We start from the raw sequence: 62,532 nt of genomic DNA, 5'->3' as shown, positions 1-62,532 counted from the left end.
ACCTACCTGGGAAAACCTCAATCCGGGACTGATCCAACAATGGCGGGCACTGTGGATGGTCTACTCAGCAGCCATCACCACCATCACATGCGCCTTATTAACAGAACCTTGATTGTTTTCAGATTTGAGTCAGCAACGTGCCTGAACCCAGGGGACCGAGTTGAGACTGGTCTAAATCCCATGATTCTCAGCTGGGGGTGATTTCTCCCTCCCCTCAGGGACATTTAGCAATGTCTCAACTGGTTGTCATGACTGGGGCGAGGGGAATGCTACCAGAATCTAACTGGTAGAGTCCAGGATGCCACTAAACATCCTACAATGCACAAGACAGCCCCTAGATACACAACAAAGAATCATCCATCCCCAAATATCAGTAGTGCTGAGGATGGGAAACCCTTGTCTACACCAACCTAAATTAACTCAACTAAACAGTGCTCTCATTCCTATATGCTAGCGAATGGTTCAGGATGGGCATTTGGACCAGGTCTAGCCAATGAGATAGAAGACACACAGACTGGAGAATACTTTTTCTCTTTGATAAAAACAAGCACAAATTTAAGGAGAACCTGCACACGACTTCCTATTTTTGGCTGTTATCATATAACAATATGATGCTTGGAGAGAAGATGTCATGGAAATATTAAGGATGGAAGAGTGGAAAGATGAAAATAATCTGGGCTTTTATGACATTGTTGAGTTATTGAATCAACCCTTGGACTTTTTCCTATTGAGACACACAAATTCCCTCTGTGAGGCCACTTTGGGTCAGGTAATCTGTGACTTGCAGCTAAAGCATCCTTCCTTGTGAGCCAACCATGTCTCTTCTCCACTCGTCCACCGAAGCAACGAGATCCCAGCATCACTCAGCCTGGAGCCATTACAAATGTGCGCTCTCTGACCCAAACGAGACTCTTCATGCTACTCACAACTTACTCTTCCTTGCCCTAGTCAACTTGCCCATGTGGGGAGTTCCCATTTTTCACTCCCTTCCTCAATCCTCATCATCTCCCTTTACATGAGGGAGAAGGCTGTGTCTCCAAGTTTACAGAGACAATAAACACCAGCTGATGGAAACCCCCTCAACTTTCTGACATCCCTTACAGGTACACCCACACCCCTACCTGTTGTTGCTTCCTTCCCTCACCGATGCCCATCGTCCCCTCCTCCGTGCTTCCACAGCAGCAGAGGGGTCCCCCCTCCTGTTTAAAGCTAACCCCTCCCTCTGTGCTTTGGATCTCACCCCTTCCTGCCTCTTTGGCAGAACTTTCTCCATTGATTATCTTCTCTCTCTCCTGAGTCTTTCATCTCTCACATCCTGTCTCCTGGATCTTCCCCAGTGGCATTTAAATATGGTAAAGATGGGTCAGCAAACTTTTTCTGTAAAAGGTCAGATAATAAATATTTTAGACATTTTAGACTTTTCAGGCCATATATAGTGATGGATACAGATAGATGAGAGAAAGATAAATAGAGGTACACACACACAATATATGTGATGCATGTGTAAAGGGATATGTGTGTGTCTTATAAAAGTAAAAACCATTCCTGGCTCAGTGGGCGTACAAAACAGGCTGCAGGCAGGATTTGACCCTCAGGCTGTAGTTTGCTGGCCCCAGCGTTAAAGAAGAGAAACGGCACATTGTAGAAAAATGGCCACTGTACCTGTCTCCATTCTCTTCTACTCCCTTCCCTAATATGTCTGCCTCTTTAAACCAAAAATCTGCTAGGACCCATGGCAGCTGGGTGGGAGTGAGGATGGTATCTCGGGAAATCCCCAAAAGGAAATCTGAAGTTGAAACGTCTCCCCTGTGCACCAGGTGGAGGGTCCCAAGATAAGCTGAAGATGCTCTGGGGCAAAGATCAGACACGATACATCCTGGGAAGATTCTGGCCCACAGGAGGCCATGGACCTCTTGGGATAAAGTGAGCATCATCCCTGTGTGTGCGTCTGATCCCTCTGGCCCCTAAAAACTCCACGAGGAGTCCCGCTCCTGAATCTAGAAGGACATGAGGAGATTGGGGAGCAAGGAGGCAGCTCTGCATGCCTGCCTGGTGCACCCATGGACCCCTGGGGTGAAGGATTCGTCTCCTCCCATCACTTGGGAAACTGCCCTTGCTGAGAGTTCTCAACCCCCAGATCTGAGCCCCAAAGAAAAGCGACAACCTGTGAGAGGCCCAGCAGCTGAAAAGAAGATACTGATGCCGACATGATCGACACCAAGCGAAACAGGGCTTCTCCTGGAGCAGACAGACAACAACTGTAAACAAGAATAAAGAAAAATAAGAATGTAAGGAGATTCAAGGACAGCACCATAAAGATCTACGGAACTAAATAAAAAGGGAATAAATAAAAAAGGGGAATTCTGCTGGATGAATTAAAGAGGATGATCGGTGTCAAGAGGGCTTAGAAGAAGACCACATGGAGGAAATATCTCAAAGCACAAAGCAAAATGCCCCAAGAACAAAAATCATGAGGGAAACAAAATCAGTCTTGAGGCCCCTTGAAGGAGATCTAGGATGGGAACAATGGGGTTGGGAGAGCCAGGAGGAAGCACAGTCCAGTCTGGCGCACCTCAAATTCTCCCGGCTGCGGCATCCGCTCTGTCGCTCTCTTTCTCTTCGCAGCCGAGATTTCGAGTCAAGCTGCTCACACCCTGCCACCCCGCTTCCTCCCACTCTCACCGCTTGCCTCGCTGCAGTCTGACTGGCCCCCCAACACACGGAGGACGGCCCATGCTGAGCGGGTCCTCAGTGGGGAGCCCACTGGCTGCTCCTCAGTCTTTTCTAACTTGCCTCTCGGGTCACATTTGACTCTGTTGATCCCCTCTTCTTCTTTTTTATGATCACGTGTTTTTGGTTTTTTCCAGTTTTACTGAGGTAAAACTAACAAATAAAAGTCGTATATATTTAAGGTGTGCAACGTGATGATTTGAACTACCCATCCATTATCCCCTTTTCTCCTTGAAGTATTCTCTCCTCTTGGCTTCCCTGACACCACGCTATCCTCCTACAAGGGTGGTCAGTTCATCCCAATTTGCTCAGGACTTTCCCAGCTTTGGCACTGACAGTCCTGCCTCCCAGGGACCTCTCGGTCACAAGCAAACCAGAACCATATTGCAAGCTCATCGTCTCTTGGCCCAGAGTGTCTTCATTTGGGTTCCCCCAAAAGCAAACTCTGAGATAAGAATTCCAGTGCAGGGGCCGGCCTGGTGGTGCAGTGGTTAAGCTCACATGTTCTGCTTCTTGCGGCCCGGGGTTCGCCGGTTCAGATCCTGGGTGCGGACATGGCACCGCTTGGCAAAAGCCATGCAGTGGTAGGCGTCCCACGTATAAAGTAGAGGAAGATGGGTATGGATGTTAGCTCAGGGCCAGTCTTCCTCAGCGAAAAGAGGAGGATTGGCAGCAGTTAGCTTGGAGCTAATCTTCCTCAAAAAAAAGAAAAAGAATTCCAATGCAAATAGTCTATTTTGGAGGTGACCCCAGGAAACACCAGTTTCCCAGGCAGCCAGTACAATATGTGTTCAAAGATGTGCTACAAGGCAGGCAGTGCTGTGGGCAACGGGATCTTAATTCCAGCAGGGACCTCCAGGCGATCACATGGACGAGTATCTCAGAGTCCCCTCACCTGAGGGGCAAGAGAGCTGGGCTTCGTTAAGGGCTGTTCCAGGAAGCATCTTCCCCCTGGCTCTTCTCACCTGCCGTGTGCCAGACCAGCTGGTTTCTGGTAGCAGCTGCTGGCCATTAGAAGTCACTGAAAATGTGAGGATGTAAGCAGGGCATGACCACTCTGCTACACATGACATTCCATTCTTGAACCAAGAGAAGTTCTAAGAACTTCAGTGACAGTTCAGGAACCACCCAAATTTAAATGTGTTGTGTTTACAAGCACTTTTTTCTTCCCCACCTCTAACAATGATAGCTCCCCCTTTGCTGTTGCTTCAGCTGAAAACCCTGAGGTCGTTCTTCACTCTTCTCTTCCTCTCACAATCCACATGCAATCCATCAGCAAATCCCATTAGCTGTGTTTTCAAAATAGATGCAGACTTATTCCTACCTTCAGAGTTAGCTCGCTGGGGCCCATCACCTCTCGCCTGCATTATTGTGACAGCCACACAGATTATCATTAACAGACCCAGAATTCAACTCCTGGCCTTTTATCTCAGCCCAGGGTGTCTGTCCCGCCAGACCACACTGTTCCTTTCCCATAATTGTTGGCCGAAACAAGAGCTACAAGGTCAGGGTCCTGAGGGTAATTCAAGTTTGCAGTCTCTCAGAAGGTGGCGGGTGCTACAGAAAGAGGTCGATCGCCGGAGGTACAGACGGAGCCCAGATATGAGCTCTGCCGCTGATCCACTCAACAACCACGAAAGAGCCACGAAAATGCTCCGAGCCTCTATTTTGCCAGCTGTGACATGGGGCTGGGAATGATTCCAACCTCACAGAGCCGTGGTGAAGATTAAATGAGAGCTACTGTGTCTATCTAGCACACAATCTGTGCTTGATAAACTGTGGCTGTTGTTACTTTCATCCCCCCAAGAATGCTCAAACTTTGCTCCCCTGAACTCAAAGCGGTAAAGGGGCCTCTGTCATGTTTATCTCTCTACCTGAAATCAGACGATGGCGAGAGATGTGGAAGGAAGATAGGTTTGGGCCGGCTCCACCCGGGACCCCTCCATCACAACTCTGAGGCATGACCGCAGCCCCCTGCTTCCTCATTTCTCAGCACACACACTGTAGGAAACTGAAGTTTCCTCTACTGAGATACAGGAACTTCCCCTGACCCTAGAAAAACAGTCGCTTGAAGCGACGGTCCCCTGGGTGGAGGGCTTAGAACAGGATGTCCACCGGCTCTGCAGTGTGTGGGCTGCGTGGGGGCTGGTGAGTTGGGGGCAGGTGTGGAGGTGGGAGGAGACAATAGAGGGAAGAGGAAGCCAAGTGAACACCAACCTCCGCACTGCTCCCCTGCTCAGAGCCGCCTGCTGTAATCGCTCTATCTCAGTTAAAACAGGAGCAGTCCTGCTATTAGACATGGGCACTTGATCAATAAATTGATTGATTTGCAGAATGTCCACCCACCCTTGCATATAATTCAGGTGCTGTCCAAAGGGATTGCCGCGTTGAGTTGTACTCAGCTAGGGGTAGTTCCTGCCTTTGAGGGGGTGTTCTTGACTGTCATAACGACTGGCAGGGGGCACTTCTGGCATTTAGCGGGTGTTACAGGCTGAATTGTGTCCCTCAAAATTCATACGTTGGAGTTCTAACTCCCAGCACCTCAGAATGAGACTGCACTTGCAGATAGGGTCTTTACAGAGGCAATTAAGTGAAAATGAAGTCATTATGGTGGGACCTAAGCCAATATGACCAATGTCCTTACAAGAAGAGGAGGTTACCACAGTTACAAACGGATGACCATGTGAAGACACAGAGAGAAGATGGCCATCCACAAGCCAAGGAGAGAGGTCTCACTGGAAATCAGCCACGCCAAGACCTTGATCTCTAGCCTCCAGAACTGAAACAATCAATCTTTGTTGTTTAAGCCAGTCTGAGTTTATTACGGCAGCCCCAGCAAACCAACCCAGTGGACAAGGACCACAGGGTGAACTGGCATCTTGAGACGTTCTAACATTGCAAGAGCCCATAGCCAAGAAGATCCACTCACAAGTAAAGTGAATTACTTCATCTAAGGTCTTTACAACCACAGACGGCTCAAAGGCACATGCAGGTAGATATCTCCATTGTTGTCCTGAGGATCTGACCAAGTGTTGGCCTGGCCTGGCCACCCTGGGTCAGCTAGTCTGCCTTTCTGGAAGTCCAACGGGCCAAGTCTTGGCAGATGTCTGATTCTGCCACCTAGTTTGGGTAAACCTCACCTGGGACATCGAGAAAGTTGCTTGTCAAGAATCATTTTGCCCCAGCTACTTCCCAGAGGCTGGTCCACATCCGGTAGGTAGTAAGGGAGCCCACCCTCAGCTCGTCATGGTTCAGAGGAGCATGGTATTTTCAGCTCCAACTCAGTGTCAGACCTGGAGGCCCCAGGGCCATCATCCCTTCCTGAGAACCATAATCCAGGACTTACTGAGTTTCCTCCAGACCCCAGAAATGGGAGACCCTCCAGCTCACCATCTGCTATGGACTGCATGTGTGTGCCCCAAAGTGCATATGTCAAGTCTGTCTACGCAAATAACCGAGAAGCATTCTCCATGAGGGAGAGCATGCTCCCGCCATCTGTGGCAGGATCAGCTGCCATCTCAGAACAGAGAACGTGCAACAAGCACCACAGGGACACGCTCTTTCCAAAGTCACCAGGAGATATCTGCTGCAGTTTAGCACGTACACAGCAGGTCGACCTGACCTCGGTTTCTGAGAAGAGAAACTTTTCTTCAAAAGAGGAAGACTTCAGAGGAAGGGAGGAGCTCAGAGGGCGTCCTTCGTTTTGGGACAGCGAGTTAAAGCAGATGTGCAACGTGTGCTTGTCAGGCCGCAAGTCAGGCTGCTCTGCTTAAAACAAAATCCAGGCCAGAGCAGGTTTACACCAGGACAGCTCCCTCATGCACCTTAGTATTTTAAATTTTTCTTACATCATGTTCCCCTTTTGATCAATAATTTTTTAATAGAACGTATTGATGATCAAAATACTGTCCCTCAATGCCTGAGTGGTTCCTTCCCGTCCTGGTCCCATCATCTCCCTCAGAGCTGGGCTTTATTTTAATTTTCCCAGTTATCCACGATGTGGGGAAACAGCCGAACTTAGCACACAAGCATGGAGGTGTATGTCAACAAGGGAAGCATTTCATAGGTTATGTAACGTCAATTATTTTTAAATTATTGCACAGACACTGTACATGTGCTTTTCATGACTTCTTATGATTACACCGTTCATAACATTATAGAACAGATATAGTAACAATGGTAATAAATTTAATACTTGAAGCGATCAGTTTAGAAGAATGAGTTTCCATCATTCCAGCCTGCAAGCCAGTCTTACGACACTGAGCAAAGAATCACAATTATAAAGTAGGCATGTAGTTTAAGCATTACAAGGATTCAAATGAGGAGATACGAGGTTGGGAATACAGGCCTGGTCTAGAGTCTTGGGACAGCTGTCTACAACAGATGCCATCTTCTTCTCATCCTGGTTTGGAGGTATTTGTCTTGGTCTGTCAAAGCCGTGTGTCAGAAACAGGAGTCAAAATCCACTCAAGGGGAGGGGCCTTTTTTAAATGAGAAATGTGAATCCATGAGTCTATGTCTTTTAATTTTGCAGTGCATGGATCAGTTAAGAGTACCTTGTGTGTGGGGCTGGCAGAGTGGTGCAGCCGTTAAGTTTGCACGTTCTGCTTCGGCGGCCCAGGGCTCACCGGTTCAGATCCCGGGTGTGGACATGGCACGGCTTGGCAAGCCATGCTGTGGTAGGTGTCCCACATAGAAAGTAGAGGAAGATGGGCACAGATGTTAGCTCAGGGCCAGCCTTCCTCAGCAAAAAGAGGAGGACTGGCAGCAGATGTTAGCTCCAGGCTAATCTTCCTCAAAAAAAAAAAAAAAAAGAGTACCTTGTATGGGCCTTTCCAATGGCGCTAAAAAGAGTCTTTTGTTTGATGCCTCTTCCAATAAACAAAATATTCAGGTTGTAGCCTATGATTCTGAAGGTCTTCATCTCCTGGGAGCCCACTGTGAAAAGAATCTGCTACCAATTTCTTATTTCTTTTTAACGTCTCAATGAGACCCTCACAACAATGCGATATATCTCCCTTGAGCTAAGTTGGTTCATACATCCCCTCATCTAATTGCACAGGCTGTACTGCTATTATTTCAAAAGCAGACAGCAGATGTTTACCGAAGAGTGTAGATCTAAGACTGAGGAGCGACAGAGGGAGAGCTCTTGGCCCTGAGAGACTAAATGCTTCTGCAAGTTTGCCAGTTGAGTTTGATTGTGCCGTTAGTTCCTTCCACGAATCCCGTGGACTGGGGATGATGAGCACAGTCAAGGTGCTGTATTACAGGGCAAATGCCACAAATGGATTTAGTTATGTGTCCAGTGAAGTGAGTTCCCCGCTCACTGTGTAATTTGATAGGAATTCCCCAAACAGGAATTATCCTTTTCAACACAATTTACCTACAGTTAAGCTGCTGCTCTTCTACAAGGAAAGGCCTCAACCCAACGTGCAAACATACAAACCATTACTAAGCATCCTTGCATCCTTGAGATGGTGGCATTTGAACAAAATCCAATTGTCATAGCTTAATGGGTCCCTTAGGAAGGGGAAAGTGGCCTTGTGACCCATAAAGTGGTTTCCTGGAATTATATTTAGGACAAAGAGTAAAAGAAAAATATTCTTTATGAGCCACTGTGAGAGAGAGTTTCCAAAAATATTGTTTTCCCCATGAAATCATCTTTTCAGGTGCCCAGTGAGTTGAATGGTGTACATAGAGTAATGGCAAGTGTGCAATCCATTTATATCAAGTACTATAGGCTTTATCAAGTCCAAATCACATTTACACGGCAGGCTCAAAAGTTCTCCCTTTTTGTTGCCAAATTTCTTTCTTTTCTTCTGTGGTGATTTCTTGAGCCTGTAGAAGGAAATCTTTCACTGGGTTAGCAGGGTCAACAGAGAGCAGTGGGCATTCTCGAGGCTGGACAGGCTATATATCCAGCCCAGTAATGTCCTTGCTCATCCTTTAAATAGGACCCATCTGTAAACCAAATTAGACCAGCATTATCCGTGGGCGTCTCTTGTACGTTGTTCCTAGGAGTAAGAGGGTAATCTGTGAATAAAATGCGGTCCTGGTTGTTTTCCTCGTGTGGTGCTGGAAGCAAGGCGCATTCAATCAAATCAGACTGGTCAAACCTAAGTAATTTATATAAAGGTTGAGCAATGAGTGAAAAGTTAGACACCCAGGCAGCCCCAGAAACCCCCTCAGTCGTCCGTTTGTTAGCAGTTCTGTGAAACCATCGGTTTCTCCGTTAGAGTTCTGTGATTTCTTACCCAGTTCATTTTTAGGATCTGAAAGCTCATCAGAAACCTGCATTCCAGAGTGAACGTCAGAATCCTTGTCATGAATCTCTCTGAAGATGAAACATGTTTGCAAAAGTGCCAGAGTAAAACAACGATCCGTAGATGACAGAAGCCTTAACGTTATAATGCAACTGACAAGGAAATTGGGTTATAACATTTTAAAATAACGACTAGAGGAATCATTTGATTTCACACACCATTGATGTTGCTACAGCCCTAAATCCATGATAAAGCCATTCTAGTACTCTTAACTTGTGGTTTAGGGGAAAAAAAGATAATGACTAGAATTATACAAGGACATATCAGTTTGGGGGAATTTTACATAATTTTTTTATAACCCATACTCTTTCTGAACATAAAAAAATTATTATGGCAAAGCATAGAATCCTTGCCTTTTAGGTAGACTTACTCTAAGGTGAAGAAAAATCTTTCATAATCTCTTTATCAAGAGAAGACTAAAAGTCAAAAAACATTATCCTCTTAAGAGAAAGAAAACTAAATCTCATTTTTGTACCAGCTTACTTTTGATATTAAAATGTTCACTTATTAATTCATTTCAATCTTCGCCAACTTGACCACGCACAAAACTCTTTCCTCAGGGTTTTTCTTCTACAAACCTTCTATCGCTGTCTTTTTACATTCAGAATTTGTCCCATGCCTTCTTTCCTTCTCAGTGCTTTAGGCCAAATTTATCTTTCTTAACAAAACAAACAAAAATATCTCCATTCCTTGTGGCTTCTTTACTGAAAACATGCATCTTGCTTTCCTTGCACACAGAGATGTTCTCCTTATTTTTTTCTACTAACATCCTGTAGATTGGCAGACCTACAAAGACTGTCTGGAAACATGTTTCTCATAGAAAATTTCTCAGCATGACACAAAGCACGTTTACTAATAAACCCAAGTATTTGTCCAGTTTCTCTTAAATAAGAAGCCAAAGGTAGATAAATCTATGTTTAGTCATTAATTCTAATATTTTATATTATGTGGAAATGACCTAGATATTCAATAAATGTTTATCATTTAACTTAATTTAGCAAAACTCTAAGGTTTCAACTTATCAAAATGTTTTGAAGTTAAGTATCTACACCATAACACATAATTATTGTTAAAAATTTCTCAAAAAAAACTTTTATCTTTTTCACATCTATTTACTTTATTTGTTTCCAATAATTATATTTAGATTATGCCTACAAAAACTTCATGAGACATTATACAAATAAGATGAGTTATTTCTTGCTGACAAATTTTGTAACAGAGGTAACACATCTGTATCATATCCAATGCTGATACCTCTGAAAACATGTTTATTTCAATCAAACCAACAAATTTAAATAAGCTTTCATTTACCAAAGATTGTTTTATATCATGTTGACTTGAAAGACATTTGAGTTCATTTCTATTATATTTAGAAATAATTTAAATAAGTGCTTACTTTAAGCCAATTAAATAGAGCTCCTTTAGAAATTACACCATCCAAAGGTAGAAAAACATCGTATATATAGATATAGATCATATCATATACATCATATATATAGATACATAGAGATACATAGAGACACACCTAGATACACAGATGCAAGCAGAGACCTTAAATAATTTTCCTTGAATTTTTGTTATGAATCAGGTACAATACAAAACTCAGTGATTTATAAAAGAATAGTTGGATGCAAAGTGTGTTTCGGGCAGTATTAAACAATTCCATTAATGTTTGAGTTTCCCCTTGACCACTTAAGGGAATAACAGCAGTTTCCCAGAAAGTCTCTGAGTCTCTGAGTCTCTGAGTCTCGTCAGCGCTGGGAGGCCTCACACTGGGCGCTCCTTCGAAAATAGATCACATGGATGTCTGTGAAGTCCGAACTTAGTAGATTTTTCTATTATAAGGTACCTCTTATAACAATTTTTATTGCTTTCAGTGAGACTATTTTGTAATTTTTGAAGCCTTTGCCTTTAAGTGCACTTTTCAAATGATCTTACCTGCTTGCAACGTCCCTTCTAAGGCCAGTGTGACCCCTGAGACTGGCAGGACCATGGCCACGAACGGAGAGCGACCCGCACTTCTGTTCGACCACATCTGACTGCAAATGGGGTGCAACCCGCACCTCTCTTCATCCGTATCTTTGGGCCCCAACCTGAAGGTCACCAAGTCAAGCTGTCAGGACACGAGACAAGCTCAGTAGGATTTTGCAGTTCTGTGTAAACATTTACCCTCTGGAACCTTCAGCTTTTGAGCAGTTGTGCCGGACAGTGGGAGCTTGGCACTTGAGAAATTGCATTTATTCCGTCTGTTCTGTGGCTCTCAAACCCAGCACACAGAAAGACAAGTTTAGAAGTTCAAAGGGGCCCCAGAGTGGCCTCTGTAACCTTAAGTTATCCCAGGGGATCTTGATCTAAAGACCCAGCCACGGTCCCCACTTGCTAAGCATTTGCAAGCACCGCACAGGAAGCCTTGAGGCCCGGAGGCTGCCTGCCGGGAGCCCATCGGCTGTAGAAGCATGGGTTCCCCATTTTTTTTAGTTTCATTTTACTATAAAGTCTGCAAACAATTTGTTCCGACTTTATAGACACAATTCTTTCCAATTTGAAGCTAAATTAAGAGGTTAGCCAGCCCTATTGACTACAAAGTTGCCCTTAGGCTCCCCCAGCCTAGGAAATTCCCCCTGGGTTCCTCTGACCTAGGATGTGTACCCCAAGACACCTAGCCTTAAGACTCAAAACAGCTCAAGGAAAAGGACCTACAACTTGAACAAGGAGGTCTGGCTTCAGAACTCACTGAGGCACCCGGCGAGTGCCGTGAAGCTGGGGGGCTCAGGGGCCCACGCCGGTGCCAAGCGCTGGCTCAAAGTAGGTTCCAGGTGGTCTCAGGTGGGTTTCCCTGAAATTCTGCTGACAATGCCAAGAAACGTCAACGCAAATAACCAAAAACCACTGGAGGGAGAAGGCGAGCCTTCCTGGAGATGGGCGGGCCGGCTCCACAGGAAGAATGCGCTCCCGCCATCTGTGGCAGGATCAGCTGCCATCTCAGAACAGAGAACGTGCAACAGGCACCACAGGGACACGCTCTTTCCAAAGTCACCAGGAGATATCTGCTGCAGTTTAGCACGTACACAGCAGGTCGACCTGACCTCGGTTTCTGAGAAGAGAAACTTTTCTTCAAAAGAGGAAGACTTCAGAGGAAGGGAGGAGCTCAGAGGGCGTCCTTCGCTTTGGGACAGCGAGTTAAAGCAGATGTGCAACGTGTGCTTGTCAGGCCGCAAGTCAGGCTGCTCTGCTTAAAACAAAATCCAGGCCAGAGCAGGTTTACACCAGGACAGCTCCCTCATGCACCTTAGTATTTTAAATTGGTCTTACATCAAATCTAACCCACAGAGTGATGGGGTGAGGAGGCGGAGCCTTCAGGAGGTGATGAGGCTGTCAGGGTGGAGCCCCCTTGAACGGGATTAGCGCCCTGATAAAGAGATCCCAGAGAGCTCTCAGCGCTTCCAGCAGGTGAGGACACAGCGAGAAGACAGCGTCTTTGAACCAGGAAGCAGGTCCTCACCAGACACAGAATCTCCCGCACCTTGATCTTGAACTCCTAACTTCCAGAACTTCCAGCAATAAATGTGTCATTGAGCAGCCAGCACTCTGTGGTGTTCTGTTCTAGCAGCCCAAACTGACTGAGACACCATCCAGCTGAGCAGGCCTGCGAGCCCTCGCCCTAGAAATGGGCTCACTTGCACCCAGGGGACCCACGACATCCAGGGCGCGTCTATGATGTGTCACAGAGGGCAGGTGGTTCTCGTCTCCAAGAGCCGAGGGGCACTCAGGTGTGGACCCTCAGCCCTGGGGTTCAACAGGAACATTTCCGCTCACAAATCCAGTACGTAGTTATGTCGCAAGAGAGGTCATTCCAGGTGCCCCCTTGGTTCATGCTGGCGCAGTCCTCGTCGTGGAGGTTGTTGGGCTCCTCCGGGCCCCAGAAGCTGCATGGAGGAAACAGGGGGTGTGGGTGGAGCAGAGGGGATTTTCAGGGCAGGGAAACTACTATTGTGCATTTGCCAAAACCCAGAGAATGTACAACAGAAAAGGCGAACCCCAGGGTGAGCCTCAGTTCCCAATAATGTGTCCACACTGGTTCACCGACTGGAACAAGTGCACGACACGCATGCAGGACAGCAGCACCACACGCACGCAGGACAGCAGCACCACACACATGCAGGACAGCAGCACCACACGCACGCAGGACAGCAGCACCACACGCACGCAGGACAGCAGCACCACACACATGCAGGACAGCAGCACCACACGCACGCAGGACAGCAGCACCACACGCACGCAGGACAGCAGCACCACACACATGCAGGACAGCAGCATGAGCATGCAGGACAGCAGCACCACACGCACGCAGGACAGCAGCACCACACGCATGCAGGACAGCAGCACCACACGCATGCAGGACAGCAGCATGCGCATGCAGGACAGCAGCACCACACGCACGGAGGACAGCAGCACGAGCATGCAGGACAGCAGCACCACGGCTCTCTCCCGTCTGAACCGCTTCTCCAGGCTTTCAGAACCGCCTGAGGACGCTGCGCCACACCCTCAGCCCCGCTCGCCCCTGAGCCCCGCTTCCTGACAGTCTCCTGACTCCTGGATCGGCTTCCTGCGTCTGGTCAGGTCCTGCCTCCTCCTCCGAGGAGTCCTTCGGCCACACCCGGGTCCTCCCAGGCTCCCAGGCGTTGTGCCGTCTTAGGTCCCGTTCCCCCGAAGCGGAGCCTGGCTCAGCAGTTCGGACGCAGGGCACTCAGGGGTGCTCTCAGGAGAGAGGCAGTGAGACGCAGCACGGAGCAGAGCACGGAGCTGAGCAAGGATGCGGGCTCGGGGTCCGGCCTCAGCCCGAACCCCCGGGAGCTCTGGAGCGTGAGCAGCAGCACGGTTACCCCGGCCTGAGACGGGGGTCCAGGCTTCTGTTCGCCAGCCACCGGCCGCGGGCTGACCCCAGCGGGACGGGGTGATCCAGGCGGGCGGGCCTGCGTTGCGCTGAGGACACTGAATGCGGGAAGCGTCACTGAGACCCGCTGGCAGCCGGCGCGCCCAGCTCGGAGACGGCTGCACCGGCCCGGGAGGGGTCCTCGCGGCACCCCTGCCCCGCCACGCCATCCCCACTGACGGAACTGCGCCTCCTTCCAGGAACCGTCAAGAAAAATGAGACCCTCGGACAACACACTAACGTCTCTAATATAGAAAAAGCACCTAGAGGGCCGGCCCCGTGGTCCGTGGCTAAGTTGGCGCGCTCCACTTCCGCGGCCCAGGGTTTCCCCGGTTCGGATCCTGGGCGCGGACATGGCACCGCTCATCAGGCCACGCTGAGGCGGGTCCCACATGCCACAGCTAGAAGGACCCACAAGTAAAATACACAACTATGTACAGGGGGGATTTGGGGAGAAAAAGCGAAAAAAAAAAAAAAAGCTCCTAGAAATCAATAAGAAAAAAACCAGAATCCCAAAATAAAGACACAAACAATACGAATAGATAATTCTCAGAAAGGTTAATACATATAGCTACCAGACATATGAAAACATATCCAGTCTCAGTCTTTATAATAAAAATACAAATTAGTACTTCACTGGGACTCCACTTTTCACCTATAGTTAAACCAACAAAATTCCTAAAGTTTTATGAACATGTGGGCAAAAACAGTGTAGTAGGGCTGGTGAGAGAATAAATTGGTACAATCAGTATGAGGGACGATTTGCTAATATTTATTTAAAATATGAATACATAGGGGCGGTTGGTGGTGCAGCGGTTAAGTCCCCCTTAGCCTGTTCCACTTCAGGGCCCGGGGTTCGCCTGTTCGGATCCTGGGTGTGGACCTACGCACCGCTCATCAAGCCATGCTGTGGCAGGCGTCCCACATACAAAGTGGAGGAAGACGGGCACGGATGTTAGCTCAGGGCCAGTCTTCCTCAGCAAAAAGAGGAGGATTGGCAGCAGAAGTTAGCTTAGGGCTGACCTTCCTCAAAAAAATTAAAAAATTAAATAAAATATGAATACATGCACTCCTTGAGAAAGTAAATGTAATGGCTGAGAGTGGAGCCAGGTTGGCTGCATGGCCACCTGCTTGCTGTCTGACCTTGGGTAGGTTGCTTAACTTCTCTGTGCCTCAGTTTCCTCATCTTTAAAATGGAGGTAATAATAGTACCTTTTTATAGGAGTAGTAAGAAGCTGAGTAAATGGGATAAGATACAGAGAGTGGAAAAAAATGAGATCCTGCTCATCCTTTTTGCAAATCAAATCTTCCTCTTCCTCACGCCCTGTAGGCAACTCCCCCGCTTTCTTTTTTCCCAGACATTGGCCTGGGGACTTGATACATCAGAGCAGTTGTGCTAAAAGGTGGAGAAGTTGCAATAGGAGAAACCTTAAAGGTACAGGGGCCAGAAGCCCTATTAGAACAAAGCAGCCTTGTGGCTCCCCGGTCCAGCCCAGCCTGAGGCTCCAGAGAATCTCCGGGCTTGAACTGCACAACGACCAAAGTGAGCAGAGACCCCAGGAGCCCTGGATACTTGCCTCAAAGTGACAGGCGACCCATCCAGCCACCTCCAGTCCCCTTCGCGGTCCCTGTCACTCAGCCCCAGCCAATACACCCGAGGAGAGCCGTGAGCCTTGGTCACAAAGTTCTGCAAAGACAAACTCCATTCAGCCATCAATTCTTCCACACCACCCTCAGGGCAAGGCTCTGGGCTCTCCTCTGTCCCCCACGCCCCTCCCCGTCCCGAGGGCGCGCACTTCAGGAGCAACACCTTCCTCCCGCTGCGGTGCGAAGGATCACATTACTTTCTCACACGACCTGTGAACCACTCTGTGCCTCAGTTTCCTCATTTGCAACAAGAGAGGACAATAGAAGCTTCCTCCTCGCCGGGATATTGTGAGGATTTAATGAGTTAACACATAAAGCGCTCAAAACCGTGCCAGTGCACAGCAAGTGCCGTGGCGGTCTAACACTCAGGGCCACGACATGTGGAGAACAGCCAACGACAGCAACTGACGTGTGGGCCCTGGTGCTTCTCCCCATCTGCACGCTAATCCACACCAGGCAGAAGAGGAACTCATTGCTTCAGAAAAAGAACATAAAAAGGAAAAGAAAGGAGAGAAAGGGGGCTTCCTGGCTTTTGTATTTCAAAAGTCCAGGCCTTTGGAAGAAACACTTCGGGCCAAAGACAGAAGATTAGGAAGAAAATATCATGATTAAAAGCAACACCTCCCCAGGCACACTGGCCCACAGTGAGGGGACCCAGGTCAGCAGCAGCCTGGGGTGGGGTGGGAGGCAACTGACAGCGAGAAGGGAACTCCCTGGGGTGGTGGAAATGTCCTGAGTCTTCACTGGGCTGGCAGGTATGGGGTGCACTGCACAGAGATGTCAAAATTCACGGAACGGATGCTCAGGATCTGTGCGTTTTACTGCGTGCTCATCATACCTCACTCAGCCAATCTCATATGAGACCAGGCTTCCCAGGAGGGTGGAGAGAAGAGGCTGCAATGGGAAAGAAGTTCTAAAGATGTAGACACAGTGGGTGCCACAGACAGGGCTCTACATTCACCCCGATGATCCCCACGTGATGGCCAAACCCCCAGATGGGTTTGGAGCCTCCAAAAAGTAGAGAAGACCTGGGCCTTGCTTCCTGGGTAAAGCACCAGAGAGGTGTCAGGAAACCAGAAAGAGAAAAAGGCTGCCTTGCCCATCAAATTAGAATAGTGCTAGCAAATAGTAGGCGCTCAGGAAACGTTGGCTGAATTAGCGAATTACTAAGTGAGCTATGCAGTTTCCATGGATTATCTCATTTAATCCTCATTGTGACCCACTAAATCAAGCATTATTATTATCCCCATTTTATAGGTGGGAAAACTGAGGCACAGAAAGGTTAAATAACTTGTTCAGGACCATTCAGCCAGGGGACGTCCCAGCAGATACCAGCTTGGAGTAAAGACATCAAGGACTAGACATCCACTTGCCTCCACCTTGCTCCCACATAACTGTCCCCATTCAGAAGGAAAATGGGTGACCTCAACTGACTGAAATCAAACGTCCACCATCCAGGTATAATGAGAGCTCAAAAGAGGAGCTCAGTGAGTTATTTAAAGCAAAGTTGTGTTTCTATGATTGATACCTGCCCCTCTTACATTATGCAATTTAATCCCCCAAAACTCCTCTATATTAGCTACTCATACAAATGGTGCTATGAAACAGAAAGATAAAAAAAAGAGAGGGGACATACAGGAAAAAATAATAATAAGGTAGACCTAAACCAGCCAAATAACGAGTACATTAAGTGTAAATGATCTAAAAACACCAATTAAAAGCCAGAGGCTGTCAAATTAAATTTTAAAAAAATAAAAACAGGACCCAACTATATGCTGTCTACAAGAAACTCACTTAAAAATAATGGCATAGAAACTCAAAAAGGTATCTGCACCCCACGTTCACAGCAGCATTACTTACAACAGCCAAGACCTGGGAGCCACCTCGGTGCCTGTCGATGGATGATTGTATGAAGCAGATGTGGTGTATTATACACTGGAATATTATTCAGCCATGAAAAAGGAAGGAAATCTTGCCATTCATGACAACATGGGTAGACTTTGAGGGCATTGTGCTAAGTGAAATAAGTCAGAGAGACAAAGCCCAAGACTATATAACCTCACTTATATGTGGAACCAAAAACAAATGACCCGTATAGATATAGAGAACAGACTGGTGGTCGCCAGGCATGGGGGGGGTTGGAGGGTGGGAAAAATGAGTGAAGGTGGTCAAAGGGACAAAGTTCCAGCTGTAACATAAGTCAGTCCTGGGGCTGTAATGTGCAGTCTGGTGGTTATAGTTAATAATCCTGTGTTGTATATTTGAAAGTCGCTGAGAGAGTAAATCTTAAAATTTCCCAGCACAAGAAAAAAAATTGTAACTATGTGGGGTGGTGGACGTTAATTAGACTTATTGTGGTGATCAGTTAGCAATACGTACAATATGGAATCATTATGTTGCATGCCTGAAAGTAGCATAATGTTATATGTGCAGTATAAACAAAGAAAGAAAGAAAATGCCGTAACTGGGATAAAAGTGAGGGGACGGGAAAGCTGAATCCTGCAGACGCTGCTCAGTGGTGCTGGGGGCTCATGTCAGGAGCACGGACTTTGAAACCAGTCACCCAGACTTAAATGCCAGTGCTGCCGCTGACTAGTCGTGAGCGACCGCAGGCCAGTTGCTTAGGTGAAATGTGCCTCAGTTTCCTCATCTGTGAAGAATCAATGATTGTACTGTGTCCAAGCGGTGTTACCACCTAACTGTGGGACCAAATCATTAACGTTGCTTACACATCCCAATGCTCCCTGCAGATGTGCAGAGGTGGAACCGTTTCCCTGCCACCTGACAGCACAGGAGAGCCCGCGAGACTTGCTCTGTAGCTACAAAAGCTTCCACAGTCCGCGTGACGTGCTTTCGCCTCTGAGCTGTGGACTGTCTGTTCCTCCAGCACACGGTGGCCTCTCCTGACTCACATGCTAGTTGATAGGGTTGCTGTGAGGATTGTGTTAACACACACAAGACGTAAGACGTTTGCAACACAGCCTGGAGAGTAGAACGTGCTCCCTGAGACACATTCATCTCTCCGTCTCCACGTTGGGGAGGAAGCGGGGGTGCGCAGAGGCTGCCTGGACACAAGCCCTCACGACGTTGTCTCAGTGAGAGCTCGCTACTGAAAGTGTCCAGGCCTCAGGAGCCATCCCATTTCTCTCCCCCAGGCCAGGGAGGGGAGCAGGGATCCTGGAAGAGAGGCAGTGGCCTGCTGGTGCTCAGGGCTCGGAGGGAGCACTCACCTGCTCAGCAGAGTTGCTGATGATGAGCAAGTGGGAGTAATTCTCCTGGCAGAACTTCCGGGCTTCCTCCCACGCTTTGGTGCTCGGAGAGAAGTAGTAGCACTTGCCCTCAAAGGGGAGCCAGCCCTCAGGGCAGGTGACCCTGGGACAGTCTGGGGACAGGACAGGATGCTGTCAGAGTGGCTCCAGAGCCAGGATCGTGTACGTGGTGTGCCATGTACAGTTGTTCAGGCTGCAAGGGCCACCATTCGCACAGACTGCACTGAGACTCACTCCCCCGGACTTGTGCCACGTGCCCCCCATCCCAGGGCAGTTGCCCAGGCCCCACTCACCTAATAAGCCCCGAAGCTCCACCAGGGACTGGTTGGTGTCGGCTCGTATGCGGTCAATGTCCCTCTTCAGGCCAGCCAGCCCCGCCAGGCCAGTCACTGTCAGCAGGGACGGGCTGAAGCGTTAGAGACCCAGACCCCCGTCCGCCCACCCACCCAGCACTGACAGCAGACACACCAGAGAGAAGCAAAGAGCTCTAGAACGACAGGCTCAGCACCCAGCGGGAGTCCTAGAGCGGCTCAGAGGAGCGATTGATCCCTGGGGCTTGGGGAAGAGTGGGGATGGTGGGCTTCCCTGAGGAGGTGGGTTTTAAAGGAAGACGGTGATTCTGTAACTGTGAGGGGGAGGGAGAAGCACACTAGGCAGGGGCCGCCTTGGAAGCAACGGTGGGGGCAGGCATGTTGGGGAAGGCAGCAGAGCTGGAGAGGAAGCTCAGAGGAGCTGAGCTCCAAGTAGGGTGAGGCTCCACGTCTGAGTCCTTGAATGCCAAGGCAAGGGTTTGGCCTTGGACTCTGGACAGGGAGAAGCCACTGATGGGTTTTGAGCAGAGGAGTGGCTTGGTCTGGGGTCTGAGGTGAGGGAGGGTGGAATGGAGCACTGTTCAGGCGTCAGCAATCACGGTGAGGGCCAGCCCAGCCCAGAAGACTCTTCCACAACTAATGTGCATATTCCCACTAATCCCACACCAACACGCCCCCTTCCAACACTCCCTGGGGGCCTCAGGGGACAGCCCTGCAGTGAGACAAGACAGAAATATAAGATGGATACATAGATAACACATATACGTTATCCTTGACACCCTTCCCTCCCACTCACCACCATTCCCAATCCCTCCCCAGGGGTCTGGTCAATTTTACCTCCTAAAACTTTCTATTCCAACTACTTCTCTCCATTCCCAGGGTCACAACCCTCATCCAAGCCACCATCACCTCTCATTTGTCCAACTGTACCATCCTCCTCCCTTGTACCTATGATGTTGCCTCCGACCACAGGGCCTTTGCACAGGCCTGAGACCCTCAACCCCTCACCTGGTTAACTCCTTCTCTTTCTTCACTCAGCTGCAGCACCATGTCCCTGGGGAAGCCCTGTATGACCCTCCCAAAGATAAGGTCCAGGTCCCTTATTAGACTTTTCATAGAATTGCCTTCCTCTTACTTTGGGCTATTCATCAAAATTTGGCATTTTATACTCATTTGGGTGATAATTTGGTAAACGTCTGTCTGTGCTGTCCGACAGCAACAAATTGTGAACCACATAGGTAATTTTAAATTTTTTAGTAGCCACAGTTTTTAAAAGTCAAAAGAAACAGGTAAAATTAACTTGAATGCTCTTTTTTATTTCTGCCAATACATCCAAAATATTATCTTTTCAAGGTGTAATCGATACTAAAGATTATTACTGAGATACTTTACATTTTTTGCAGCGAGTCTCTGGAATCAGTGTGTTTTACACCTACGCGCATCTCAGTGCAGAATGCACACAGTGCGGGGGCTCCACAGCTGCAGCGCGCCACCGCCCCCGGGTGGGGCAGTGGAGGCCCAGCGCCCGCGCGCACGGGCCGCAGAGACGGCCTGCATCTGCTGTGCCCCCCATCCTGCCCATCCCCGGCACCGGGCACAGGGTCCGGCAGAGACAGGGTTGGGCTGGCCTTGGAGCTTGGTTTGAGGGTCAAGAGAAGAGAAGATTGGAAGCGCTCACCATTCACTCGCCACGCCATCTGCTGAAAGGTGAGCACCCTCAGCTCCTCCACCACCTCCTGGTCTGTAAGAGGAGTCCAGCCAGCTTCAGCCCAGGTCCCCCAGGGCCACGTGCCCAAGCTCCCTCCATGCCCTACCCTCACCCTACTCACACTTGATCAGGGTCACGGCCAGACCGGTGCAGCCCAGGAGCAGTGACACCACCACTAGCAGACACAGGTACACCATCAGCCTCTCCTCCTGGTGGCAGCCAAGGGCCCCGGGCTTCTGACCGAGCCAGGGCATTGGAGTGGCTGGGGGCGGGATGGGGACAGAGACTGACACAGGCGCTCCAGAGTGAGGAAGGGCCCCCTGAGCCTTTCTCCAACAGCAGGGGACAGAGTTCTGTGATCATGACTATATCACCAGACAGGGCCAGCAAGAGGGCGTCGCGGGAAGTGAGCCCAGAGCAGTGACAGAGCTCCCACTGCGCCAAGCATCCCACTACGTCCTGACTGTCTTGTCGGAGCCTCACCTCTATGATGCAGATGTAAATAATATTCCCACTTTGCAAGCAGGTAAACTGAGGGCTCAGAGAGGTAATGCATGACTGGGACTGAGCGCTGCTCTTCACATCGATGATGTATTACCGTGTACTCTCCAGCAGCCCCTGCCCAAGCTGCTTCCCATCCAAGGAAGCGTGTGGACCTTCCTTTGGGACCGAGAACATTTCCTGCACCTGCCGCGAGCAGGTGGTGGGGCCTGAAGGGAGCCGGGCAGACACCTGGGTCCCTGGGAGTCTGGTCTAGACTCAGGGAGGAGTTGCTTCTCAAAGGAGAAGTTTCTCTGGCCCAGGATCTCGCTCTGGTGCTAAAGGTCTGCCTCAGACACACTGGCCACATGGGAGGGTCGACAGGGGCCCCCCTGGAGGACTTACTGCCTAGGGACGGCCGGAACGGAGGGCGCTCCGGATCGACGCCTGGGAGAAAGAGGGAGAGAGGGTTATTCGGAAGGTGCTGGAAGACTCTGTCTTCCAAGACCAACCCCTGCATTCCCTCTGATTTGTTCTCTGCTCAGAATCAGGGGACTAGAAGGAGGACTTCCAAGTGTCGCCTCTCAGGATTCTTTCTTTTTTTTTTTTTTTTTTTTTTTGCAGAAGATTAGCCCTGAGCTGACTACTGCCAATCCTCCTCTTTTTGCTGAGGAAGCCTGGCCCTGAGCTAACATCGTGCCCATCTTCCTCCACTTTATATGTGGGACGCCTACCACAGCATGGCTTTTGCCAAGTGGTACCATGTCTGCATCCGGGATCCAAACCCGCGAACCCCAGGCTGGCGAGAAGCGGAACGTGCGAGCTTAACCACTGCGCCACCGGGCCGGCCCCTCTCAGGATTTTTAAAGGGTCCTCCCACTGCTCACCCAGGTGAGGAGATGTGAAGGTGACAGGGGTGAGGTCCAGGCAAGGAAGGGGTCAGAAGGACTACAGTCACGCAGAGCAGGGCTTCAGCCAGGTGCACAGCAAGGTACCGGCCCTGGTGCTCACCTGTGATCTTTGGGGGTTTGCAAGGAATTGGGGGCTTCTCCGTTTTCTTTCCTGAAGAGGGAGGAATGGTTGGTTGCTCAGGCCCAGAGCAGGGCGAAGCTGGCACTGGGTCTCCTCTCCCCCCGGCCCCAGCTCACCTGCCCTTGGAGGTCGTGGTGGACCCATCGAAGCTGAGGAAGAGAAGCTCAGAGTTAGAGCCGGTCCAAGGATGGGAAGGGGAGGGACAGCAGTGACGGGGGCAGGATGGAGACTGCAGTGGAGGGTTAGGGACGGGACAGGGCCAAGACAGAGGAACCAACTATCCTGGATCACCCGGGACTTTCCCAGTTTTAAAACTGAAAGTCCCGCGTCCTGGGAAATCTTTCACCCCTGGGCAAACTGGAACAGTTGGTCACCCTAGGTTAAAGCACAGTTGAGTTTGGGGGTGGGGATGGGACCATGGTGAGGATGGGGTTGAAATCGGGTTGGGGAGCGTGATGAACATGGAGCAGGGGTGTGATGCCAGAGGTGGCAGGAATGACGGGTGGGGCTGTCGCTGCCGTGGGGGATGCGGAAGAAGGTGAGGTTGGGTTGTCGTTGGGTTGGGGCGTGGTGGTGACGCTGGATCGGGAAATGGAGATGGGAATGGAGACGTGGCTGCATTTGGAGATGGGGGTGCTAATTTGGGGGCAGGCGCGGCCCATCCTGAAGTGGGGATGGGGCTGGTCTTGGGGCTGGGCTGACGATCAGGCTGGGACCAGGTTGGAGCTGCAGACGGGCAACCAAACAGCAGAGCCCGGTTCACCTCCCACCTCATGCTGAGCCCCAGGGTGCCCTGCGACCTCCCAGGTTGACCCTGTCTGGACCCAGAAGTGGGGGATGTGGAGCCCTACCCCTCAAGGAACGTCCCCTGCCCAAGGACACCAGGGCAGCTTGGTCAGCTCTCAGGGGCCTGGTGGGGGTTGACTCAGGGAAACCTCCAAAACCTCCACTTTTATCCCCACTTATCGCACTCTCGTTGAGTTCCCAGCCAGGCATGGGCCACGCCAGCCTGAAGGCAAATCTGGGCCGTGGGTGTGACGCCTGGAGGCTGGGGAGTCCGCGGTCCACTCGCGGTTTCTGAAACACCGGCTTCCATGTCTTGGGCCTTTGTATCCACCACTTCCTTTCTGGGCTTCTCTTCCTAACAAACTCCTTCTCATCCTCAAGGCTCACCCCAGTGTCCCGTCCTCTGACGCCCAGCCCCCACACCGCAGCAGAGCCCTCAACTCCCCTCAGGATTCCTCAGTCTCCTGGGCCCTTGCCCTCAGACCTGCTCCCCTGAGCCAGCGCCAAGAACTGCCTCCCCCATCAGACTAACAGGTCCTCAAGGGCAGGCAGAGGCACCAGTACTCCCGCCATCACGGCGCCTGGCATGAGCCGGGCACACAGAAGCTGGCCATGGCTCTACCGTGCCCCGGGGGCCGTCCCCCCCCCGCCACCCCCAACCCACACATCTCTTCACTGGCCTCTGGGAAGTCCTCTCACCCGGCTTAGGAGGAAGGTCCTTGTAGGGTGGCGCCATGTTCTCATAATCCTCCTCCTCGTCTCTGTTCCCTTCCAGAGGAAAGGCAGTGAGGGCCCAGCCCGCTCCCCACTGGGTCCCTCACGCCCTGGGCTCTAGCCCCAGGGTGTGCTGTAAAGGGTCCTGACCGCCCCCCGCCCCCGGCCGTGCCTGGCCAGCGCTGTACCTGGCACATTCCTGCCCAGAGAGTTCCTGTACAGGGTGGGCATGGCTGCGACCCACGCAGGAGGCCGAGGAGGGTGGCCAGAGCCTGGTGGTCTGCTCCGTGTCCCTCCTCCTCACGCGTCTGGGGCCTCTCTCAGTTCCCTGTTTCTTTAAAAGTCAAGAATATGCAAATCCATCTTGAGGGGAACCCCCAGGGCCCCCAAACACACTTTCTCCCCAGGTTAGATTCATGCGTAGAGGCAAGAATGACAGCAGCCCCTTCCCTGAGCCCCTACAGCGCCAGGCCCTGGGTGGGAAGATGGACAAGCCCCTTCCTTGGCGGGACTTTCCATGGAGAGAGGAGAGACAATAAACCAGTAACGGAATACAGAAATAAACACTATAGTTTGTTTTTTTATTTTATTTCCTATAGTGACTATTATTTAAAAAAAATAAATAAAACATGGTAGTGGGATAGGATGTGGGCTAATGTAGAGAGGTGATCAGAGAAGGCTTCCTGGGGGTGGTGACCCCTGTAACAAGATGTTAAAGTGATAGGTGCTAAGTACTCCCACATTCCACAGTGAAGTGCTAGCACATTGGCTCGGTTATCTATGGCTGCATAACAAATTATCCCAAAATTTAGTGATTTAAAACAATAAGCACTTATTATCTCAGTTTCTGTGGTCCAGGAATTCGAGAGCAGCTTAGCTGGGTGCTCCTGCTGGGGACTCGAGTATGGATGCCGTCGAGGTGTCGGTGGGCAGCAGTCCTCCAAAGGCTGGCCTGCAGCTGCAGGATCTGCTCCCAAGATGGCGCACTCACGTGGCTACTGGTGAGAGGCCTTGGTTCCCCGCCCTGTTCTCCTCTCAAAGGGACAATCGAGTGTCCTCACAACACGGCAGAGGCCGAGGTGGAGGACACAACGCCTTTTGTGATCTAACCTCGAAAGTCACAAACTGTGATCTCTGCTACACTTTACTTATCACCTGGACGAGCTCTGCGTCGTTGGGGAGGAGACACACGAGGACATGGACACCAAGACGAAGGGATCACTGAGGCCGTAGGAGGGTGGCCCCCACAGTCGTGCACGCTGACCTCGCAAAGGAAAGTTCCTGGCTCTGAGCTGGACATCGACCAGAGGGGATTCACACAGAGAGAGCTAAAGAGGGAGGGAGACCGTCACCCGATGGGGAAACCAAGGGGTGAGGGTTGACTTGCCCCCAAAACAGCACGAAGCAAAAGGACGGACATGGAAAAAAGCACGGTAGAAGCAGCTGCATCTTTGGTCCAGCAAGGACATGCCACATTCCTGCGAGCTGAGCATAGGCTGCAGAGTCACCAGCCTGAAGCCATTTGGAAGACCCCGCCCAGGAGGGCAGCCTGGGGTGTTTCTCAAAAGGACCGCCATCAGCCTTGGAATCATCCTTGACTCCTCTCTTCTCTCTCGTCCCATGGTTACGGCAAATTGAATTTCAAAAGGTGGTCGACAACGTCTCTGTCCTCCCTGGCTTTGTGCAGCGTGACCCTGCCACTGCATCGAGGAGAACTGAATTGCCCACCCCCTGAATCTGGGCCTTAGTGACTCGTGTAACCAAGAGAAGGTGGTGACACCAGCCCTGCAGCTTCCCCTTGGCTCTCACCACACCTGCTCCCAGCGCCACCTGGGAGGAGGCCCCACCTCCCGGGGGGTCCATGCAGCAGCCCCAGCCCCCTCCTGAGGGCTCAGCCCCAGGACGGTGGAGTCACCTCCATCCCTTTGGTCTTTCTATCTGAGGCCCTGGACGGTGGGGAGAGAAGGACGCAGTCCCCCAAGCCCCGTCCCATGGAGCCGTGAGCATTAGAGGTGAGTATTTCACGCCATCAGAAACCCTGGGTGCCTGGAAACAGGTCCAGTCCGCCAGTGATTCTGGTCGCCTCCACCTTCACCACGTAGCCGGCACCTGAGCCGTGCTCCCACCCGGCCGCCGACTCCCTTCCCCCGGATGACGGTGCCCTGCCCTCGCCCTGTGTCCCATCAGCTCCCAGGAGCAGAGGGGAGGTGGCCAGGGGCCGGGAGAGGGGGAATGGGGAGATGTCAGTCAAGGGGTACAAAGCTTTGGTTTTGCAAGATGACTAAGTTCTGGGGAACTTGAGCACAGCAACGCGACAGTGCTCGACAGTTTGTACTGTGTACTTGAAGTTTGCTAAGAGGGTAGATCTTGGGTGTTCTCACCACAGAAAACGAAAAAAAAGGAAGAGGGTGATGTGAGGTGACGGGTGTGTTGATCGGCTAGGTCGTGGAGAATATTTTATAATGTGCACATGCACAAGGTTGTCAGGTCATACACCTTCAATGTAGACATTTTTTTTCCTGAGGAAGATTCGCCCTGAGCAAACATCTGCTGCCAGTCTTCCTCTTTTTTGTGTCTGAGCCACTGCCACAGCATGGCCACTGACAGACCAGTCGTGTAGGTCTGCCCCGGGAACCAAACCCGGGCTGCCAAAGTTCAGGGTCCCAAATTTAACCACCAGGCCACCCCGGCTGGCCCACGTGCACACAATTTTTGATTGTCAATTATATCTCAATAAAGCTGAGAGAAAAACAGTGTCTGTCTTTATTTAAACTTTTGATATTTTGCTCATCGTGGCCTTTTCCATTTATTCTTATTTTTTAAAATATTGCAGTAATATACAATTTATCTTGAGGTAAAGAAAGTCTGGGAGCCGGCCCGCAGCCGAGTGGTTAAGTGCCGGCGCTCCGCTTTGGCAGCCCGGGAGTTCCCCGGTTTGGATCCTAGGCAGGGACATGGCACCGCTCATCAGGCCACGCTGAGGCGCATCCCACATGGCACAGCCAGAGGCACTCACAGCTAGAATCTACAGCTACGTACTGGCGGGCTTTGGGGAAAAAGAAGAAGAAGAAGAAAGAGAAGATGGGCAACAGCTGTTAGCTCAGGTGCCAATCTTTAAAAAAAAAAAAAAAAACAGTGCAATCAAGGGGTGGGCAGGCCGGCTCCCCCTGACGCCCCGGGGCAGGTCCTCTGGGTCTCCCTTCAGGCTCTGCCAAGGCCGCCAGAGGCTCCTCCCCTGTGTGTCCGTGTCTCGCGTCTCCCTCCCTGTCTCCGAAGCCAGATGCTGTGCCGGTGGCTTTGAAGATGCAGGAAGGGGCCACGAGAGCGACGCCGCTCCAGGAGCCGGAAAAGGCGAGGAGGCCGCGTCCCGACCGCGTCGGGCGCTGGCTGCGCAGGTCGCTTCATCCGCAGCGAGCAGGTTTCCGCTTCTGACCTCCGGAACCGTGAAAGAACCAATTTCTGCTGTTCTCACCCACATTTGTGGTCGTTTGTTACACTAACCATAGGAAACTATTACATGTTTCCCCCAAGGGCCAGACCCCAATTCCCCTTTTTAGGGGCTTTCCACCGAAAGTAAAAGGAGGCAATTCCAACGGGATGGAGCAGCGGGGGCGCCCCAGGGGGCGCGGGGGCGGGCGCAGGGCTGCGGGCAGGCGCGCCGCGATTCCCCCTCCGCGTCCCCGCCGGGGCCCCGGGTCGCAACAGACCCCTCCCTCCCGGAGAAGGCCGCCGGCCCGGGCCTCCCCCGCGACGCTGCTGACCTGCTGATGGGACCCGCGCGCGGCAGAGGTGCGGCTGCTCCGTCCTCCACAGCGACCCTGCACGGCTGAGAAGGAAGCAAGGATGGTCTCCGAGCGCACACACGGAGCCTCGGGCTCCCTATGGACGCGGGGGCGGGGTGGGGGGCACGCGGGGGTACCCAACCCAGAGGACTGACAGCACCTCTGCCCGCCAAGGGCGCCTCTGCAGGTGGGGGCCCGGGGCAAGGTACGTGCCGTGAAGACTGGATGCTCTCGCTGGGTGAGTGACAGCGGCACGTGCAAGGCCGTCCTTCAGGACCAGGCGCACAGGAGGCGCCCAGGGATTGCAGGTCGAATCCAGTGCCACCAACTGGGTACAACACAAGGCCATGGGCCCAGGCAACCCCGTTCTGCCGCGTTCTTGCCCTGTGACCTCAGGGGCAGAGAACAGCTCTGAGCAAAGGCCTCCTGACACGCCCAATGGGGACTGGGCATTCAGTTGTTCCTCATCCATTCAACAGATATGTGTTGACCACCTACTGTGTGTTAGGCTCTGTTCTAGGTATTGCAGATACATCGGTGAACAAAAAAGAAAGAAAATAATCTCTACCTTTGGGAGTAGCAAGACGGAAGGAGATAAGCAATAAAATAAATAAGGCAAATATTTCAGAAGTTCGGTTAGATCGTCATAAGCAAAAAAAAAAAAAAAAAGAAGAAGAAGAAGAAGAAAAATAAAGCAGGAAAGAGGAACCAGGTGCGCACGGCGGGAGGGCGGGGGGTGCGATAAAAAGGAAGATCAGGGAGTGAAAAGCATACAAAGCACGTTCTCAGAACGGAACTGAATTAAACTAGACATCACAGAATGAGCTGGAAAATCCGCAAATATTTGGAACTGAAATTACACCGCGGGTCAAAGAGGAGGTCAAAAGTTAAAAATATGTTTAAGTGACAGTGGAAGCAGCCCAGAGCCACGCGTGGGCGCAGCCGGGCCGGGGGCGCGCTCCCAGACAGGAATCTTTCTCTCTTTTTCTTTCAAGTAACACTCAGAAACGTCGTCTTTACCTGTGTTTCTAGACACTTCCCTACGCACATTACAGAAGTGCCCACACATCCGTTCACTAACATAACACTTCGCAACTAGACAAGCAAGGAACACTCGTAAAAACGCTGGTCTTTTTGACACGTGTGCTTAAATCCACTCCCCGTGCGTCCGAGAGGCCCTTCCCGCTGGAACCCTCGTCACCTCGCGCAGCGACGAGCATCTTCCCACCCGCGTCTGCAGACACTCGCGACGCGCGAGCCTCCGGCCCCGGGATCCCGAGGACCCCCCGGCCCCCAGGATCCCCCGGCGCCCGGCCCCCGGCCGAGACTGGAGGCGCGCCGTCTGCCCGCTTGCAGCGCGAGGCCGTCCCTGGGGGCTTTCGAGGCCCCACCGACTCCGCTTGCCCCCCCCCCCCCCGGAAACGAATGCCCCCGAGCGTCGACCGCCAGCCGCGGAGCGCGGGGTGGGGGCGCAGCCCAGTTTCCTTCTCCGCCCCGCCCGCTCTCAGCTGCCGCCGAGGGGGTGCAGCTCGAAAGCTGGTCCCGCAGCCCCGCCTGGGCCGGCCGGGCAGGAGGAGGCGAAGCGGGGGCCACCTGCGGGAGGGAGGAGGCGGAGGGGGGGGACCTGCGGGCGGGAGGAGGCGGGAGGGGGCACCTGCGGGAGGGAGGACGCAGCAGGGGGACCCGCGGGCGGGCAGGCGGGCGGGAGGACACAGAGGCGGGGACCCAGCACCGAGGGCTGCGGCCGGGACACGGGAAGGTCGCCCCGTCGGATGGTCCCAAAGGAGAAGCAGCAAGGCTGTGGGCGCGGGTGGCCGAGGCCCGGCCCCCGCCTCGCTCTGACGTCGTCCCCCCCAGGTCCCCAACGCGGAGCCCGGGCCGGCCAGGCGGAAGCATCGGAGTCCCGGGACTTCAGGACGGAACGAGCCGCGTCCCCGCCCGAGCCTTCAGCCGCTGGTGGATGACGCCCCGGAGGCAGCTCCTGCGGCCCCGGCCTCCTGGTTGGACAAGGTGACCCGGACGAGAGTGACAGCAGCGAGCATGTGCTGGGCGCCTACCAGGTGCCAGCAGTGGGGGCTCTCCACGCAACCATCACTGACTCCTCCCAACCAGACTGTTCATTTATTCTTTCTTTGATTTGACAAATATTTGTTAGGCACCTACTGTGTGCCAGCACCATTCCAGGCGCAGAAATACAGCAGCGAACAAGACAGGTGAAATTCCCTTTTGCGGCACTGTACGGGAAGCTGACATTCAAAAGGAGAGACCAACAGTGACAACATAAATGAGTCAAATAGATCTCAAGTTAGATGCCAGTAAATATCTATAATCCCATTTTACAGATGAGTAAACTGAGTCTCTGACAGCGGAGGTGACTTCCCAAGGTCAAATAGGGTGAGTGAGCTGGGACCATGATCTTGTCTCCCTGGGTCTCCTCCCAGCTCTGACCTCTGCGTGAGCAGCTGAAGCAAAAAAGAAAGGGAGAGGGAGGAGAGAAACCCAGAACAGGGCAGGGCTGCCTGGTACAGCTGTATGGGTTGTGCACTGCACAACTCCAGGAGTGCCATTCACAAAGACCACAATGTGAATGCTGCCCCCTGGAGTCAGGAAGGGCACAAGCATCACAAATCTAGGCCGTGGCTTGGGGACTGGCCACAGGTAGCCCTGGAAAGGAAGTCTTGCTCACCATTGGTCTATTCTCCATAGTTTGCTTTTTTTCACTTAACAACATATCACGGCCACTTTCCCAGATCAGCACAGAAAAATCTAGTTCAGCAATTCTCCCAAGAGTGACTCCCAGACCAGCAACATCACCAGCACGCTGGAACACATTAGAAATGCAGATTCTGGGGCGTCACCGCAGACCTGCTGAGACAGACACTTTCAGGCTGCGTCCGGCTTTTACTCCACATGAAACGGGGAGCCATGGAGGGTTTCAGCAGATGAACGACACGACCTGATTTCCATTTTGACAGGTGCACCCCGAGGGCAAGAGGTCAGGGAAGCTGAGGACAAGGAGAAGGCGATGCAGGCACCCTGGAGAGGAGGCGGTGGGAAGGGCTTGTGTTCTTGATAAATTCCAACAGTGGAGCCAAAGGCATCTGCCAATGACTTGGATGCCTGGAATGAGGACAAAAGTGGAATATGACCCCAAGGTTTGAGGCCTGACCACCTGGAAAAATGGAGCCCCTGTTGCCCAAGACAGGAAGACAGAGTGAGAGGAGGGTTAGGAGAGAGAGCATGGAGAAATTAGGAGTGTGGTGTGAGCGTGTCCTAGAACGGATGTTTGTGTCCCCCGGGGAAAAAATTCCGATGTTGAAATCTACCCACCAATGTGATGGTGTCTGGAGGTGGGGCCTTTGGGAGGTGACTAGGTCGTGAGGGTGCACCCTGCACGAGTGGGAGCAGTGCCCTTGTAAGCAGAGACACGAGAGTGAGCTGGCCCTCTTTCCACGCTGTGAGGACACAACAAAAAGGTGGCCGTCTGCAGCCTGGAAGAGGGCTCCCCCCGGAAACCAACCTGCCGGCAGCTGATCCCGACTCCCAGCCTCTAGAACAGTGAGAAGTAAACATCTGTTGTTTATAGGCCCCTCAGTCTGTGGTGCTTCATTAGAGCTTCCTGAGCTGACTGAGACAGCAGGTGACCTTGGAGACGCCCACGTGGAGGTGCCAGTCGGTGGCTGGATACGTCTGTGCACCTGCAGTTCAGGGGCGAGGACGCATCCGGAGACAAACGTGGGCCTTTCCACCTAGAAGGTGCTGACTTCCTTTCCTGGGGCGGTCGCAGCAAGTGACCACAAGCTGGGTGGCTTAACACGACAGGAGTGTTTCCCTCACAGTTCTGGGGGCCAGAAGGCTGAAGTCAACATGTGGGCAGGACTGAGCTCCCTCCAGTGGCCAAGGGAGACTCTGCTCCTCCAGCTTCAGACGGCTCCAGGCGTCCTTGTGGCTGCATCACTGCGATCCCCGCCTCCCCCTGACACGGCCTTCTCCTTGTGCAGGTGTCTGGTTCCAAGTTTCCCTCATTGGATCAGGACCCACCTTAACCCAGGATGACCCCATTTTAACTGATTACATCTGCAAACACCCTGGTTTCAAATAAGGGCGCATTCAAAGGCTTCGGGTGTTAGGAGTTTAACAAATAATTTGGGTGACAATTCAACCCACACCAGTCAAATGAAATCTATTCTTGCGTAACCAAGTTTCATTTCCCAGCCCTGCAAGGCACCCACGGAAGGCTTCTCCTTGGGCTCCAGCCCAGGATTCCAGAGAGAGCGACAAACCAGCGCGGCATGGAGGGGCACACTGAGGGAGACCAGGAGTATTTGGCAGTGTTAAACAATGTATTATTTCTTAAATTTACATATATGCGAGCCCCAATGTAACAGGTGCGAAATGTAATACCTACTCTTTACAGTGGCAACCAGAGGGGTATTAGAATTGCAACTTGTTTTTTTTACAAAAGTTTTCAATAAGATTTATTAAAATTTTAAACTTTAAATCGTTTTATTTATAAATAACTGTATTTGCTTGTTTAAATTAAATTAATTAAAATATTTATTTTGAATAACTTTACTTAAATTTTTGATAGTCACTAAATATGTCATCAACACCCTGCAGGGGTTTTTAAGACACATTTCAATGTTTTCGAAGAAGGACCTTTTTTTGAAATATGATATGAAAAATAACTGACTTTGTGCTCCAGCCGGCCCACGCGGTCCCCTCCTCCGCCGGCACCGCCTCCCGCCGGGGAGGACCCCTCCTGCCGGCCGCCGGACCCCGCCAGGGGGCGCGCGGCGCGGTGCGTCTCCGCCCGGCCGCCAGGGAGCGAGAGACCGGAAGTCCGCCGGAGCCGTTCGTCTCTATCATCCCGGCCGCAGCCCGCGCAACCCGGAAGTCCGGCTGGTGCAGAGGAGTGCTTCCGGGTAGGAGCGAGGTGACCCCGGCCGCTGCAGGGACCCGCAGCGACAGCAGCCATGGGGGCGCACCTGGCCCGGCGCTACCTGGGCGGCGCGTCGGGGGAGCCCGACCCGCTGCGGATGCCCACCTTCCCGCCCGACTACGGCTTCCCCGGGCGCAAGGAGCGCGGTGAGGCGCGGGTGCGGGGCGCTGCTGCTCTTGGGGTCGCCGGCCAGCCGCGGCGTCCGGGAGTGGCGTCACCGTGGCCCGGCTCGGAGCTCGCGGTGTGCGGGGAGGCGGCGGGCAGGGCTGGGGGCGCTGCTGCGGGCTTCCGAGCGGCCTTCCGGGGGCGGCGCTGCCGCGGGGCCCGAGGGACGAACCGGAGACGGGAGCCCACTGCTTCGAGGCGCAGGAGGGTCGCCATCGGATCCGCTGTTTCGGGATCGCGCGGGCTGCGGGGCCGTGACCGAGAAGTCCGGGTTCGAGAGGACGCGGGGAGCGGCCCCCTCGGCGCCCCGGCTCCGGGCCGTCCTCCCCGCGGCCCCGTCGCCCGCGCTTCTCCCGCTGGCTCGGCTCAACCCAAACTCTGGTAGCCCACCCCGCTCCCCCGGGCTCCTGTCTCCACGCACTGAGCGCTCCCCATCCTGGACCGCTGTGCTGCGCCCTCTCCCAGACTCCTCCCCTGTTTCCCGCCTCCGCCCAGCTGGCCACTTTGCATCCTCGTCCTAAGAAAATAGAAGCATCCAGAAGAGCCCTCGCGGCCTCCTGCATCCCTGGGACTCCGCCTTCTCTCCTGTCACTCGGGAGCGTGGCCCCTGCTCGGGTCCCCGTGCCCTCCTCCCATCCTGTCGTCTCGCCGAGGGCTGCCCCAGGGGTCGCATCGGGGCGCAGTAGGTTGTTATTCCTGCCGGCCCCCATGTCCCTGCGGGCGCGCTCATCAGCCCCCGCGCCCGCCCGTGTTGCTGACCGCTGTTGTCAGTTTTCTAACTAACCCACCGCGGCAGCATCAGGCACAGCTGATCGCACCGCTTCCCGGAGCCTCCCTCACCTGGCTCCCAGCGCCCCCCATTCCTGCCCACCTCACTGGGCGCTCCTTCACGGACTCGTCCGCACCTCCACGTCCTGTGAATGTTCAGGTGCCCTAGGCCTCAGGCCTTGCTGTCTCCATCACTCCCTAGCCCTCTCTGCTAGTCCCCTGGCTTAAAATGCCCTGTGTGTGCCGACCCTCCCAAGTTTTTCTCTCCAGCCCAGCCTTGACCCTGACTCCACACAAAGACCGGGCTGCTTGCTTGGCGTCTCCATATGATGTTAACGAGCATCTCGCACTCAGCAGGTCCAAAGCAGAGCTCCTGACCTCCCCACCAAGCCTGTGCCTCCCTCCAGCTCCCACCGAAAGCCCTGGAGCTTCCTGACCCTGTCTTCTCACCTCAGGGCCTTTGTGCCTGCTGTTCCGGTACCTGGAAGGCTCTTCCCCCACGTGTCTGTGTGCATCACTCTCTCACCTTCAGATGCCACCTTCCAATGGACTCCCTCCATCTAAAGTCATGACCCACCTCCCGACACTGCCCATCCCTGTCCCTTCTTGCTTTTTCTCCGGACGTTGCCGCGACACTACCATTTGCTCTGTGTCCTTCCAAGGGCAGGGATGCTTGCGTGACGTGTTCCCTGCTGCACCTCTGAAACCTGGCACACGGCAGGTGCTCCCTAAATCCTGGCTGCTTAGCTGGAGCACCAGGTGCGGGTGGCCATGGAAGCCAGCAGGGCCTGCAGGTGGATACACAGGTCGGGGGACCAAGTTGGGGCCTGTTGACCTGTGGGTGGCAGTCGAAGCCATGGATCAGAACGAGCAGAGTGCTCTCACCAACACTTAATGTTTGGGTAGCCGTGGTGATGGGAGGGACCCAGGGCGGGTGTGGCGCACAGGACCCCTGGGGAGAATGCTTTGAGAGGAAGCAAGCCAGAGGCTGAGGCGGCGTGGCGTCCTGGGGTCTGGGTGGGCCTGGTGAGAGCCCAGTGTGGGCAGTGCTGGGGGGAGCATGGAAGCTGGGCGAGTGGGATGCAGGGGTGTGAGATGAGGACCTGGGCCGGGGGAGACAGAAACGCACTGGGACACAGAGGGGAGAGAAGCCAGCCCACAGGGCCTGCAGCTGAGCTGCGAGCAGCTGGGCCGAGTGGCCGGCGCTGGGTGAGGCCAGTGCAGGCGCACAGGGTCACCAACACAGTGGGCGCAGGCCGGGCGCATGCCGACCATTCCTGACAGCCCCCGCTGGCCTCCTAAAGGTTGACTTTGTCTGGGGCCAGGTCATGCCTGGTCAGTGGGGCGTCAGGACCAAGGGCTAGTTCCAGTCTCTTCTGAGGCTCAGCCTGCACACTTAACACCCGCTCAGTTGGCTTGGCTCTGTGGCCGGGGCCATCAGTCCCCTTGGGAGGGAGCTGAGGCTTCAGAGGCCCCAGCAGCCGGGCCCCACACTGGCCTGTGCGGGCAGAGGGGAGCCCTGGGGGAAAGTGGCTTCTGGGCACAGGCTCTGCAGGCTGGGGCTCTCTGAGAGCTGCCCGGGGGCAGGAAGCAGGCCCCTAGTGTGGGTGCTGAGGTTCCCCGGGGATGGGGAGGGAGCCACCTGCCCGTCTGGGTCTCAGTGCCGGGGTTGCCTTTGCAAGGATTAGAGAAAGACCCCCCCGTCTGGCAGAGGGTGCTGTGACCCACTGCCACCAAGTCGTCCGTGGGGGGGGTGCTCCTCCGCACGTGGGCATGATGGGGTCTCGGGCAGGTGGCCCCCACAACGTAAGCCCTGACTGAGCCGCTCCCGCCCCCTGCAGAGATGGTGGCCACCCAGCAGCAAATGAACGACGCGCAGCTGGTGCTCCAGCAGCGGGACTACTGTGCCCACCACCTCATCCGGCTGCTCAAGTGCAAGCGGGACAGCTTCCCCAACTTCCTGGCCTGCAAGCACGAGCGGCACGCCTGGGACCACTGCGAGCACCTTGAGTGAGCCCCGGCCCGCCCGCGCCAGGGCAGAGGACTGGACCAGCATGGTTTCTGGCCAGGCCGGGCTGCTCAGTGGGAGGAGGGGTCTCAGGGCCTGTTGGGGGGTGGGCGGATATCCGGCCCAGCCAGGGTTCTGCCAGGAGGCCAGCCCTACCCAGGATTCACTGGTGTCCACCAGGGGATGGGGGGGAGCCTAGCCAGCGGTTCCTGCTCGGCTGGCCTCCAGGCCTAAATCACAGGCACATGGGCCTTCCCCCCTCAGAGGCCGCCCCAGGGTGTCTGGCCAGGCTGCCTAATGCCCTGACGCCCCGATACCCTTCCCCTCTGCCCACAGCTACGTGATGCGCATGAAGGAATTTGAGCGGGAGCGGCGGCTGCTCCAGCGGAAGAAGAGGCGGGAGCAGAGGGAGGCAGACGCGGCAAGGGGCCAGGGGCCCGGCGAAGTGGATCCCGAGGTGGCCCTGTAGTGGGCCCACCCGCCACCATGTGGACAGTGGGAAATAAAAGTCTCCAGGTCCCTCAGCACGAGCCGCGCCTCTCCCTGCGGTCGCCAGTCCCCACCCCCCGAAAGGAGCACACAGAGCCAGAGTCCAGTGCCGCAGGGCGGGCAGCGTTTATTCCAGCACTGGAGGGCGGTGGCCCCCTGTCCTCCCCAGAGGACACGGCAGTTGGGGCTAGCCCGGCGTGGCCAGGCCAGCAGGCAGGCGAGCAGCTCAGAGCAGGAAGGGGATGATGGGCATGCGCAGGGGCGGGTAGTCGCGGAACTCCTTCAGGTAGCTGCGGTGCTTGCCCTTGGCCCAAATGGTCATCTGGGTGAAGCCCACCAGGGAGAAGAGGGCCACTGTGGAGCAGGGCAGGGGTGTGAGCGATGGCTGCGCGCAGCCGAGACAGGCAGGGCCCGCTGAGGGAGGGGAGCCGCTCACCTGGGAGACACTGAGTCATGATGGCAAAGCCGATCCAGGACCCCACCTGTGGGCAGAGCAGCAGGTGAGGGCGGGCAGGCGGGCAGCTCCCCCAACCCTCACTTTACAAGTGAGGGGTGGGGACCGAAAGCCATGGCCTCGAATAAAGGCGATGAAGCTGCCGCTGACAGCCACGTGCCCAGCCTGACACACCTCCCAGCCCCACAGAGGCCACAGGCTCTGCATCTTCCGAGTTCCATGTTTAAACCACAAAAGCAGCTGCCCCTCCACAGGGGACCCCAGGCCCAGGAGGGGAGCAGGCAGACTCTCACCTCATAAGTGTAGTTGGGGCAGGACACCAGCAGGAAGAGCCACGTGAAGGGGTTCTTGGTGGGGTATGGGATCTTCCTGGTCTTGGACCCTGGTGGGCAGGACGGGGAGGGTGAGTGAGAGCCCCCAGCACAGCCTGCCCAGCCCGACCCACCCCCCCACAGGCCACTCACCAGCTGGCCGCAGGTCGCGCAGGGCCATGTGGATGGAGAAGTTGCCAAGCTGGCAGATCTGTCAGAGGAGCAGGGTCAGTCCAGAGCCCCCAGATACTCCCCGCCCCTCATCCGCCCCAGCCTCCTTACCACAAAGATGGCGAGCGCCAGTTTAACCTGCTGAGCCCCGTAGGCTGGAGGGGAAGCAGAGGGGCAATGGTGAGGGGAGAGCCTGTGGGTGGGGAGGGGTGGCTCCTGGGGAGCAGGGTGGAGGCCACTTACTGGGGGGCGTGTAGAGAGGATGGTTGATGTAATAGGCCATCCACGCAGCGAAGCCCCAGTAGTAAGTGCAGTTCTGAAAGGGAACGGGACAGGTGGGGGTGGAGGGCGGGCCTGGGGCCAGCGGGTGGCCCTGCGGAGAGTGGGGTGGGCGGCCAGGGCGCTCACCTTGAAGATGTTGCGCAAGGGCATGGTGCCGTGGGAGAAGCGGTGCACGAAGAGTGTCTCCAGCAGGCGCTTGACGTAGTGAAATGAGTGGCAGATGCAGGCCAGGCTGGGGGGGGCAGCCGGTTCAGCTGGGCTGCCCAACAGACCCCCTCCTCCCTCCGCCCCCCAACTGACCCCACTCACTGCACCACCGTGTGCCGGCTTGACGTGAAGTCATATCTGTGGCCATAGATGAAGGGCACCCGGAAGTAGAAGAGCAGATAGATGAAGAGGGGCCCCGCGTACTCTGTCAGGAAGACCTGTGGGCGTGGGGACAGGGGTCACCCAGTGTGGCTGATGGCAGATGAGGCCGTGGGCGAGTTCAGGACTCACCGTCACCCAGCTGATCTGGGCCCCCAGGTCCCGGAAGTAGAGTGTGGCCGTGGTGCCCACAGGCAGCTTCTGCAGGACATCCTCATCCTTCAGGGACTTGCCCTCTGTGGAGGCACAGGCCAGGGCTCAGGGGCTACCCAGGCCTTCGCCCACAGCCACCCAGGACGGCCGAGGGACAGCTGTACTCACTGGGGTCCAGGCGGAGGGACTGGCGGGCAGGGTACCACTGCGGATCTGCGGGGAAAGCGGGGTGTCACAGCGCACCCCCTGGCAGGGCCCAGGGACCACACAGCTCCACCCACCCCTGGACAAGGCCTCTGAGGCCCGTGTGGCTCCAGAACACAGCCAGGAAGAGGAGGGCAGAGGCGGGTGCTGTCCTGCCGAAGGCCAGCAAGGGCGTTCCTGCCAATGGCCACACAGGGGCGCCTGCCCCAGGGAAGTGGGCCACTCTGGGGGCATCTCTGCAGGCCCTGGGAGAGGCCCTGCCCAGAGGGGTCGCAGGGGGCAGTGGGCTGGGCCCTGGACTCACGGCTCTTGGTGAAGAGGTTCTTGATCTCAGCAATGGTGGCCTGGGGCTCCACCTGGGGGAAGCACAGGCCGCAGAGACGTCAGCCCTGGGGGGAGCCCAGACCCCTGATCCAGGATCCCTCCTGGGGGGATGGACCAGGGGCCTGGGCAGCTGCCACAGGAGGGAGTTTGGGGTCCAGGCCCCCCACCCGCATAGCAGAGAAGAGCAAGGGCCCTGCCAGAATGGGACGACCTGGGGCCTGAGGGCCCAGTTGTACCAGGCAGCCAGGACGCCCCGGCCTGGCTGGGAGGCGGTTTGAGCACGGGAAGCCGGCCTGCGTCTCTGCCTCCCCTCTCCACCCACAGCCTGGGATGGAACAAGCCCTTCCCGTGGCCAGGCGTCGGCAGGGCAGGTCTCAGAGCCAGCCTCCTTCCCAGACGCAAGGCTCTGCGGGGTCCACGGAGGCTGCCTCGTCTCCGCTGGCACAGGGGGGCCAGCTCCCAGCCACACCCAGGGCCAGGGGTGGCTGCCTGGCTGGGGCAGGCCCAGGGCCTGTGCCCCTCATGCACCCGAGGGGCAGGGGTGGGGCATCATGATACCAGTTGGAGGGGCACTGCCCTCTCCCTCGGGGCAGGACCCCCCGGAAGGAGTGGGTCCCGGCCCAGCACCCCTAGCCCCATGCAGCCAGCACCACGACGCTACCTTGTCCAGGAAACACAGCTTCTCCCGCGTTTTCGCATCCAGAATCTCCACCTCAAAGAAGAGAACGGCCTTTTTAGGCTTCTTGGCCACTTTGGGGGGTGCGGGCCGGGGGAGGCCATTGAGGCCAGGGCCAAGGCCCTGGCTGGCCTCCCGGGTCACCACGCTCATGCTCAGGTCCATGGCACCCCGCTCTGCCCGTCGCAGCCAGCACCCCAGCTGCCGGCCGTCAGCCCCCACCAAGGACCGCCCCACGCGAGCGGCTCTGGGCCGGCGGGCGCGATCAAATTCTGCCGCGGTGCTGGAAAGGAGCCCGCGCCTGCCCTGGCACTGCAGCCTCTGTGCAGATGTAACTCGAGTGGCCCAGCAGCCATGGCCCAGCTAAATATAAAACTGCCCCAGACCAAGCCCCCCAGGAGCCAGGCCACAGACCACTGGGGGGGGCATGGGCAGCCCCCCGGGGGCTGGGTCACCCTGAAACTGAAGTTTTCCAGTGGCATGGCCTCCAGCAGCCCCGGCCACAGGGAGATGCCCAGAGGCGGGCGTGAGAGCTCCCCAGCCCCCTCCCAGTGGGGGGCAGGGCCAGTTGCTGGCAGGAGGGCGAGAGGCCAGCGGGCAGCACAGGCCCAGCACCACAGTCCGGCCAGCAGAGCTCACAGGGCCTGGAGAAAGCCCAGCTATTCGGAGAATCCACAAGCCGGATCATCCGTTTCCCCTCCTGAGCTGTAAGAGCCACTCGGGATCCCCTTGCTTGTGCATCTGTGTTCCCAGGGAGGGGACAGACTCCAGAGTTCCCGGTGCAGAGCCACTAAGTGTGCAACGGCCCGGGAAACCGGCAAGTGCCCAGCAGGCACCCCAGCCTCAGCCCGTGAGGCCTCGGCTCCCTCCTCCCCCTCCACTCATTTCCTGTCAGCCCAACACAGCACGCTCGCCTGGGCCCTGAAGCCCCCGAACCCCAAGCACACAGACTGGGCCTCCCTGCACCTCGGGGCCCATGGGCCAGGCCAGCGAGGCCCTGAGAGAAGAGCCTGGCCACCCTCTCTCCCTGAGCCCCCAGGCAGTGTCCGGACAGTAGGGGTGCAGAGGGGCTGCACTGGGAGGGAAGGAGCAGCAGGGGGATGTGAGCCTCCTCCAAGCAGGTGAGAGGAGGTGCGGCCCACAGCCCGAGGCCTCAGAGCTCCTGAGGCCTGAAAGCTCATGCGGGGCTGGGCAGCAGGGGCCGTGGGGCCACAGCAGGCAGGGCCAGGTCTGACCCCAAGCTGGCCTCTGGGCAGCAGATACTGAAGACCCTTCCCACGCCCAGAGCCCCTGGGGCCCTCAGTCAGAGACAGCTTGGGAAAGAGGAACAGGACACGAAACCCAGGGCCGGACCCTGGCCCACCCACCCAGCACCCAGGCAGATAGGTCTCCCACAGCCAGAGCCCCCAGAGGACAGTGGGAGAGGCAGGGATATGGTGGGAGCACAGGGGACTAAGTCACCTCTCTGGTCCTCAGCCAGGGGGCAGGGAGGGAGGAAGGTGTGCACCCTGCCAGGCGGCCAGGATCATGTGAGATGACTGGAGTGAGGCCCTGGTGTGGTGCCAGACACATGGAAGGGCCCCAAAACCTCAGGCGTGAGCACAAGCATGGGCAGGCCCATGGTGCTGCGACAGAGGTGAGGGCAGAGGCCTGGGTTCAGACCCCAACTCTCCCGCTGGCCAGCAGGTGGCTGCAGCGAGCAGGCCCGTCAGCACATCTCTGCTGGCCCGCCCCACACCGTGAACGGGGGCACAGGAGCGGGCCCACTGTCAGCTGGGGGGCAGGTGACTGAACCCTAGGAGCCACAGGGATGACAAGGCCAGGCAGAGAAGCCAGAAAGAGGGAGCTGGCCCTATGGCCCAGAGCATCTGGCCCCACCAGGGGCCTCGTGGGAGAGGGCGGGGCTCCAAGGCATGTGCCCCAAAGGGCTAGGAGAGCAGGTCCAGGCAGCCCAGGGCCTGCCTATGGCTGCAGGGATATTAATAGCTCCTGGGTCCCCGCGAGCAGGACCACATGCCTTCGGAGCCCGCGTGGCCTGCAGGAAGCCAGCCTGCGCCTCCCAGGAGAGGAGCCTCCGAGTTCCTGCTGAACCACACAACCGCCTAAAATACCGCCACCCCTCTCGCGTGGCAGGGCCAGCTGCTGGGAGGCTGAAACCCGAGCCTCCGCACGCACCAGCCCGGCCGCCTGGAGGGAAGGAAGGAGGGAGCAGCCGGGCGGGCCGGGCTGACGCTGCGGGCAGAGGCCAGGGCAGCAGGAGAGGGGCCGTGCTCCCAGGGCTGCTACCCGCAGCCAAGCCCGCCTGGCCGGAGAGGAGAGGAGCTGATCGGAGGGAGAGGAGCGGCCGGCGCCCTCACCAGGTAAGCCCGCCCGCCCACGGGGCAGCACCCAGGGCCAACCTGCCAGGGTGGGGGTGCCCCAGCTCAGCCACCACAGCAGGATCAGTCCTCATTTCCCATTTCCTGCCCCCAAATCCCGGGACCCGGCAGCCATCTTCGCCCCCCAGAGATGTCTGAAAGGCCCTATGGGGGTACCCAGGATCTCTCCATACAATTTTTGCAATTCCTTGTCCTCTGCATTTCAAAATAAAAAGTTAAATAAGAGATATGCTAAGTGGGGGAAAAATTACACTAGGTGAAAGAAGTCAGACACAAAGGGTCACGTGTTTATGTGAAATATCCATAACAGGCCAAGACAGAAGGCAGACTGTGGCTGCCAGGGCTGGGGGAGGGGAGTGTTGCTAAGGAGGACCTGGGCTCCTCTTGGGGTGATGGAATGTTCTGGAACTAGACAGAAGTGGTGCTTGCATGACACTGTGAATGTACCCAATGCCGCTGAGCTGTTCACTTTTAAAGGGTTAATTTTATGTTATGTGAATTTCACCTTGATGAATTATGTTTTAAAAGGGGACCTGATAAACAGGTGCCAATTACCCATTAAGAGATGGTCCCAGGGCGGGATCCGCAGGCTCCTCAGTCCCTGCGGCTCCCCTCCACTGCACCCCTCCCTACCCCACGTCACCCCCACGCCCTGCTAGGTGCCCCAGCACACCTCCTGCACACACACAACCTCATAGGGCCCAGGACAGAGGTCAGAGGGTGCAGCAGCTGCTGAGCAAAGCCAAGGCAGGAGCCCTGAGCACAGAAGGGGAGGCAGCAGGCCCTGGGGGCCCCGTCCCCAGGGGAGGCAGCCGAGGGGGCGGGAGGAGTGGAGGGCCCTCCTGCGCGCACCCACGAGGGAAGGGGCTAGAGGGGCGGTATGTTCAATGGGTGGATGGAGAGGCCTGAGGTCCACAGGCAGGGGGTGTGGCCCCGGGCCTCTGGCGCAATGGACACGGAGGACTGGGACCAGGCAGGAGCCCTGGCCTGGGACACAGGAGTGTGGCTCTGCACAGACAGTTCCACTGGCCTGGGAGGAATTCTCACCCAGAAGCCCGGACTCCCAGGCCCAGCCAACAGCAAGTCGTGGCAGCATGGGGGCAGGGCGGGAAGGGAGCTGCCCTGCAGGAGGGTGTCAGGCTGCAGCCTTCCCCAGCCCGAAGGGAGCACCAGGCCCACGTCTTCCCTGTCTTGGTGGAAATGCAGATGTGGCAGATGGAGGGAGCACAGCAGGAACGGGGCGCCCGTTTTCCAAACACCTGTTCCAAGTGAGTGCCAGTGCCCAGAGCCCCAGGGAGGCGATAGCCCCATCTGGCAGACGAGAAGGCCAGAGCGCCAGAAAAGCAGAGCACTTATGCAGCCACAGGAGAGGCTCAGGGCCTTTGCACATGCTGTTCTCCCTGCCTGGAAGGCTCTCCCCCAGACCCCACGGGGCTCCCCCTCACCTCCTCAGACCTTCAAAGGACCTCTCAGCAAGGCCCTTCCTGACCGTGACTTAAAACAGCGACCCCAACGTTTCCCAACTGCCTCTCACTGGACCTCAGCTCCCGACAGCGGGACCATCCTGTCCTTGGCCATTTCCCAGCACCCGAGAGAGCCGGGCCAGGAGGCGTGCTCAGTGACCACCTGCGTGAGGCACCCAGCTTCCCGGCGTCTGCAGGGCAGCCCCCAGCCCCTCCCGCCCCCAGTCTGGGCCACAGCCCCTCCCTGGCTCCTCCTTCCCCACAGGAGCTGCCAGCGGCTGTCCCTCTCCAGGCCGGGGCCTCACTCTGGGGAAGCCTTTGTGAGGCCCAGAACGCACGCCCAGCTCTGTGAGCCCAGGGGGCCCAGAACTCTGGCCACCAGACCCTCCTCCCAGACTAGGGCACTGCTCACTGAGGAAAGGGTCAGCGAGCGACCCAGCTCCGGTTCTGGGGGAGCTCGCGGTCTTTCTTCACCAACAATCCCAACACAGAAGGGGCTCCAGGTGGCCTAGGCCCTTAAATGTGGTGCCACAGGGGCACCAACTCCCTTGCAAGGAGGGCTCCAGGGCCTCCTCAGCTTGCTCACATTCCCCAGGCCCTGAGGTCAAAAAGACTCACCTATTTCCTGACTGTGTGGCCCTGGAGAAGTTACCCAACCTCTCTGAGCCTCCCTTTCCTCATCTACTAAGTGGGCTGCCCCCACCTGACATCTCACAGGGTTACTGTAAGACTTCAGAGATGAGAATAACCACCACCCAAAAAAGCACATAAACACGCTCCACCTGGAAAAAATCTTATAAAGAAGAAATATTATGAGACCAATACTAGCGAAACAGCACTGGCAGACGCGTGGGTGCCAGGCCCTTCTTCCCAAGTCCTGGTCCTGACCACGAAGGGGCCCAAGGTCAGGAGGTGGCGGTGGTGGCCCTCCCCCTGCGGACAGTGAGTCAAGTCTAACAATAGCAGGACACGTGCGAGCTGGTGGGGGCGCGGCGGGCTGCCCCGCTCGCCACTGCCCCCTCGTGGCGGCGGGCTGCGCCCCCGCCGGCTTCAAGAGTTCAGGCTGCCATCAAGCAGCCCACGCAGTACAGGATGGGGTCAGCAGCGGCCCCAGGGAGAGAGCACTGGCTCCGCGCTGCCCCTCACCAGGAGGAGGCCTCTCCATGCACGCTTCCTCCCTCCATCCACCCGCCTCCCTCCCACCCCAGCCCGGCCTGCAGGGAACAGAGCAAGCCCCTGCCCTCAAGGGTCTGTACTCCAGCCTGTGCACCAGGGGAGGGAGCAGGGACGGGGGACAACAGGGGCCTGTTCTGTCACCAAGAGTTGTGGAGAAAAAGGGGGGGGGGGGTGGAAGGTCACAGGGGAGAGAACGGCCATTGTAGACAGAGTGGCCAGGGAAGGCCTCCCTGAGGAACGGGCACCTGAGCAAAGGCCGTGGGAAGTGAGAGAACAAGCCACAGCCACATCTGGGGCAAAAGCGTTCCAGGCAGAGGGAACAGCAGTGCAAAGGCCTGAGGCTGGACTGTGCCTGGTGTGTTTGAGCAGGATGGAGACAAGTGTGGCCGGAACAGAGAGAGCGAGGGGGAGAGTGGGAGGACACGAAGATGGGGAGGTGATGGGGGCAGGTCATGCAGGGTCTTGTGGGCATGAGGAGAACTCTGGTTTTTCCTCAGAGTGGGGTGGGAGGCACAAAGGTTTCCTGAGCAGAGGACGGATGGGACCTGACTCAGGTGCTCATGGGCGCCCTCTGGGAATTGGGAGACTAGAGCGGAGCGACGATGGGGGCCAGAGCAGGGAGGCAGCCATGGAGGGGTGAAGAGGGGGAATTCCGGGCAGGCTGTGAAGTGGAGGCAACAGGATCTGCTGATGGTTTGGGTGTGAGGGGAGAAGAGCGGGGAGGCAGGGGTTCTGACCTGAGCCCCAGGAGGGAGGAGGGCGGTGGGACAGGCAGGCACGGAGCCCAGGCACCGGCCCTTCTGGAGCCTCAGTTTTCCCCATCTTTACAAACATGACCAGCAGGTGCTCCCTGATCCCTCCTGTCTGTGATCGAGAATCTGGCCTCTTGGGGGGTCCACATCCTGGGGCCCCTCGGGACAAGGGGCAGGCACAGGCCTGAGGTCGGCCTGGAAGGCAGGTCCCTTCATCACCTCTGCTTCTGCGCCTGGAACTTGCACGAGTCCTAGGACAGGACCTGCCCAGGGGGGATGGATGGGAACAGCTGGCCTGGAGCTCTCCTTCCATCCCCATGGCCGTCAGCTCCATTTCAGAGGAGGAAGCCCAGGTCAAGGGTGAGGGGCACACCCAGGTCGCACCACAGTAACCACCTGAGCCCGGACACCCATGCGCCTGTGCCCCTGGGAGGCCCCCACACTGGCCTCAGGGGCGCCCCCTGACAGCACAGCTCTGGGGGGGCCCATGAGGCTCGCGCCAGGCAACCCCTGCTGCAGCAGGCTCTCGGCGCCCAGGGGGTCTGCCCGAAAGAGAGGGCCCTTCAACCGGCACCGCATGCGGGGCGGGGGGGCCTGCGGGAATACGCCTGGGGCTGTGGCCTCCAGGGCCCGCCGTGGGCACCCCCACCCCGCAGCAAAGGCCCAGAGGGCCCGGCAGAGGAGGGCGCCCAGAGGATGGAGACCGGCCCACCCTGCACAGATGCCGTGGCCTGAGCGCCCCCAACCCCCCCCCCACCCCCCGCTCAGCACTTTCGGCCCCCTGCCTTCCACTTTCCAGAAGCCTCAGAGTCACAGTCACACTGCTCCTGCCAGGGCGGTGAGAAGACCTCGGGCTTGGTGGCAGGCGGCCAGCACAGGCCGCACCTGCTCGCCCAGAAATGCCTCCTTCCCCAGTGGCCTCGGCTCCTGACCCCATTTCTCCGAGGTGCCCAGGGTGGTTGCGCCAGCCTCCCCAAAGTGCCAAGGCGGGGACGAACGTCACCCAGGCTGGGAAGGGCTGTAACCCGCTGGCCACCCTCCCAGGCCCCCGCTGGCCAAATGAGAAGCGGTCTAAACACCAATGTCCCCAGGTATTGGGACCCGGAGCCAGAAGCTGGCAGAGGCCCGTGCAGCAGGCAGCTTCCAGCCTTGGAGGAAATTCTTCGGGCGCTCGGGGGGCCCAGGGTTGGTTGCTGCAACCACAGAAGGCCCAAGAGGAACGGTTTGCTGGACCAACATGGCACGGGCTCTGGGTCTCGGGCCTGGGTCTTTGACCAGGAGCCCCTGGCGCCTGCAGCCCACGTACCTCCCTGGGCTACTGCAGGGGCGCCATCCCGCCCAGGGCAGCTGCGGGCTGTTCCTGTGGAGGGGCCACCACAGGTCACATCTGTCAGGCAGGGCCCCATACCCCAAGGACTGCGCCACGCCATCTACTGCAGGCTCACCGCCCCACCCCCCGTTGGGGGCCCTGGGAGCCGGGCTCAGAAGCAGGGGCACCGCCCCGCCTGCTCGGCCCGGGCCCTGCTTGGCACCTCGGAGCCCTGAGCTAACAGAGAACTGGCCGCCAGCCACCCCGCTGACCCCTGGCTGGCACGCTGGCCTCGGGAGGTGCAGATGCTGTGACCGTGCCCCCCCCAACCCCTGACCTGGGGCTGCCGGCAGGGGGCCGAGGGTGGGCGGCTCCTTTCCGCGGAGGCCTCCCTTGGCCCAGGACCCAGCTGGACAAAGGCTGGCACCTCCTGACGCCTCGCCGAGGGCCCCGGCGGGGTCAGCAGCTGTTGCAACGCTGCCTGCAGGTTTTGCTGCCGCAGGCTACAGCCACGCATGGCCTGGAGAAGCAGGGCCACGGAGGCTCCCCAACCCTGAGGGCCCGCCTCCCCTGCCTGCACCCTGGGTCTCCATCCAGCGGGCGGGAAGTTGCAGGAGGACCCAACGGCTGTCCCGTGGGCCCCGCCCGCCCGGAGACCCCGCTGCAGAGCCCTGGCGCCGGCTGGAGGTCAGTGCCCCCTCAACAGGCTCCTGTCCTTCGGAAGCCGAAAGCCCTGACCACGACTGACCCCCAGACCCTCCACCTCCCAGGGGCCTCGGCCACCCCTGGGCCACCCCTCCCCAGGCTGGGGGTGAGCCCCATCCCACACTGCCGGGTACCCGCTCTACAGGCAAGGAGTCCGAGGCTGGGGAGGACAAGGCACCAGCCAGGGACACGGTGGGGCCCCAGAGCTGAGTGCCCCCCCAGGGCTGCCTCGACACTCGCCCTCAATTCCCAGGCCCAGGCCCCTCAGGATGGCCTGGAGCTGCCCCCTGCAGCCCCGGCCAGGTGGAGGCTGGAGACCACATCGGGTCCCACGCCTCTGGGCAGGAAGGCCGTGTGGGCTCGAGACCAGAAGAGCCACAGGAGCTCCTCCAGGCCCAGCAGCCGCCGGACAACGGCGCCCAGGGCTCCACCTGCAGACAGCCCGGGCTGGACCCCCGCGGCCAGCCTTAGACACGCAGCAGGACAAAGGCCTCCCGCCTGCTCAGCGCGCAGACACGCGGCGCGGCCAGGCCACGACTCATCTGCCTACTGTGAATTGCCCTCTGCAGACGGGGAAGCTGAGGCGCCCTCTCAGGCCCACGCGGACTGCGGTGCGGGGCCCCCCAGGGCTGTGGATTCAGCCTGGGAGGGACAGACAGAATCCGGGCCCACGGGACGTGTTAGCGGGGGAAGAGAGGCAGTAAAATCCATGGTTACACAGAAGATAAAGCAAAGCAGGAAAAGGGGACAGCGAGTGGCAGGTGAAGGGGGACTGGCAGCTCACGTAAAGGGGTCAAGAAAGGCCCCCTGGGACTGGCCCAATGGCACAGCAGTTAAGTGCACACATTCTGCTTCCGCGGCCCGGGGTTCACCGGTTCGGATCCCCGGTGCGGACATGGCACCGCTTGGCGCGCCATGCTGTGGTAGGCGTCCCATGTATGAAGTGGAGGAAGACGCGCACAGATGTTAGCTCAGGGCCAGTCTTCCTCAGCAAAAAGAGGAGGACTGGCAGGAGATGTTAGCTCAGGGCTCATCTTCCTCAAAAAAAAAAAAGCCCCCTGAGGGGAGGGTGAACCAGCCCTGAAGGCGGTGAAGGAAAGAGCAGTTCAGAGATCTGAGAGAGCATCCTGGCAAAGGAATGGACTGTGCAAAGGTCCTGGGGTACAGCACACGTGGTGTGCTCAAGCAACAGAGCAGAGACCCGCATGGCCAGAGAGAGCTAGCAAGGCAGGAGTGGAAGGAGATGAGGGCAGGGAATGGACAGGTCATGCACGGTCTCGAGGGCGGGTAAGGACTCTGGCTTTGACTCCAAGTGAGGTGGGAGCCATGGAGGGTTCTGGACAGAGCAGGAACGTGACCAGACTTAGGTTCTTAAGGGATGCCTCTGGACTGTAGGGGGTAAGTGTGGAAGCAGGCAGCCCAATAAGAAGCTATGGGAATAATTCCATCAAGATGAAAGACAGTGTAGCCCAAGGAGTCAGCGAACAGTAGCCCACAGGCGCATTCTGGTCCATGGCCTGTTTCTGTACAAGCTAAGATGGATTTTCTTTTTTCTTTTCTTGAGGAAGATCAGCCCTGAGCTAACATCTGCCAATCCTCCTCTTTTTGCTGAGGAAGACTGGCCCTGAGCTAACATCCGTGCCCATCTTCCTCTACTTTCTATGTGGGACACCTACCACAGCATGGCTTGACAAGTGGTGCCATGTCCGCACCCGGGATCCGAACGGACAAACCCCGGGCCGACGAAGTGGAACGTGTGCACTTAACCACTGCGCCACTGGGCTGGCCCCAAGGATTTTACATTTTTAAACGGTCCAAAAAAAATCAAAAGAAGCCTCCTTCACCACACGTGGAAGTGATGTAAAATCCACCTTTCAGCATCCATATGCAGAGCTGAGCTGGGACTCGCAGCTTGCTGGCTGACGACCACGTGGGCACATCTTGCACAACCCGGGCTGGGAAGGTGTCGCAGAGGCTGTGTGGTGCCAACCCCTTAGATGCTTATCACGCAGCCCTTCCCCGACAGAGTCCGTGTGGGGCTGACGAGGGGGGCTCACTCCCAGATGCCCTCTGAAGGCAGAGAGTGCTGGACACGGGGCATGAGAGGAAAGCCAAGGCAGAGAGCCCGGGCCCGAGGGAGGAGAGGCCTGGACCTGCCACTGACCCGGAGGGATGAGGCGAGGGGGCACACAGGGCACGGCTTTGACAGGTGAAGTGTGAAATGCCCCTTACACATCCCCACGGAGAGACCCAGCTCACAGAGAAGCCACTCCTCCCAGCCCCGCATGCCCCGCCCCGAAGCAGAGGGAAACGTCCTGAAGCAGGCAGACTCAGTGCCCTTCCTGGATCCCCGCCCCCACACTTTAAGTTGATATCTAATATTTTTTACCAAGGCTTGAACAGTTGCAAAAGATGTCACTTTTGGCCCACTGTAGTATTGTAAACCTCATATAAACATTCACGGGGCTCTATGAAATCCAGCGAGTGAGTCTAAACACTTCAGTAATTTGATACCTACCAACATCCTTTAAAAGAAAAGCCAGGCCAGCCCCGTGGCCCAGTGGTTGAGTTCGCGCGCTCGGGAGCCCGGGTTTTGCCCGTTCGGATCCTGGGCGCGGACACGGCACGGCTCGTCAGGCCACACTGAGGTGGCGTCCCACATGCCACAACTAGAATGACCCACAACCAAAAGACACCACTATGTACTGGGGGGATTTGGGAAGACAAAGCAGAAAAAAGAAGAAGATTGGCAACAGTTGTTAGCTCAGGTGCCAATCTTTAAAAAAAAAAGCTATAAACAAGTTCCTTAACATCTGCTCCCTTTTTGCCTGGAAGTTGAATTCTGCTCCTGTTCTCCCGCCACCCTCACAGAATCTTATCCTAATACATGCTCGTGATCGAAGGTTATTACTGGGCATCCTATCCTCCTAATTAAATTGGAATTTAATTTTTTAAAAACATTTCCATGGGGCTGGCCCCATGGCCGAGTGGTTGAGTTCACGCGCTCTGCTGCAGCGGCCCAGGGTTTCACTGGTTCAGATCCTGGGCGCGGACATGGCACCACTCATCAAGCCATGCTGAGGCAGCGTCCCACATGCCACAACTAGAAGGACCCACAACTAAAATACACAACTATGGGGCTGGTCCCGTGGCTGAGTGGTTAAGTTCGCACACTCCACTGCAGGCGGCCCAGTGTTTCATTGGTTCAAATCCTGGGCACGGACCGCGGACACGGCACTGCTCATCAAACCACGCTGAGGCAGCGTCCCACATACCACAACTAGAAGGACCCACAACGAAGAATATACAACTAGGTACCGGGGGGCTTTGGGGAGAAAAAGGAAAAAATAAAATCTTTAAAAAAAAAAAAATTAAAAAAAAATAAAATACACAACTATGTACCAGGGGGCTTTAGGGAGAAAAAGGAAAAATAAATTCTTTAAAAACATTTCCATGAAAAGTAAATAAGTAAAATAAGTAAAACACCAAAACATAAAACACATTTCCACGATCTGAGGCTCTAAGTATAAAGAGAACAGCAGTCCTGCAGGACGAGTTACCATCACGCCGTCAGCAGAACGCACGTCACAGACACAGCCCGAGAGTGTCGGCAGCATAAAGGGACCCAGCGTGGCTACTGAGCATTCGCCGCAGGAAGAGGTCGCGCCACGGCCTCTCCCGGCGGGACCGACACGCCCTTCTCCCCAGTTACCTCCTGTCTCCAAGGGGACTGCCTCTCACTGCCAGAACGAGACAAGGCTTTAATTCTGACACTCGTCCTTCCCTTTCTTAATGTAAACACTGCGGAGTTGCATTCACATGAATCAGCAGATGAGAAGCGACGGCTTTGTTGAAGCAGACAGTCCCGGCTCTGTGAGATCCCCCGGAGTCACACACGCCGAAAGCGTCGCACTGAACCAGCATCAGCGACGTCTGTGAGGATGTCCCAGCCAACGAGCCGCGAGGCCCCTCCACTGTTTCTCCGATGGCGAAGCCTTGTGGCCCGGTACCGGGCAGGCGTCGCTCACTCTCTCAGCCCCATGCAGGTCCTCAAGGGCCCAGGGGCATGGTGGGCGCCACCCGGTCACGGGGAGATCCAGGCCCCAACCCCCAGTCCAGCCTCAGCCCCAAGGGCTGCCCGTGTCCCAAGGACCTACATGGACCAGAGGAGCTCCGACCAAGCCAGGGAACCTTCTAGTAGGTCAGGGTGAGCCAGTGGGCTCTGCCCGTGGGTGGCCATGGCCGCCTCCCACATGCCGAGCCCACTCCCTGCACCCGGGGGCTGGCAGGCCCAGGCCAGGAACCCACGCGGCCCTGGAAGCAAAGCAAGAGTGTGGCTTCTCACGGAGACTGCCGAGGGCTCAGCCGTCCAGGCACTCCAGAGCCTCCAGCACCTGCTCTGCTGATGGTGAGTCCTCATTTGTGCACTCAGCAAACGCTTACTGAGCCCCTGGATGTGCCGGCCCGTGCTAGGTGCCGGGCTCAGGGACGAACAGAAAGACCCATGTGTGCCAGCAGCGTGCTGAGCAGTGTCCCAGGTGCTGATACAGCGGTGAGCATGGCTGAGAGACGCCGTGGCTCCACACCAAACCTGCCCAAGCTCAGGGGACACAAGGTCAAGAGGCAGTGAAGCCATGAAAAAAAGAAAGCAGGGCAGCGAGCCCAGGGGCCACAGGAGATGGTCAAGGCAGACCTTTCTAAGGAAGTGCGACTTAAGCCAAAGTGAGGGCCTGCAGGAGGCTCCCTGAGGGAAGCGCAAAGGCCCTGAGGCAGCACAGAGCCTGGCAGGGCTCAGGAACGTGCAGGCTGGAGCAGAGTGGACTCAGAGCAAGGAGCTGAGGAGGCGGCTGGAGCAGAAGCCAAGACAAGCACTTTGGGAAGTTGCTGAATGCCACAACCTGGTCGGTTTTGAGAAGGATCCTCTCACTGCTGGGGCAAGCTTGGAAGCAGAGACAGCAGGGAGTCTCGGAGACAAGCCAGGCCATAGACCGCAGAGGCTGGGCTCAGGCACACAGGCGGCAACTGGTGAAAAAGACACCCTCACCCCTGGGTCCTGAGGCACCACTGACTCGAGGCTGCCGATTCAGGAGAAGCTGCACATGTCAACATAAGATACATCTATCCATCGCAAGGTGCACCCCACTCAAGGAACGTAACAACACCGAGGGGAGAATGTGCACGTCGTGGGAGGAGAGGAGAAGAGAAGGAACAAGTGGAAGAGGATTGGAGCTGAGGGGTGCAGGCTTCTGGAATGTTCAACAGGCTTGCCACAAAGGGAAAGGGAAAGGTGAACTCAGAGGCAGTGCCAGGCTCTGGCTGTGGAGGGCCCGGACGACGCCCTCGGCTGTCCTCCCACGGGCAGTGCTCCCTGCGGGCGGCTCTGCAGCTGAGGCCCCCGCGTCTGCTGGCTCCGCTTTGCCCCTCGGGTCAGGGAGTGAAGCGAAGCGAGAGAGAGAAGCCAGGGTCTGATGTGGATGTCCTGGCTGTGCCCTCTCCCTGCCCAGCATGCGTGCCCAGGCCCAGTGGGGCACCTGCCTGGGGCCCTCCACTGAGGCCAGAGAGCTGGCAGGGACCCTCGGGGGCCCAGCAGGAAGGATTCCAGGGGCCAGCTGATCATGGCCTAGCACCTCCCATGGGGTCACCTCTCATCCTCACGTGAAAACTCAGAGTTCAGGTAACTTTGGGTCAAAGGGAAAGAAAAAAAGAATAGCCAAACTCCAAAGTACCAAAGGTGAGCCATGACCTGCGGGCTTCACAGCAGAAGAGGCGGGGACGGCTGGGCGGCCGGCTGCGAGCAGGCGCGCCCCCGCTCCTTCCTCTCCACTTCCCCTGTCCCTCCTCAGGCTAGGAGGCCTGTCCAGGGATCCATGATGCGGCTCACAACCTGCGCCCCCCGTGCCTCCTGTTTGTGGGTCCCAGACAGACAGGCACACAGTCACTCTCCCACAGCATCCGTTGAGCCCCGCCAGGGCCCACGGTGACAGGGGACAGCCAGGAGTTCATACACACAAACATACCAATGGCAGGTGGGAAGCGCTGTGCACCATGGAGAACCAACACAGGAAAGGTGACAGTGACGACTGGGGCCTGGGGGTCAGAGGGAGCCTCGCGGAGGAGGTGGCAGGCGAGCTGAGACCTGAATGGCGGGATGCCCAGCTGGGAGGAGCAGAGCGGCCTCTCACAAAACCCTCCCAGCACTGGTATTTAGCACAGGGGCTCCGGTCCAACCCCAGCCCTGTCCCTGGTGGGTCCCCCACCCCAGCCAGTGGACTGCGTTGGACTGTGCTCTCTGGAGCAAGTCGTAGTCAACAGTGTGCTGTTTCAGACCACAAACACCTCCCCGAGAATTCTGACAGGCCTTTCGCTGCCCCAAGGCCCCCTCCTGAGTTAGCTTCTTGAGGTGACCCGGGAACAGCTTCTCCTCACAAGAAGACTGGAGGCTCAGCAGTGACCCCTCAAGGTCAGCGGCTTCCTGATGCTCCATGAGCCCCAGGGCCAGTGTTAAACCCCAGCCCGGTGAACTTGGCAGACTCACCCCCACCCTGAGGACAGGCGCTGTTCCCACAGGCCCCACCACACAACTGGCATGGCCCCCGCCCGTGCTCCTCAATCCCTTTAAAAGGGAAAAAAAGAATTTGGAGGACCCAGGAGTCGGCACAAACCCTGCCGTCTCCATGGCTGGCCGAGTGGCCCGCAGCTCGGCTTACATAAGACCCTGGTTCGAGCAGGAACAGGGATGGGGCTGTGCCAGCCTGCCAGTCCCCGCGAGCTACTGAGAGCCCTTTATCCCTCAGAGGGCTGGGAAAGGCTCGTGGCCCATCTCTAAGGGACCACGGGACCGGGGGCAGGTGAGCCCGAAACACCATCCACAGCTCGCTTGTCCATAACAAAGAACAATTACCCCTCGTGTTTACGTAACACACGCACACCGCGAGGGTCCCCCAAGGACTTGAAAATAAACCACCCTGGGGAAGCTACACTTTTAGGTAAAATCAACAGAAAAGGGCGTTGCATCACCTCCAGATAAAGTCCCCAGGTGTCCGGGTGGTTACAAAGCCCTGCCCGGCTGGCCTCAGCTCTGATGGGGGACACCCAGCCGACCCTCCAGGGTCAGCGCCTGCTGCTCACTCCCCACCCTGCAAACCCCCTCCTTCAGGCCTCAGCCAGAGGTGAGACCCGGAGGGCAGAGGCTGCAGTCAGCTCATCCCAGCACTCATGGCATAGACACATCTAGAGAAAAACACACGCTGAAACCAACGAACCACTGCATAAGTGACAAACTGGGAAACTGAGAGCAGAGCCCAGGACAGCAGAACCCGCCGGCCACCTATCCAGTGATGGGCGGCGGGCAACTCCCGGCTCAGCACAGCCCAAGTTCGAGGAAAAGTGAGACCACGGGGAAGACGCCAGCAGTCTGGCCAAGGGGCCCTAAGAAGTGGCTTCCCTCGGTCAGGACCGATAAGGATGGGGTCCCTCAACCCAACTCTGAGACACTGGACTCATCCAGGGCCCCCACTCACCCTTGCGCTTCCTGTGAGCCTGACCCCAGGGGGAAGATGCGTCCATTCATCCATTCACTCCACAAGGGGGCAGTGGCGATGCTGGGGAAGCTGCAGGAAAGGACGCAGAGTGCCTGCCCTCACAGAGCTCACCAGCTGACCAGGCAGCCAGACCATCAGGTCCCCAAATGAAAAGGCAGTCACCGCCTGAATCAGGCCGGGCGCTGGGGGATGGGGCGGGGCGTGCTCCAGATGGGACGGTGAGGAAGGCCTCTCTGTGTGACACTGAGGCTGAGCTCTCAAGAACCAGGGGCCAGGCAGGGGGAAAGCAGAGGCAAGAGCACTCCTGGATGAGGGAACAGCATGTGGGCAGGGCAGGGTCGTGGCTGTGGGTGTTGGAGGAGATAAAGACAGAGCATCGTGATGAGGAAAGCAGGGAACAAAGGACACAAGAAGCCTCTGAGGGAGGGTTTGAGCCACTTCCACGTGTGTGGAAGAAGTGCTCTGGCTGCTGCCGGCTGTGGAACAGGGCCAGGAGGGGAGGAACAGAAGTGGACACACTCTGAGCCGGAGGCCCTCTATGAGCACCTGCTTCCTGGCATGATTCTTCATCACAGGAAGTTAAAATCGGGTTCCGAGTGTGCTTTCACTTCGCCACCGATGCCACAGAGAAGGCGAGAGCCGATCATCCCACAGTGTGACTTCAACGTGTGTGACATTGTGTCAGAACTGATCGCTGGCGTCTGGGCTTCTCCCTGCATCTTCTGAGACTCCATCTCCAGGAGCCTGACGGGCCTTCCTCGTTGACAAGCTGTGAGGCCTTCAAAAGGGGCCACAAGCAGACAGCATCCCAGACGGCTTCACTGATGCAGAGCCGTCCTTACCTGCCTAATGACTGGTCCTGTCACCCAACGCTTCTTCGTACCTTGACTGCGGGCCAGGAAGTGCGCTGGGCGCGTCACACTCCCCAGTGGCACTGTGAGACAGGCGTCTTCATCCCGGCTTTGTGGGTGAGAAATACCGAAGCTCAAGCAGGTTAAGCAACCGGCCCAAGGCAGACCTGGCGGCCTCTAAAGGCCACGTCCTTGATGACCACATGCTTCATTCTTTCCTCAGTTTCCACAATCCCCTGGGCCCACCCACAGACTTGGGGTCTAGCAGAATCTGGGCTCTGCCACCCACTCGCTGTGTGACGACGGGCACGTCGCTTCACTTTTCTGTGCCCTAGTTTCCCCATCTGTCAAACAGGGATGAGAAGAACACCTACTGCACAGGTTAATCGTAGGAATTAAATGAGCTAACAGACAAAAAAGCACTTAGTAAGCACGACATTACCAGTGGCTTTACTATTATCACGATGCTCTGCTGTCCCCAGGCATTAAAACATTCTCAGCTGCCACTGTCAGTGTCAGCAAGAGGGTGTTAGGACCGAGCCTGAGCCTCACCAGCCAGCCCAAGGCCTCTGGCCCTCCTCACCCAGCGGCGCCTCACAGGGCAACGGCAGGGGTTCCCGACCAAACGCACCCTTCCCAGAGGCGCAAGTCCCTTCGAAGCGCGGGGCCCACTCAGGGCTAGCAACCCTCCACCCTCCTTTCTCCCCAGGAACCGGTTATTCAAGAGGCTCTGCCGGGCTTGGGGCACCCCTCCGCCGCAGCCCTGCGCCAGCGCGGCTCCAACAGCTCCCCACCCCGCGCCCACCCGGCCCCACCTCCGTCCTGCCTCCCTCGCCTCAGCCCCGCCCCCTCCACCTCAGCCCGGCCTCCTCCACTTAGGCCCCGCCCCCTCCACCTCAGGGGGCCTCCTCCACTTCGGCCCCGCCCCCTGTGCCTTGGCCCCGCCCCCTCCACCTCAGCCCGGACTCCTCCACTTCTGCCCCGCCCCCTCCACCTCAGCCAGGCCTCCTCCACTTCGGCCCCGCCCCCTCTGCCTTGGCCCCGCCCCCTCCACCTCAACCCAGCCTCCTCCGCTTCGGCCCCGCCCCCTCTGCCTCGGCCCCGCCCCCTCTGCCTCAGCCAGGCCTCCTCCACTTCGGCCCCGCCCCCTCAGCCTCGGCCCCGCCCCCTCCACCTCAACCCAGCCTCCTCCGCTTCGGCCCCGCCCCCTCTGCCTCGGCCCCGCCCCCTCTGCCTCAGCCGGCCCCATCCACCTCAGCCCCACCCCCTCCACCTCGGCCCCGCCTCCTCACCTCGGCCTCAGCCCCGCCCCCTCACCTGGGCACCAGGACAAGCAGCTCAGCAGAAGGGGTTAAATGCTAGCTGCTGTGCGGTGCCTGGCTCGGAGCTGAGTGCATTCCAGTCTCTGCTCATCTAACGCTCAGCAGAGCCACGCCTTGACGCGATAACTCTGTGAGGTAGGGACCAATATCCCTACCAGTCAGGGGCGGGGCCTGACCGGAGCAGTTGCCCCTTTCCAGAGTGTCAACACCTTGGCATAGCCGATTTCAAGCTCAACCTTATGTCCCCGAACGCAGAGTTGGGAAGGTCTGTGCAATCAGCGCCCACACAAGCCAGCCCTGGCACACCCCTGACCCCCATTTTATGGACGAGAAGCCAGGCTTGGAGAGGTTACAGAGCCTGCCCAAAGGCTCCACACTTTTACCAGGCAGTTAAGGATTTGAACCCAACTCTGACCCAAAGCCTGTGGGCTTTGCTGTCTCCCCAGGCAAGATTGTCCAACCTAAAGGGACTGGCTGTGTGGCCCTGGGAAAGGCCCTCCTCTCGGGGTGTCAGGCCCCTCATGTGCAGAGTGCAGAAGTCAAACCAGAAGAGTTCTACAGCTCATCCAGCCCCGGAGTTCTGAGAATCTGCGGGCCACAGCAAAAGAGAGGCTGAAGTATGGAGCTACACCAGGACCCGCAGTGGGAGGCAGAGGGAGGGGCTCACCAGGAGAACCTGCCAGTTTGAATCAGAGCACAAAGCCTGCAGGAAGTTGGCAGGCCTGAGGACCCCCCGCAGGCTCTTGGCCTGAGGTGCCAGCACAAGCAAGGTCTTCGTAAAGCTCACCACGCTGTCAAGGCTCCCCAGTCCCAGTCGAGCTCTCACAACTCTGCGCGGCGGTCCAGCCAACGTAGGGCAGAGGGAGACGCTCTGCTGGCAGTCCACACAGCCCACGGAGCGCCTCCCACTCTCCCTCCAAGGATGCCATGTTCTTGGAACAGCGCAGCGGCCAGCAGCTCGGCCACCAGCTGCCTCAGGGCAGCATCAGTAGGGAATCAGCTGCAGGGACAGAAACGGGAGACGGGCAAGCCGGGGACCAAGGCTCTGTGACGCTAAGCAACTTAATTTACTTCTCTGAGCCTCAGTTTCCCTATCTGTAAAGTAGAAGTAATACTCTGCCCACCTGTTCAGGTGCTCACGAGGCTCAATAACCACTAGGCACCACCAGCATCATTGTGCTCACATCGTGTGGCTCTGGCTGCCGTCTCCATCACAAGGTGACCTTGGGCCAGTGCCTTCACCTTTCTGAGCCTCGGATTCTTATCCACAAAATGGAGGGACAAACACTACCCACCTTTCAGGGCTTTTAGAAGGACACAATAAATGTGAACTGTCCCTACTTTGATTATTACCCAGCAACAAAGGGAGAGCCCAAGATAGCCAGCGCTGATGGCCTAGTGGTTAAAGTTCGGCGCTCTCACTGCTTCGGCAGCCTGGGTTTCATGTCCCGGCTGCGGAACACCACCACCCGTCAGTTGCCATGATGTGGTGGTGGCTCACATAGAAGAACTGGAAGGCCTACAACTAGATAGACAACCATGCACTGGGGCTTTAGGGAGGGAAAAAAAAAAAGAGGAAAACTAGCAATAGATGTTAGCTCAAGGCAAATCTTTCCCTGCAAAAAAACAAAAGCCAGTTGGTTTCCTGGAACTTCTTTCCTCCTAGACTTAAAGGGAAAAAAAAGAGAGAGCCCAGGAAGAGGTCACAACCGAGGTCCCATCCTGTCTGCAAATGCAAAATCAATCCCAAAAGCATCTTCGGAAGGCCTGTTCCCCGCAGGGGCAGAGGGCAGGGGAGTGAAGAGCTCGCGCAGTCTCCACCTTAGAACACCGCCCCTTCCCACGAACAGGCCCCTGCTTAACAGGCAAAAGTGAGAGACCCACACATTACAACAGGGCTGGTGGCCAGGAAGACCCTCAGTATCCTTCACCTTCTAGTTCAAAAGATCACACGAATTCAGAAGACAAAAGTACAGGAAATAGGAGACACCTAGGACCCCGCCTCCCAGGTTTAACAGATATTTACATTTTACTCTTCATTAGATTCCTTTTTTTAATATTGGCCTTTGCTGTCACAATTAAATGGGTTTCGCTCCAAGGAGCAGCCACAGACAGGCTCAGAGAGGCTGAGTAACCTGCCCAGAGTCACCCAATGAGTGAGTGGCAGAGCCAGGACTCAGCCCAGGCCTGGCCAAAGCCCACACACCCGTGACACGAAGACACGTGAGTCTACTTTCTCCTTAATTTTCACCTTCCAACCCAGTTTCCTGGCTCTAAACAATTGCCTCTTGATCTGAATTCTCCTTCCAGAACTGTTACATATGTATTACTGTGGGGGAAACTGAAGCAAACCTTGTTTGTGGCAAGGTTCTGTGTTGGTCTAGGACTGTTCCCAAGACAGGCAATGATAGAGTGGCCCTGTAGGGGGAATGGAAGATCCTAAATGAAGGTAGTGGGGACTCCAAGAAGATGAGGCCTCCTCGCCTCTGAGTACCTGGCTGCAGGAAATGCACAGGGACCTGGGCTCAAGGAGGCCGAGAGGGACCGACCTTCCCAGGAATTAACAGGCTCATTTACAAGATGTAGTTGCTGCTTTTCCAGTTGCTAAAGGATCATTACTTTGACCTCACATCTGCAAAGGCAAAAAGAGCAAGAGAAAAAAAATCCTGTAGGCCAGGATAAGCCATCCTCTGACGATCCAAGGCCTGTTCCATCATTCCAAGAAGCCGGCTTCAGGCACAGCCCAAGGTGGCTGATTCATCTCAATTAGGCTACTCAAAGGACAACTTTTCCTTTGAGATCACAGAAAGGAGACTGGCAGTGACAGCAAACTGCTATCAAAACAACAAACCTCCCTCCCGCTGGAATCCTACCCACCATAACATCAGCCCTCATTACTTCGCTGTAATGTGTGTGACACTTCGCTCAGTGTGTGACACTGAGCGAGCCCTGCACCTTTCTGAACATCATTTCTATCACTTGTAAATTGCAATTCCTAATCTCCGAGGCTCTGCCAGAGCCACAAAGGTCTACTGAGGGAGGCTAATCTCTCAGGGGACTGGGGGTCACTTGGGGGTGGAAAGACAGACTTAGTCCCAATAGAAATGTATTCTTTGATGTGGATAATTGAAACCTTTTCTCAAACTGTTTGTTAAACGTGAGTGAAAGCATGTCTGGCATTTTTATTGATCTGCAACAAACATTTGGAGTCAAATGAATGTGCGTGCCATGCAAGCTGGGCTGGGAGAGCACTGCTCCTCTCAGACAGGAGCTCTGCAGCTAGCACCTCCGTGGGCACTTGGCCAACGTTAGCAGAGAATGAAAGCGGAGAACAGAGTAAATTACAGTTTACTTGTTTTCTCCAAGGTCACCGTGAACACGGAGTCTGAAGCTCTCCTTCCTCCTGGGAGGGAAAGCTTTGAGTGCGGCAGAGCACGTCCTCCAGTCCAGGCCAAGGGCCCCAGGCTGTGCCCGGCTTCAGGAACAAAAGTGCACACCCCAGGGATCCTCAGAGGCCTAATTTATCTGCCCGCTAACTAGCAAAAGTAAACTAACTCCATTTTGCAAAATGCCATGTGGACCCTCCATCCCGCATCTTTCAAACTGAATGCGGCTTTTTCTCCAGGGTCACACAAGGGGTTTAAGAGGGAAAACTCTGTGAGAAGAGCTTCGTTCTATAATCATAAAGTTGAATAGGGCATGAGAGATCACTGACTCCTACCTCCTCATTCTTGGGACCACGTCAAAAATGACCAAGGACTTCTGAGTTAAAGGCTTCAAAAGATTCGGGGCAAACTGCCAAAAATAATAATAATAAAGCGGGCAGAAGTAGGGGTATTCAACTTGTGAATAAAAAGAATTGTCTCCGTTCACTCATATGAGGTACCTAATGTAGCCAGGTTCACAGAGACAGAAAGTAGAATGGTGGCTGCAGAGGGGGAATGGGGAGTTAGTGTTTAATGGAGACAGAGTTTCATTCTGGCAGGATCAAAAAAAAGAGTTCTGGAGACAGATGGTGGTGCTGTTGCCCAACAATGAGAATGTACTTACTGCCCCTGAACCGTACACTCAAGAATGGTTAAAGGGGGCCGGCCCAGTGGCGCAGCGGTTAAGCTCACACGTTCCGCTTCTGGGTGGCCCGGGGTTCACCGGTTCGGATCCCAGGTGCGGACACGGCACCGCTTGGCAAGCCATGCTGTGGTAGGTGTCCCACATATAAAGTAGAGGAAGATGGGCACGATGTTAGCTCAGGGCCAGTCTTCCTCAGCAAAAAGAGGAGGATTGGCAGCAGTTAGCTCAGGGCTAATCTTACTCAAAAAAAAAAAGGATGGTTAAGATGGTAAATTTTATGTGTACTTTATCACAGTTTTAAAAATTGGGGAAGGAAAAAAAAGCAAGAAATCTCTGGACCTGCTAATTTTCATTTGGGGACCAGCATGGGGACCACCAGCACACCTGAGGGGCAGGCAACTCGGACTCTGGAGTCCTGAGTTTCTCTGTTCTGCATTTACTAGCTGGGGGCCTTTGGACAAGTCACTTGACATCTCCGAGACAGTTTCTTCAACTACAAAAAGGAGAAGAATAACGATAGTTTCCTCCCTCCTAGAGCCGTGACAGAATCTCCCTAGCGCAGGAGTGAGCAGTCGCTAAGTTATTATTACTAACTTTAATAAATTAGTTTATCGTTTAATGTTACTTAAAAGCCAGCAATAATTAAATGATAAGCGCCTCAGAAGACTTCGTTCTAAGGGGAAAAAAAGGCCGAAGAGAGGAGTCAGGAGACTTCGGCCTGGAGAGTGGCTGTGGACTTGAGCTTCCTCCCCGGCGACACGCAGTGGCTGGCTGAGATGATCTCTTGCATCACCAGAAAGCAAGGTCGGTTCTGCACCTCCCTCACCGCCCAAGCCTCTCAGGGACGTCCCGGGAGAGGGAAGAGGTCCAAAGGTCGCGCCAGAAGGCTGACCGCACAGCCCCTTCCCAAGGCCGAGGGGGCGGCAGGGCGCAAGGTTTGCGCAAGACACCCTCGGATCGGGGGCAGGGGTTCCGCACCCTCGCTCCTCCCCTGCCAAAGTGTACAACCCAGCCCTATGGGGAGGCTGCAAGGAACCTGCAAGCTTCCCAGGTCCTGCGGAGACCCCAAGAAAAGGTACCCCCAAAACACCCTCTGCTGCAAAATTAGAAATACCTCCCTCGCACATGCGCACTGCGACTCACTAGCGGCCCAGGAACCCAACGCGCGCGCACTGCGCCTGCGTCGCCCGGCTCTTCCCTTCGGGGCACAGGACAAGAAAAGGGGGGGTCCCGTGGTTCCGCCAAAAACAAAAAAAAGAATGGCTCTGCGTCGGCCCCTCGGTCTCCGTTTCCTCGACTCCTACCTCGTAGTGCTTCATGGCTCCGTCAAACAGCGGCCACGGCTCCTGCTGCCGACCTGCGCGCAACAAGGCACCAAAGACCCTCCAGCGCTCGCGACGGCCGCGCGAGACTACCCGCGGCTCCACGCCTGCCCCGCCCCTCCCTGCCGCGCTCGCCCACCAGCGAATCAGCAGGCGCGGCGCCTACCTTCGCCCCGCCCCGCGGGGCAGTCTGAGCAAGGACTAGCCGCTCTCATCACGGGCCTGGCCAATCAGCTCGGGGGATCCACGCAGGGGGCGGAGTGCGGGCAGAAGGAGCTCGGCCACCCACCAATCAGAAATGGGCCTGCGAGCCGCGCGCCCCATGCCCCGCCCTTGGCGGCGTCGCTGTGGAAACCGAAGGAAGCGACGGTTACAGCAAAGCGCGGGGCGGGAGCCGGGAACTGAGCGACAGGCCGGGCAGCGCCGCATGGCGGGCGGCGCGGCGGGCTGAATTCCGAGGTGGTCGCCCTGAGACCCCGGGGAGCAGCGGGACGGGGCAGGGCTGGGGCCGTGGGCCGGGCCGCCTGCAAGGAGAGGCCTCTCCGGTGAGGGGACCCCTGTCCGTCATGAATAGGAGGGAAGCGGGGTAAATGGCTGTCGAAAAGCCCGCTAGG

At 56.3% G+C, this 62,532-nt stretch overlaps 3 protein-coding genes and 2 long non-coding RNA genes across 12 annotated transcripts; 2 read left to right on the top strand and 3 right to left on the bottom strand.

Annotated features, from left to right (window-relative positions):
- Positions 1 to 11,536: 11,536 nt before the first annotated feature.
- CLEC17A (C-type lectin domain containing 17A) lies at positions 11,537 to 24,255 on the bottom strand. 6 transcript variants are annotated; one of them, XR_011496228.1, is made up of 12 exons: positions 24,122 to 24,255; positions 23,919 to 23,987; positions 22,550 to 22,582; positions 22,413 to 22,463; positions 21,807 to 21,848; positions 21,043 to 21,183; positions 20,892 to 20,954; positions 19,196 to 19,291; positions 18,864 to 19,015; positions 18,363 to 18,564; positions 15,564 to 15,673; positions 11,537 to 12,979 (listed from the first exon to the last, which is right to left on the bottom strand). XR_011496228.1 is itself a non-coding variant. In XM_014861671.3 (11 exons), the coding sequence occupies exons 1-11, from the start codon at positions 24,162 to 24,164 to the stop codon at positions 12,847 to 12,849; spliced, it is 933 nt and encodes a 310-aa protein (XP_014717157.1). In that variant the 5' UTR covers positions 24,165 to 24,255; the 3' UTR covers positions 11,537 to 12,846. The 6 variants fall into 6 exon arrangements, 5 of the variants coding, with proteins under 5 accessions (XP_014717157.1, XP_070348328.1, XP_070348329.1 ...); XM_014861671.3 differs by lacking the exon at positions 18,363 to 18,564; XM_070492227.1 differs by lacking the exons at positions 18,363 to 18,564; positions 21,807 to 21,848.
- A 2,418-nt stretch (positions 24,256 to 26,673) lies between these two features.
- LOC139041312 (uncharacterized) lies at positions 26,674 to 28,109 on the bottom strand. Of its 2 annotated transcripts, none has more exons than XR_011496229.1 (3): positions 27,929 to 28,109; positions 27,695 to 27,759; positions 26,674 to 27,361 (listed from the first exon to the last, which is right to left on the bottom strand). It is a non-coding gene; the product is annotated as an uncharacterized lncRNA (long non-coding RNA). The 2 variants fall into 2 exon arrangements; XR_011496230.1 differs by having other exon boundaries at positions 26,674 to 26,979.
- A 4,392-nt stretch (positions 28,110 to 32,501) lies between these two features.
- NDUFB7 (NADH:ubiquinone oxidoreductase subunit B7) lies at positions 32,502 to 36,122 on the top strand. The gene is made up of 3 exons (XM_014861680.3): positions 32,502 to 32,803; positions 35,432 to 35,600; positions 35,935 to 36,122. Exons 1-3 carry the CDS (start codon positions 32,692 to 32,694, stop codon positions 36,065 to 36,067), a joined length of 414 nt encoding a protein of 137 aa, XP_014717166.1. The 5' UTR covers positions 32,502 to 32,691; the 3' UTR covers positions 36,068 to 36,122.
- Positions 36,123 to 36,184: 62 nt separating this feature from the next.
- On the bottom strand, positions 36,185 to 62,093 carry TECR (trans-2,3-enoyl-CoA reductase). Of its 2 annotated transcripts, XM_014861675.3 has the most exons (13): positions 61,901 to 62,093; positions 39,014 to 39,064; positions 38,333 to 38,384; positions 37,993 to 38,037; positions 37,804 to 37,907; positions 37,615 to 37,730; positions 37,432 to 37,537; positions 37,267 to 37,339; positions 37,135 to 37,178; positions 37,006 to 37,063; positions 36,835 to 36,923; positions 36,524 to 36,569; positions 36,185 to 36,441 (listed from the first exon to the last, which is right to left on the bottom strand). In XM_014861675.3, the coding sequence occupies exons 1-13, from the start codon at positions 61,913 to 61,915 to the stop codon at positions 36,314 to 36,316; spliced, it is 927 nt and encodes a 308-aa protein (XP_014717161.1). In that variant the 5' UTR covers positions 61,916 to 62,093; the 3' UTR covers positions 36,185 to 36,313. The 2 variants fall into 2 exon arrangements, with proteins under 2 accessions (XP_014717161.1, XP_014717159.1); XM_014861673.3 differs by lacking the exon at positions 61,901 to 62,093 and having other exon boundaries at positions 39,014 to 39,532.
- On the top strand, positions 41,250 to 58,258 carry LOC139041313 (uncharacterized). Its single transcript, XR_011496231.1, has 2 exons — positions 41,250 to 41,388; positions 56,972 to 58,258. It is a non-coding gene; the product is annotated as an uncharacterized lncRNA (long non-coding RNA).
- Positions 62,094 to 62,532: the final 439 nt, after the last annotated feature.

The sequence above is a fragment of the Equus asinus genome, chromosome 20 (genome assembly GCF_041296235.1).
Source record: "Equus asinus isolate D_3611 breed Donkey chromosome 20, EquAss-T2T_v2, whole genome shotgun sequence".
Classification (NCBI taxonomy): Eukaryota; Metazoa; Chordata; class Mammalia; order Perissodactyla; family Equidae; genus Equus; species Equus asinus.
This window is presented reverse-complemented; position numbering and strand designations above follow the sequence as displayed.

What these genes read in the sequence shown, in the direction of transcription:
- NDUFB7 (XM_014861680.3), top strand. Translation starts at nt 32,692, where the DNA reads ATGGGGGCGCACCTGGCCCGGCGCTACCTGGGCGGCGCGTCGGGGGAG. An exon ending in CCCCGGGCGCAAGGAGCGCG is followed by an intron (nt 32,804 to 35,431) that starts GTGAGGCGCGGG and finishes CGCCCCCTGCAG; the next exon opens with AGATGGTGGCCACCCAGCAG. An exon ending in GACCACTGCGAGCACCTTGA is followed by an intron (nt 35,601 to 35,934) that starts GTGAGCCCCGGC and finishes CTCTGCCCACAG; the next exon opens with CTACGTGATGCGCATGAAGG.
- CLEC17A (XM_014861671.3), bottom strand. Translation starts at nt 24,164, where the DNA reads ATGCCCACCCTGTACAGGAACTCTCTGGGCAGGAATGTGCCAG. An exon ending in GGCCGTGACCCTGATCAAGT is followed by an intron (nt 20,955 to 21,042) that starts GTGAGTAGGGTG and finishes CTCCTCTTACAG; the next exon opens with ACCAGGAGGTGGTGGAGGAG. An exon ending in GATGGCGTGGCGAGTGAATG is followed by an intron (nt 19,292 to 20,891) that starts GTGAGCGCTTCC and finishes CCCTGCTGACAG; the next exon opens with TGACTGGCCTGGCGGGGCTG.
- TECR (XM_014861673.3), bottom strand. Translation starts at nt 39,193, where the DNA reads ATGGACCTGAGCATGAGCGTGGTGACCCGGGAGGCCAGCCAGGGCCTT. An exon ending in CCCAGATCAGCTGGGTGACG is followed by an intron (nt 37,731 to 37,803) that starts GTGAGTCCTGAA and finishes CCACGCCCACAG; the next exon opens with GTCTTCCTGACAGAGTACGC. An exon ending in GCGCGACCTGCGGCCAGCTG is followed by an intron (nt 36,924 to 37,005) that starts GTGAGTGGCCTG and finishes CCTGCCCACCAG; the next exon opens with GGTCCAAGACCAGGAAGATC.